This window comes from Dendrobates tinctorius, unplaced genomic scaffold, assembly GCF_039654945.1.
Source record: "Dendrobates tinctorius isolate UK_male_01 unplaced genomic scaffold, ASM3965494v1 ptg000011l, whole genome shotgun sequence".
NCBI lineage: Eukaryota > Metazoa > Chordata > Amphibia > Anura > Dendrobatidae > Dendrobates > Dendrobates tinctorius.
The window spans coordinates 127,960,394-128,022,041 of NW_027361679.1; the positions used below are offsets into that span (position 1 = coordinate 127,960,394).

The window sequence follows — 61,648 nt, forward strand, 5'->3', positions numbered from 1 at the left end:
GTGGGGAACTTGGTACCGGGCCCGTTAACTTCAATGGGAGATGTCACAGTGGCGGTGACCTGGTCCGTGGCCCCAGGCGGTCATGTAAAAGGGGTAGAATTTAATGTGGATAAAGTTTATGTAGTGATTCGTGACGCCAATTGGAATGTTTGACTGTAGTATAGCCGGCACTGCAGATGATCCCTGGGGGAGTAGATGGTGTTGGCAGTGCAGATGTTAAAACCCTCTCCAACCAGGGCAGGACCCCCCAGAGATTGTGATGCAAGTAGAAGGCATGGAGTAATAAGGTAGGAGACACGAAAAGTCACTTTATCATTTACTGTAGTTCAGGTGCAGTTCAGAGGAGAAATTACAACTCTCACCAAGTTACAGTCTGCTCTGGAGAATGGGAGTTATCTTTCTCTTTGCTGTGACTCAATGTAACCTCCTGCTATTCTAATCCCTTCTGGGACCAAGGCTTTCTGGAGTTTAGAACTTCCCAGTGTTGCCTTTACTCACTGTGTATTTCGCCTTCAGCAACTTGCAGTTTGAATCCTTTGTGACGCAGCTCAAGTTCCCACTTGGACTGTCCTTCACTGATTCCAGGTTATTGCAGTATTTCTGAGGGAAAACACTTTTCTGCTGGTCGTATAATCCCACGCCGTCTCTCAGCTTACCACCCAGCTCTGAAAGCATGGATGATCAAGGGCAGGGATCCCCAACTCCAGTCCTCAAGGCCCACCAACAGATCATGTTTTCAGGATTTCCTTAGTATTGCTAAGGTGATAATTGCTTCACCTGTGCAATACAAAGGAAATCCTGAAAACATGATCTGTTGGTGGGCCTTGAGGACTGGAGTTGGGGAACCCTGATCTAGGGGCTGGTTCCCTGCTTTTTAGCTCTCACTCCTGGATCAGTCACATGTCATCATGGCATCCAGGCATACTTCCTCCTTCATCACACTGAGAACAACAAGTCGGCCCCTCCCCCTCCCAGTTAGGGTATGTCTGCAAAGCTCTCAGCTTCAGACAAATGAGGGAATGAGGCAAATTGTGTGTGTGTGTCTAGCAGAGAAAGCATAACTCCCATTGCTCACAAAACACATACAGAACAGTACATATTTTATTTAACCCTTTTGTGGTGATTAAGAGGCAGGGCGCCACATGTACTTGCGGGACAGGGATGTAATACTATCACTTTTGAAAGTGTTAGTACGACTCCATCTGGAATATGCAGTTCCCTTCTGGGCACCAGTTCATAGAAAGGGTGCCCTGAAGTTAGAAAAGGTACAAAGAGCCACGAAACTGATAAAATCCCTGGAGGATTCACAGTGCTTCACAGTAATTACCACAAAATGTAATAAAGAAATTTAAAATTTCATTTAGTCAAATTCCGTTAGACTAAACTGTTCATTTAGCCCCAAGTTTTTTTATTTTCAAAAATAATAGAATAAAATGAATCCCACAATTTATTATGCGATTTCACCCAAACACAGCAATGGCAGAGCTCAGAAAGGAAGGAGCGTTAATTGGTTTCGGGAGAGCAGATTATAGTTTAAGGGCACCCTAAGGGTATGTGCAGACGATCTGGAAGTGGCAGCGCTTTATATGCAGCCCATGTTTGCCGTCTATTGAATGCAGATGAATCCGCTTGTGTTCACTCAACCATGTGGAATCACCACGTGTACATTCTATGGTTGAAATTGACATGCTGCGGCATGGAAAAACGCGCCACATGTCGGTCTCCATGGGTGAGCCTCAGGTGTCAGTGCACGCATAGTGGGCATGAGATTTCTTGAAATCCCATCCACTATGCTGTAACATCTGGACGCTGCGGGTTGGACGATGCACAAGTACACAGCATCCAAACTGTAGCGTTTACTGATCGTGTTAACATACCCTAAGATGCCAGGACAACAGAGAAAAAACAAAAGTGATCCCATGTTGGAATTTACATTGCAAATATTCAATTTTCGTGCCAAATACATAGTGCACAGCTTGTGGTTCTGGAGTCACATCATCCATAAATTCTGACGTAAACACTCCCGACTACATTAGTATTAGAGAAATTATAACTGCGGTTTGGTCACACTGCGTGACTGAGAAAGGACATTCGACCTTCACTGAGTGGATTTTTCAGGATTGCTTTTTTGGGAGCCATGTTGCTTTGCAGGTGTTTTTTGTTAATTATTCTACTGAGATAATGACTTTTGAGTTTTCATTGGCTGTAAGCCACAATCATCAACATTAGCAGAAAGAAACACTTGAAGTAGATCACTCTCTTTGTAATGACTCTATATAATATATGAGTTTCAGGTTTTGTATTGAAGAACTGGAATAAATTAACGTTTTCATGATATTCTAATTTTGTGAGATGCACCTGTACTTCATGGATGGAACCAAGAGGACCCTGTAGCAATGGCCAAATCCCTGTACAGAGGTGAGAGGTGAAGACAAGGAAGACTATGAGACCTGCGAAATCCAGTGGTTTACAGAAAGCTTGCCATGATTGCCCATTTGAGGTGATAGATTACCCTACAGTCAGCCTACATTTTTACCTACTTAACTGGTTGAACTTAATGAATTAATGTGATTTTTTTCAAATCATTAAATCTAATGCACTTTAAATTTGTATAAGTATGCTAAGGACTATTCTACAGCATTTACATGTTTTATTATGAACTACATCTGACCAGTAACTCTGCTGCTAAAAATATAAGCATTGCCATACAAATAAATGTCATCTTTGTTGATGCTCTTATCATTACCCTAATTATTTTGGTTGTACCTCTGAACCCTTTCAACTAATTGTACTTATGGTTATGTAGTTTGTAGGGTTACCTGACTTGAACTTACTGCCTCAAATATCAATATTAGGACTCATACTCATCACCGTCAAAAAAACCCCAACAAAAAACGATTCAATATCAGTCAAGAAAAGTGGGGCGTGTGTCATAAAAGTGTCATGCAATTTTCTTGTGAGCACAATGTGAGTTTTAGCACTTAGCATCTGAATGCGATCCGATTGCAATGCGATTTTAACATGCGCTTTTACATAGAGAATTACTCTATCATTTACATATATTAGAGATAGATGGATAGATAATGCTTTACTTGTGTAGCTTGCTGTACATGTATTTATTAATACATTTTCTGAAAAAAAATAATTGAGATCCTCTGAAATTGTATTAACCAGCAGAGGAAAAACAGACAGCTGGGGGAGGATGTTAGCCTGAGATTAGGGTAATACCTATGAAGCTTCCCAGGCTATTAATATCAGCTCACAGCTGTATACTAAGCATTTGCTAGTTATTAAGATTGGGACCCCCAAAAAATGACATAGGGTCCCCTTATAATTAATAACCAGCAAAGGATAGGCAGACAGTTGTAGGCTGATATTAATAGGCTTGGAAGGCACCATGGATATTGGCCCTATCCCAGACTAAACATATCAGCTCTCAGCCACCCCAGAAATGGCGCATCCATAAGATGCGCCAAATGTGGCACTTAGCCTTGCTCTTCCCAATTTGTCTGGTGCGGTGACAAGTGGCATGATAGTGTTGGGTTTGATGTTTCCTTTGTTTTGTCAGATGACATCAAGCCCAGGGACTAGTAATGGAGAGGCGTCTCCTATTACTAACCCCATAGACAAAATAGTAAAAAAAAAAAACAGAATAAAGTCCTATGTTTGAACAAATTCCTCTTTGGTTGACAGTAAAATAACCAAAACCACTTATACTCATCTGACGCCTAATCCACTGAAGCTCATGTGTCCTGTAAAAAGAATGAATATATTAAACAACCATATTCTTCACCTGTCTAATGAGAAGATAATAACCCAATTGGCCCATGCAGAGGATAGCTCTGCTACATCTGGAGGCTGAATTGTTGCTTGACGCCACTATACATCCTGCCATCCAGAAAAGACAAGCGTGTGCTTGCTCAGTTCAGTGACGTGATAAACTTGAGCGGAGTTCATATCCAATGAACTTGTTTCACTCACTGACATCACCACAAGCATATGAAAGTTCTCACGCTTGTGGTGCCATCAAAAAAGGTCAACAGAATTTGGCACTCACGTTTATGTCATTGAGTTGAACTGAGTTAATTTGCTCTGAACACTGATGACCTTTCTGACGGCACCATGAGCATGAGGTCAAAGGAGTTCATTGGATATGAACTCCGCTCAACTTTAGCATGTGCAGCTCAGTGTCTCTGCTGAATAGCAGGCTGTGTAGACCCTATGTAATTTTTGTTGGGTGTCCTTCATTTTACTGGCCAGTAAAGGCTAAGTATACAGTTCTGAGCTGATATTAATAGCCTGCGAAGCTCCATGGGTATTACCCCTTTCCCAGGCTATAAACATCTGCCCCCAGTGGTGTGATTTCCCTCTGCCAGTTAATAAAACTTCGGGGGACCCCATGCCAGTTTTTTCAGAAAATAAGTTATTTATTGATAAAATACATGTACAGTTAACTACATAAACACTGTACTAATTAAATATGTGACTGACATCTTTGTATCTATTCTATGTATATACAGTATATATCTATAATAACTATATATAACGCTAATAATAATAACTATCTATAACTCTACAAGCGTCACTCTGTCCGAAGCCTTTATAGACTGCGCAAGCACATACGCCTGCGCAGTCTGGCTCCAGACAGAAGAAGGTATCCAGCGGTTACAGGTAAGAGGAGTGTGTATGGTGCCGGAGATATAGACATTGAATGCATACCGCGATATCCGGCGCCATACTTACATACCTGACCGGGAGCATTGCCACGCGCTTTTCTTCTCACCAGAGACCGGGGCAGGAGTGTGGCGTCAAAATCGCGCATGCGCATAGTCTATCCGGCACTATTTACGGAAGACACATTTGCAGTGTGTCTTCAGTAATATGGCACCAGACAGCGCGGTATGGGCATGCACGTACTACGGCGCCGCACTCCTCCCCCGGCATAATGGGACAGCGCTGGGGCACAGGGAAGAGAGGTGAGTATAAATGTTTGTTTCGTATTTGTGCAGTTTAAGGGGGGTGAGAGGTAGCATGCATACCAGGATAGGGGGTGAGGGGACCATGCATATCAGGATTGGGGGTGAGGGGACCATGCATATCAGGATAGGGGGTGAGGGGTAGCATGCATACCAGGATAGGTGGTGAAAGGACCATGCGTACAAGGATAGGGGGTGAGAGGACCATGCATACCAGGATAGGGGGGTGAGAGGACCATGCATACCAGGATAGGAGGTGAGGGGACTTTGCATACCAGGATAGGGGGTGAGAGGACCATGCATACCAGGATGGGGGATTAGGGGACCATACATACCAGGATAGGGGGTGAGAGGACCATGCATACCAGGATAGGGGGGTGAGGGGTACCATGCATACCAGGATTGGGGATGAGGGGTAGCACGCATACCAGGATTGGGGATGAGGGGACCATGCATACCAGAATTGGAAGGTAAGGGGTCCCATGTATACCAGGACTGGGGATGAGGGGACCATGCATACCAGGATTGGGGGGTGAAGGGGTACCATACCTCCTACAATAGAGATGAAGAGGAACCATGCATACCAGAATTGGGCAGTGAGGGGGCCATGCATAACAGGATTGGGGGGTGAGTGGACCATGTATACCAGGATTGGGGGGTGAGGGGACCATGCATACCATGACAGGGATGAGGAGGTACCTTGCATACCAGGATTGGGGGTGAGGGAACCATAAATACCAGGATAGGGATGACAGGGGACCATGCATACCAGGATGAGGAATGGGGTGCCATGCATACCAGGATTGGGGGATGAGGGGACTAAACATACCAGAATAGGCATGAGGGGGCCATGCATACCATTATAGGGATGAGGGGGCATGCACAGCAGGAAAGGGATGAGGGACATCATACATACCAGGATAGGGATGAGGGGTACCATGCATACCAGGATAGGGATGAGGGGTGCTATGCATACCAGGATAGGAGGGGGGCAGCACATACCAGGATGGGAGACCATATACCAATAAAAATGCTGGCCACCCGGGCGTAGAACGGGTTCAATAGCTAGTGTGTGTGTATATATATATATATATATATATATATATATATATATATATATATATATATATTTGCATTCTATTCTGTTGGGTCACGCTGTGATTTTACTGCATGCGGCAGATGAAATGTCGGGTTTTCAAAGACATGGGTGTGTAACAATTGGACGGCAAATTCAGGAGAACGGGCTTTGAAATCCATAGAAGGACCACGAAATATGGCTGTCTGGTTCCAGCCTTAGTAAAAGATGGATGTGCATATTGAACTTTTATGACAGTCAAAACTTCTAAATGCGATCAAAGATAGCAGAAACCTATTGGACAATCAACTGACCCATTGGTGCCATTGCCTCATGATGTATGAAATAAACTTGTGCATATTGAGAACATATAGTATTGTTCTCAGTTTATAACTAGAGATAAGAGAATCTGTTGTGGTCCCTCCTTATTAGGCAAGCGATATCACTTACCGAATAAGCTGCAGAGGGAACCTGGATACCTGGATCGCTCCTGCTGATCAGCTGTTTGGCTCCACAGTTGCATGTTTTGCAGCTGTTTCACTGTCTCAACACATGCATGGAGGGCCCAACAAACAGGCTCTCCACGTATGTGTTGTGACTGTCATACAGCCGCGACACATGCAGCTGCGAAGCTGACGGAGTCGGACAGCTGATCAGCAGGAGCGATCCAGGTATCCAGGTTCCCTCTGCAGCTTATTCGGTAAGTGATATCGCTTGCCTAATAAGGAGGGACCCAAACAGATTTGTACATCTTTATTTATAACATTATATATCTATCCCAAATGTATTTTGAAATAAAATAAATTACTTCTTTATAATAAACAACATATTTCCCCAAAAATATTTACATTTTATATATACAAAAAACAATTAAAATTAGTAAAAAATGTAAATCTCAGTAAAACGACACAATTTAATATACAAGGCAAAATGTTAGTATTGACAGTTTTTGCAGTTACCAGTACCCCTGCCTCTCCCCTGGGTGGGGTCCATCCTGAAACCTGTGGTAGAGGTTACATTATTTCCTGCCAGAACTACTAGATGTCAATTAGCTGTCACTTCTTCAGAGATCAGAGATCACCTGCATGCATGCACAGAGTGACCATCAGATGCCAGGTGAGCAGGGATTCAATAGATTCTTATGGGAAAGATCATGCAGCTAATCTTTTCATGGCTAAACACTAAATATACAATGAGATGGGGCAGAATAGAAAAAAAAATAAAGGAAAGGATAATACAACTATAAGATCAGCTGGATGTGAAGTTATTAAGCAGGTAGATTGGATGGATGGATGGATGGATGGATGGATAAGTGTGTTTCTAGAAATAACAGGATACTTATATAAAGTAAATGTACTTTATATGAAGAAAGAGTGAAGAAAATGTGTTTATTATAATAGAAACTGGCGCAAGTTTGTGCTTTCTAAGAGTTCAGTCTATAGTTGCTAAAACAAGGGTTTTGATGCATATGACTTAAGGAACACATACAAAGAAGCAGCTGCTTGGTCTCTTAAATTGTTTAGACCAGTATTTCTCAACTCTAGTCCTCAGGTACCCCCAATAGGTGAGAATTTTAGGGTAGCCTGTACAGAGACCTCATGTTTATAAGAGAACACCATTGGCAATTTTCTAAGGACTTGTGGATATTTAGATTACCTGTGTAAGGCTCCATTCCCATGATGAGCTTTAGGTGCATTTTTGATGTTGCAGAATTTCTGCACCTATTATTTCAATGTGGTTACTTACACTTTTTCATTGCGTTTGTGTTTTTTGTTTTTTGATGTGTTTTTTGCCTGTGTTTGGGGTCTCATGCTTTCAAATAAAGTTGCTTTATTTTTGATACTCGTTGGATTTTTTTACTTTGACATAACTTTACTGATATCCTTAGGTGCAGATCACATGTGTTTTTCATGCGTTTCCGTGGTGGAAAAGCACTAAAACACATGTGCATTATTCTGCTTTGGATACAGTCTCCAAATTCTGTATTTAGGAAGGTGGTGTATGTGTGAGGGGGGTGTTCTTATTTATATAATGCTCATATTGTTGTTGGGAGGGGACCTCAGTTTGCCCTTACTGACTCAGGGGGCACTCTCCACCACCATGCATATCACCCCTATTCGAAGGACGGTCCTGCAACCCCAACAGCCATATACACCCCAATTGACAAAGTCCCAGGGAACATTTTGCTCTGTGGCCAGTGGGGGGAGAGGCACATCAGGCTGCAGTCTACCAAGCACAGCTGTGGAACTGGGGTGGTGAGGGACCAATGGAAACAGCAATTACACTGTTTGGTTGAACTGCTGTCATGCAAGGTGTAAGACAGACTCAGTGCAACACAAAGGGATAAGGGGAAGGGGAGCCCAACGCTAGGAAAGCAGGGAGTGGAGACCCCTAGGCAGAACTAACATCACCCTGTCTGCTCTAAGATCCTAAATAGGTTACGCACCTATCGCCGAGCAGGATACCTAAGCCCTGCCAGATCCTAGTGGTAAGCCCTGCATAGGGAAGGTCAGCATGAGCGCTAGTCAATCCCCACTACACTACCAGACAACTGGTAAAGACAAACAGGGGGGAACACTTATCTTTGAGCAGACTCAGAGAGGAAACATCAGACGTACTCCCAACGCCAGAAAGGAAGTTAGCCAACTGCTGTAGCTCCAAGCCTTCGCAAGGAAGGAATGGAAATAACACCAGCACTTCCCAACAGGAAGTAGGGAGTTATAAACACCAAGTCCAGGTGTGGTCATTCGCACCGGGGAAGGTGGCCACTAGTGTGCAAAGCAAATAACCGAGACCTTCTGCAGACAGATGCAGTGCAACTGTCTGCAGCCTCTGACACATCTGTGAGAACTGTAGCACCAGTTCTGAAACCTGGTGAAGAGCGAAGCAGAATCATTCCTGTCACCACCCAAAGAGAACAGGCTGCAGCATAGTAGTTTTAATAACAGCAGCACTGTTCTTTCAGATTATCCAACCTGTGGAAGAATGAATTGGTGACCTGCCAGCTGACTGGAGCATACTGTTTACAGGAGAATGCAGCTTGAGTGTGCTAAGAGCTCAGCGTTCAGTGCTTTCCCACATTGGAAAATAGTGGATAACGGAAAAAGAGTGCTGATTTGGTATTTGGCAAGGTGAGCTGCAGAATCCAGCAGCAGTGCAGGTGCACTCTGGTCATACGACACTAGCCCAGGAAGTAATCATGCAGCCAGTGAGGAGAAATGACAGAGGCAGGAATGAGTAGGCAACTACATAGGAGAAGGGAGCAGAGGCCAGGTAGAGAAGCAAAAAATCATCAGATGTGCTACAGCTGCCACAAGCCACATGTAGGGGACCCATGAGTCATATGTGGCTCATGGGTTATGGGTTGGAGACCTCTGTTTTAGGCCTCCTTCACAAGTCCTGATATTTCAGGTACTGGAAAAAACAGTACCATTGTTATTCATGTCCAAGGGTACGTCATTCGTGTGCACCATGAGAATGACATGTACCTGAACAGAATGCAGAAGAGAAGTGACAGATGGTTTTGAGGTGTCAAAAAGTGTGCAAACATAGACATAGATAGATATGGGGTAAATAGATGATTAGATAGGCAGGTAGATATCTGTGAGATATTTAACCCCTTAACAACCGCTGATACGCCTTTTAACGGTGGCAGTTAAGGGTAGCTGAGACCCCAGACAACATGATTCGGGTCATTTTTACTGACCCCAGTGTTGTGATCACCATTATTCACGGGGAGGAGAGAGAAATGGGGACTCTGAGCCCCCCCGGTACGTCCGGTGTCCCAGGAAGAAAATGGCACGCGCATGCGCAGTGCACCCGCCAAGATCTGCAGGCCAGCAGCCGGCAACAATAGGAAATTTTTCCTATTTGTTCATTTTGATCACTGTGATAGTCCCTATCACAGTGATCAAAATGGAGAAAAAAAAAAGTAAATCAAACCCCCCTTTATCACGCCTTTAGTTAGGTAAAAATAATAAAATTTTAAAAAATGTATTTGCTTCCTTTTTTCCATTAGGTTTAGTGTTTGGCTGGGGTTAGGCTTGGGGATAGGGTTTTGGTTGGGGCTAGAGCTAGGCTTGCTGTTAGATTTGTGTTGGGGTTATGGTTGTGGTTATGGTTGGGATTACGGTTAGGGTTGGGAATAGGTTTAGGGGTGTGCTAGGGTTAGGTTTGTGGTTAGGTTTATGGTTGGGGTTGGGATTAGGGTTAGGGGTGTGTTGGGGTTACAATTGGGGGGGTTCCACTGTTTAGGTACATCAGGTGATCTCCAAACGCAACATGGCGCTCACCATTGATTCCAGACACTTTTGCGTTTAAAAAGTAAAACAGCACTCCCTCCATTATGAGCCCTGCCATGCGCTCAAACAGTGGCTTTCCCCCACATATGGGGGATTGGAGTACTCAGGAAAAATTGCACAACAAATTTTGTAGTCCACTTTCTCCTGATACCATTGTAAAAATATAAAAAATTGGTTCCAAAGTAAATTTTTTGTGAAAAATGTTCATTTTTTCCTTCCACATTGTTTTAGTTCTCGTGAAGCAACTTGAGGTGTGCAGTTTTTAGACTGGTGTCACTTTTGGGTATTTTCTGTTATATTGACCTCCCAAACTCACTTCAAATGTGAGGTGGTCCCTAAAAAAAATGGTTTTGTAAATTTTGTTGGAAAAATGAGAAATCGCTGGTCAACTTTTAACCCTTATAACGTTCTAACAAAAAACAATTATGTTTCCAAAATTGTGCTGATGTAAATTTGACATGTGGGAAATGTTATTTTGTATGACACCACTCACTGATTTAAGGGTACAAAAATTAAAAGTTTGAAATTTGCAAAATTTTAAAAAATTTTGCCAAATTTCCATTTTTTCTTAAATAAACGCAAGTTACATTGAAGAAATTTTACCACTAGCATGAAGTACAATATGCCATGAAAAAACAATCTCAAAATCATTGGGATATGTTGAAGCGTTCCAGAGCTATAACCTCGTAAAGTGACAGTGGTCAGATTTGTAAAAACTGGCTTGGTCATTAACCCCTTCACCCCCAAGGGTGGTTTGCACGTTCATGACCGGGCCAATTTTTACAATTCTGACCACTGTACCTTTATGAGATCATAACTCTGGAACGCTTCAATGGATCCCGGTGATTCTGACATTGTTTTCTCGTGACATATTGTACTTCATGTTAGTGGTAAAATTTCATTCAAATAACTTGCGTTTATTTGTGAGAAAAATGGAAATTTGGCGAAAATTTTGAAAATTTTGCAATTTTCCAACTTTGAATTTTTATGCCCTTAAATCACAGAGATACGGCACACAAAAAACTTGATAACTAACATTTCCCACATGTTTACTTTACATCAGCACAATTTTGGAACCAAAATTTTTTTTTGTTAGGAAGTTATAAGGGTTAAAAGTTGACCAGCGATTTCTCATTTTTACAACACCATTTTATTTTTAGGACCACATCACATTTGAAGCCACTTTGAGGGGTCTATATGATAGGAAATACCCAAAAGTGACACCATTCTAAAAACTGCACCCCTTAAGGTGCTCAAAACCACATTCAAGAAGTTTATTAACCCTTTAGGTGCATCACAGGAATTTTTTTGAATATTTAAAAAAAAATTAAACATCTAACTTTTTTTCATAAAAAAAATAATTCAGGTTCAATTTTTTTTATTTTACCAAGGGTAACAGGAGAAATTGGACTGCAAAAGTTATTGTGCAATTTGTCCTGAGTACGCAGATACCTGATATGTGGGGGGGAACGACTGTTTCGGCGCATGGCAGAGCTCAGAATGGAAGGAGCGCCGTTTGACTTTTTCAATGCAAAATTGGCTGGAATTCAGATTGGACGCCATGTCACGTTTGGAGAGTCCCTGATGTACCTAAACAGTGGAAACCCCCTACAAGTGACCCCATTTTGGAAACTAGACCCCCTAAGGAACTTATCTAGATATGTGGTGAGAACTTTGAACCCACAAGGGCTTTACAGAAGTTTATAACGTACAGCGGTACAATTAAAAAATCATATTTTTTCCACAAAAATGATCTTTTCACCCCAATTTTTATTTTCCCAAGGGTAACAGGACCCTAAAAGTTACTGTGCAATTTGTCCTGAGTACGCTGATACCCCACATGTGGGGGTAAACCACTATTTGGGCGCATGGCAGAGCTCGGAAGGGAAGCAGCGCCATTTGACGTTTTTGGCTGGAATTGAGATCGGACACCATGTCGCGTTTGGAAAACCCCTGATGTACCAAAACAGTGGAAACCCCCCACAAATGACACCATTTTGGAAACTAGACCCCCTAAGGAACTTATCTAGATGTGTGGTGAGAACTTTGAACCCCCATGGGCTTCACAGAAGTTTATAACATAAAGCCATACAATTAAAAAATCATATTTTTTCCACAAAAATGATCTTTTCACCCTCAATTCTTATTTTTCCAAGGGTAACAGGACCCTAAAAGTTATTGTACAATTTGTCCTGAGTACGCTGATACCCCACATGTGGGGGTAAACCACTATTTGGGCGCATGGCAGAGCTCGGAAGGGAAGCAGCGCCATTTGACGTTTTTGGCTGGAATTGAGATCGGACACCATGTCGCGTTTGGAAAACTCCTGATGTACCAAAACAGTGGAAACCCCCCACAAATGACACCATTTTGGAAACTAGACCCCCTAAGGAACTTATCTAGATGTGTGGTGAGCACTTTGACCCCCCCAGTGCTTCACAGAAGTTTATAACGCCCGGGCGTGAAAATTAAAAATTCGTATTTTTTCCACAAACATGATCTTTTAGTCACCATTTTTTTAATTTCCCAAGGGTACCAGGAGAAATTGGACCCCAAAAGTTGTTGTCCAATTTGTCCTGAGTATGCTGATACCCCATATGTGGGAGAAAACTACTGTATGGGCACACGTCGGGGCTGGGAAGGGAAGTAGTGACGTTTTGGAATGCAGACTTTGATGGAATGGTCTGCGGGTGTCATGTTGCCTTAGGAGAGCCCCTAATGTACCTAAACAGTGGAAACCCCCCACAAATGACACCATTTTGTAAACTAGACCCCCCAAGGAACTTATCTAGATGTGTGGTGAGCATTTTGAACCCCCCAGTGCTTCACAGAAGTTTATAACGCCCGGGCGAGAAAATAAAAAATTCGTATTTTTTCCACAAACATGATCTTTTAGTCACCATTTTTTTATTTTCCCAAGGGTACCAGGAGAAATTGGACCTTAAAAGTTGTTGTCCAATTTGTCCTGAGTATGCTGATACCCCATATGTGGGAGAAAACTACTGTATGGGCACACGTCGGGGCTCGGAAGGGAAGTAGTGACGTTTTGGAATGCAGACTTTGATGGAATGGTCTGCGGGTGTCATGTTGCCTTAGGAGAGCCCCTAATGTACCTAAACAGTGGAAACCCCCCACAAATGACACCATTTTGTAAACTAGACCCCCCAAGGAACTTATCTAGATGTGTGGTGAGCATTTTGAACCCCCCAGTGCTTCACAGAAGTTTATAACGCCCGGGCGAGAAAATAAAAAATTGGTTTTTTTTCCACAAACATGATCTTTTAGTCACCATTTTTTTATTTTCCCAAGGGTACCAGGAGAAATTGGACCTTAAAAGTTGTTGTCCAATTTGTCCTGAGTATGCTGATACCCCAAATGTGGGAGAAAACTACTGTATGGGCACACGTCGGGGCTCGGAAGGGAAGTAGTGACGTTTTGGAATGCAGACTTTGATGGAATGGTCTGCGGGTGTCATGTGCGTTTGGAGAGCCCCTGATGTACCTAAACTATTGAAACTCCCCACAAGTGACCCCATTTTGGACACTAGACCCCCCACGGAACTTATCTAGATGTGTGGTGAGCACTTTGAACCCCCAAGTGCTTCACAGAAGTTTATAACACTCGGACGTGAAAATAAAAAAATCATTTTTTTCCACAAAAATGATATTTTTGCCCCCAATTTTTTATTTTCCTAAGGGTAACAGGAGAAATTGGACCCCAAAAATTGTTTTGCAATTTGTCCTGAGTAGGCTGATACCCTACATGTGGGGGTAAAACACTGTTTGGGCGCATGGCAGAGCTTGGAAGGGAAGGAGCACCATTTGACTTTTTCAACTCAGAATTGGCTGGAATTGAGATCAGACGCCATGTTGCATTTGGAGAGCCCCTGATGTGCCCAAACAGTGGAAACCCCCAATTCTAACTCCAACCCTAGCCCTAGCCCTAGCCCTAACCCTAGCCCTAACCCTAGCCCTAACCCTAGCCCTAACCCTAACCCTAACCCTAACCCTAGCCCTAACCCTAGCCCTAACCCTAATGGAAAAATGGAAATAAATACATTTTTTTTATTTTATTATTTTTCCCTAACTAAGGGGGTGATAACGGGGGGTTTGATTTACTATTTATGGCGGTTTTTATTTTTGGCAGCTGTCGCACGCTAAAAGACGCTTTTTATTGTAAAAATAGTTTTTGCATCACCACATATTGAGAGCTATAATTTTTCCGTATTTTGACCCACCGGGTCATGTGAGGTCTTATTTTTTGCAGGACGAGTTGACGTTTTGATTGGTACCATTTTCGGGCACATGACATGTTTTGATCGCTTTTTATTCCAATTTTTGGGACGCAGAATGAAGAAAAACCTGCGTTTCATGAATTTCTTTTGGGGGGGTGCGTTTACACCGTTCCGCGTGCGGTAAAATTGATAAAGCGGTTTTATTCTTCGGGTCAGTACGGTTACAGCGATACCTCATTTAGGTCGTTTTTTTATGTTTTTGTCGGTTTTATGCAATGAAAACTATTTTATATAAAAAATAATTATTTTTGCATCGCTTTATTCTGCGAGCTATAACTTTTTTATTTTTTCGCTGATGATGCTGTGTGGCAGCTCATTTTTTGCGGGACAAGATGATGTTTTCAGTGGTACCATGGATATTTATATGCGTCTTTTTGATCGCGCGTTATTACACTTTTTGTTTGGCAGTATGATAATAAATCATTATTTTTTGCTTCGTTTTTTATTTTTATTTTTTAAGGGGTTCGCTAAAGGGGTTAACTAATGGGACAGTTTTATAGGGCGGGTCGTTACGGACGCGGCGATACCTAATATGTGTACTTTTATTGTTTTTTTTTATTATTTCCAAAAAATGGATTTATTGGGGGAATATTTTTTTTTTTTTTTTCTAATTTATTTGGCGATTTTTTTTTAAATTATTTTTACACTTTTTTTATTTTTTTTTTTTACTTTATTAAATAGTCCCAGGTGGGACATCACTGTCCTGTGACAGATCGCTGATCTGTCACATCACAGATCACTGTGACAGATCAGCGATCTGACACAGGCACTGCAGAAGGCTTCCTGCTTTGCAGGCACTGAGGAAGCCAGCTTCCTCAGGCCCCCGATGGCCCCCGTCGCCATCTTGGATTCGGGGGCCTGGAGGAAAGGAGTCCCCCGCAGCAGCGCTGCACATTGCGCTGCCGTGGGGGGCTCAGGGAAGCACGGAGGGAGCCCCCTCCCTGCCGATGCTTCCCTTTAACTCCCGGTACACCGCGATCATGTTTGATCGCGGTGTGCAAGGGGTTAACGTGTCGGGGGCGGTCCGTGACCGCCCCTGACACATTGTGCCGGGTGTCAGCTGTGATAATCAGCTGACACCCGGCCGCGATCAGCGGCGCTCACCACTTGGGCGCCGCTGATCGCGCCCGACGTACTATCCCGTCCATGGGCATAGGGGCCCAGGTCCCATGGACGGGATATACCGTCAGATGTCAGGAAGGGGTTAAGTACCAAATTGGCTCTGTCACTAAGGAGTTAATTAGTGCCTTGCATTTGTAGATTACTGTCCATGTATTTAAGCTAATAAATAAATGAAAAAAAATGACGTGGAGTCCCCTCCTATTTTTGATAGCCAGAAAAGGTAAAGCAGACAGCGTAAGCTGATATTAACATACTGTGAAGGCCAATGGTTATTGGGCCAGTCCGAGCCTAAAAATGCAAGCCCTCAGCCACACCAAATCTGACGTAGTCTACAAATGGTTAGCTGAAAAACAATGACACAACTCAGTCACCGGCTCACGCTACGCTCCTCGAGACCCGGCGGCTCTGAACAGCAGTGGCGTCAGTAAAGATAACACTCCTCAGAGTCACCAAGTCTCACAGAGGGCAGTGTGACACGGCAACTCCAATGAGTGTTCTTCTTTACCTTTTGTGGTTATCAAAAATCATCATTTTTGTTTATTAGCTTAATACATACAACTAATTATCTAGAAAATCTAAGATATCTATCTATTCTCTACTTTATGTCATCCGTGTGCACGTGATGTATTGATATCCAGCAGCGGACATGTCTACATGTGCGCAGCCCCATAGATTATAATGAGTGCAGGGGTGTAAGTGTTCCTGCAGTACGTGTGAAAAATGACACCACACACTGACGTGACGGAGGGACAGGGACTCAGTACCATGGTGTTTAGATAACATTGCAGCTAATATTTAGACAATACAGCTGAAAAGAAAGAATAAGAAATATAAATAAGGGTTTGGGGGATATTATTGCTCTATATACAGATGTAATAAGAATTTTTTTTTAAATCTGCTGTTTAGTTTCAGAGAACCCCTTTATCCCCCCCCCAACTAAATCACCCCCCCCAGCCTGTTTGCACCTTCACGACAAGGCCACATTTTATCATTCTGACCACTATCACTTCAACGGATCCAACTCGCTCTGAGACTGTTTTTTGTGACATATTGTACTTCATGATAGTGGTAAAATTTTGTCTCTATAACATGGTATATTTGTGAAAAAAATTCAACTTGGTGAAAATTTGGAAAATGTTGCAATTTTCAAACTTTTAATTTTTATGCCCTTAAATCAAAGAGTTCTGTCACACAAAATAGTTAATAAATAACATTTCCCACATGTGTACTTTACATCAACATAATTTTAGAAACTTTTTTTTTGTTAGGAAGTTATAAGGGTTAAAAGTTGACCAGCGATTTCATTTTTCCAACGATATTTACAAAACCATTTTTTTAGGGACCACAGCTCATTTGAAGTGACTTTGACGGGTCTATATGACAGAAAATGCCCAAAAGTGACAACACTATAAAAACTGCACCCCTCAAGGCGCTCAAAACCACATTCAAGAAGTTCATTAACCCTTCAGGTGCTTCACAGGAATTAATGGAATGTGGAAAAAAATGAACATTTTACTTTTTCTTCACAAAAATTTTACTTTAGACCCATTTTTTTTAATTTCACAAGGGTGACAGGAAAAGATAAATGACAAAGTTTGTTGTGCAAGTTTTCCTGAGCATGCCAATACCCCAGATGTGGGGAAAAAAACACTGTTTTTCGTGCATGGCATGGTTTGAAAGGGAAGGAGAGCTGTTTGACTTTTTCATCGCAAGATTGGTTAGATTGGTTAGAATCAAGAGTGGACTCCATGTCACGTTTTGAGAGCCCTTGATGTGCCTAAACAGTGGAAACCCCCACAACTGACCCCAATTTTGTAAGCTAGACTCTTCAAGGAACTTATGTAGATGTGTGGTGAGCACCTTGACCCCCAGGTTGTTCACAGAAGTTTATAACGTAATAACGTACAACCATGAAAATCAAAAAAAAATGTTGACAAAAATGATCTTTTAGCCACAATTTATTTTATTTTCACAAGGGTAACAAGAGAAAATGGACCCAAAATTTGTTGTGCCTTTTCTCATGAGTAGACTGGTACTTCATACGTGGGAGAAAACACCATTTCGGCGCACGTCAGTGCTCAAAAGGGAAGGAGTGATGTTTTGGAATGTACACTTTGATGGAATGGTCTGCAGGAGTCATGTTGCGTTTGCAGAGCACCTGATGTGCCTAAATAGTAGTTGAGATCTATCACTCTGGAAAAGGTTATAAAGCCATTTCTAAAGCTTTGGAACTCCAACACACCACAGTGAGAGCCATTATCCTCAAATGGCGAAAACATGGAATAGTTGAACCTTCCCAGGAACGGCTGACCAAAATTACCCCAAGAGCACAACGACGACTGATCCAATAGATCACAGAAGAACTCACAACAACATCCAAAGAACTGCAGGCCTCACTTGCCTCAGTTATGGTCAGTGTCCTTCACCATAAAGACCGCAGAGTTCAGCTGCACAGAAACACATGCAGCAGCACACTCCGGTCAAGAGTGCCGGCGGCAGTGCCGGGTATTGATGCAAGAGACTTGCGCTAGTTTCTCGCATTGCACTCGCAAGTGTTACCCCGGCCTAAGAAAGAAACTGGTCAAAAATGGCCTGCATGGCATCTGGCTTAAAAGTAACACACTTCGGTCAAGAGTGCCGGCGGCAGTGCCGGGTATTGATGCGAGAGACTTGCGCGAGTTTCTCGCATTGCACTCGCAAGTGTGACCCCGGCCTAAGAAAGAAACTGGTCAAAAATGGCCTGCTTGGCATCTGGCTTAAAAGTAACACAGCATTTCAGAAAAGGAACATCATGTCAACAGTAATATATGGTGGTTATAGTGAGATGGCCTGAGGCAGTTTTATTTCTTCAGGACCTGGAAGACTTGCTGTGGTAAATGGAACCATGAATTCTGCTGTCTACCAAAAAACCCAAAAGGAGAATGTCCGGCCGTTTGTGACCTCAAGCTGAAGTGCACTTGGGTTATGCAGCAGGACAATGTCCAAAACTCGCCAGCGAGTCTACCTCTGAATGACTTAAGAAAAAGTAAATTAAGACTTGAAAGTCCTGACCTTAATCTAATTGAGATGCGGTGGCATGACCTTAAGGCCGGGGTCACACTAGCGATGAATACGGACGAGTGCTATGTGATAAAACATCGCATAGCACTCGGACCAGTATTCACCTATGGGGCAGCTCCCATCAGCGTTTTTTTTCCTGGTCGTTTTCAACGTGCAAGTGTAATCGCAGAACGCTGCGATTGTCACTGACACTCAGCCGAGTCTTGGCTCACTCGCACCCATGTAAGCCTATGGGTACAAGTGAGACAACACACATCACTTGGATATCATCTGAGTGCTGTGCGATATACGCTGACCCCGGCAATGGAGGAGATGGAGAAATTAATTTCTCCGCCTCCTCTGCAGCTATACTCTGATCCGCTCTGTGCGAGAGACTCGCTGCACAGACGCATGACACTCGGCTCCCGCTCACAGCAGGAGGGGAGCCGAGGGTCATTAGCATATCGCATCCGATGCTCTCGCATCACATGCCATGCGCTAGTCTGACCCCGGCCTAAAAAGCTGCATCATGCTTGGAAACCCTCCAATGTAGCTGAATTACAACAATTCTGCAGAGATGAAAATGACAAAATTCCTCCAGAGTGTTGTCAAGGCATGTGCACAAGTTGCAGATTTGCCTGCAGAATTTTCAGCACAGAATCTGCTTCTCTTGGCAGAAATCGCAGGTAAAAATCCGCACGGATTTGATGTTTTTAATGCAGATTTTCATGCGTTTTTTTGATGCAGATTTGTATGCATTTTGTAAGCTAAATAAAGATCTATCATTCAACAACAAAAAAGAGTTCTGATGTCATTTCTTTGTCCAACCTCTTATTTTGCATACTCCATTGAAGAATAATGTTTACACACACAGGTAGATTAGATATATCTATAGATAGATAGATAGCTCGATAGATAGATTGATAGATAGAGCTATAGATAGATAGATCTATAGATATAGATCTATTTATCCATAGATATATTTATCTATCTATAGATATATCTATCTTTCCAGAGATATATATATATATATATATATATATATATATATCCATAGATATATCTAGATAATAAAAAAGGGAAACAGCACAGTACTTATCTTCGGATGCATGGCCCCCAGGCAAGAAGTCCAATACTCGCCCCAATATCCAATAGAAAATAAAAAATGAAGGCAGCACTCCATACTCCACATGTTGAAAAAAGTTGTGAATATATTCACACCCACATGTCTGGGTGATGTTTCGGCTCTGACTGAGCCTTTCTCAAGCTTATCTATCCATAGATATATCTATCCATAGATATGGATCGCCCGCCAGGGCCGTGGGGTACTCGGTAGCGGGCCGGTATCTCAGAGGGAACTGTCACAGTAGCGGTGACCCGGTCCGTGGCCCTGGGCGTCCATGTAAAAGGGGTAGAGTAATGTGGATAAAGTCAATGAGATGATTCGTGATGCCACCTGTGGTTTCTGGTCAGTTTGACCAGCGCTGCAGGGTTGCTTCTCTGGGACAGATGGTGTGGTGCAGCAATGATGTTGTAGCCCTCCACAGGTAGGGCTGTAGTCCCAGGGCAGAGTAGATGAGGTTGGCAAATGAGGAGATAGCGACGAGAAGTAGATGGTGCAGTGTTAGGCACAGAGATGTAGCAGTGCTGAGTGGGTTGGCGCAGGAAGAAGACAATAAGACAGATGAATGCAGTTCCAGTTCTTTTACTCACGTTCTTAGCACAGACAGGTGCCCGCTTCAATGCTGTGGTCTTCAGATCAGGGGCTCAGCCAACTCCCAGGCAGATGGAATTAACCTTTCCAGCTCTCCCTTTCGTGTGCCTGTTCTGAACGTCTCCTCACTTGCGCTTATACTGAAGTACTTGTGGTTGCGTGTTAAACCCAAGTTCCTCCTTCTTGATGTTTCTTAGAACTCTACTTGTACAGCAGACAACTGTAGCCTGCTTCGGGGACTCCTTGCTATCAAGTCCCGGCTCACTCATGTTGCTGTTGTGCCCCAAGTCTTAGGTGGGAATAAAGTGGTGACAACTTCTATTCCTCCGTTGTCTGCTGCAGGACCATCAGTTTCCATACAACCTCGGAGACCGGACCCCGGCCATGCGCTTAGAACTTGAGGAAGGGCTCCACTCCGACCCTAGTCCTTAGTTCTCTTCTTCTCCTTAGGTTCTGCACTAATCTTTCTTCCTTCTGGAGAATCAGGCTTTCTATTTCTCTTTCCCGTGCACACGCTGCGGATTCTGCTGCAGTTCCACAGCGTTTTTGGCCCTGCAGAATCGCAGCAGTTCCACTGACATGGTACAGTACCATGTTACCCTATGGGTTTTAAAAACCGCTGTGCTCACGCTGCGGTTTTTTCCGCACAGTTTTGCTGCGGTTTACAAACCGCAGCATGTCAATTGTTTCTGTGGTTTGGCACCTATTCCACTGTCCAGGTGCCAAACCGCAGGGGAAAACCGCAGGCCAATCTGCAGGAAAACCGCAGGTCACTTTACCTGCGGTTTTACCTGCGGATCCGCGCGGAAAAACCCACAGGTGAATCCGCAGCGTGTGCATATAGCCTAAGGTCACTGAAGTCTGCTGCAGCACCTCCTTCACTCCATCCCTCTCAGGGGATCTTCTCTCACAGACTGACCTTTTCCTAATATTCTCCCACTCTCTTGTGCAGTCTAAGCTCCACCCACCTCCCAGCACTCTTCGTGTTCCAAGCAGGGAGCCACCAAAGGTGCTTTGCTACACTACTATGTTGTGTGGGATGCAGGAGTTGGAGGCTGGTCAGGTGTTACCATCTTACCTGGAGAGTGGGATACTACACCTCAGGAGGAGGTGCAGTACCTCTGTGGCGACTGAACCCTCAGGGGCGCCACAGATATATCTATAGATATATTTATCTATCTATCTACACTGCTCAAAAAAATAAAGGGAACACTAAAATACCACATCCTAGATATCACTGAATGAAATATTCCAATTGCAAATCTTTATTCATTACATAGTGGAAATCGTTGAAATCAATAAAACATAAAAATGATCAATGTAAGTCAAAATTAATATCCCATGGAGATCTGTATGTGGAATGATACTCAAAATCAAAGTGGAAATCAAATTACAGGCTGATCCATCTTCAGTGGAAATGCCGCAAGACAAGGAAATGATGCTCAGTGGTGTGTTTGGCCTCCATGTGCCTGTATGACCTCCCGACAATGCCTGGGCATGCTCCTGATGAGGTGGCGGATGGTCTCCTGAGGGATCTCCTCCCAGACCTGGACTGAAGCATCCGCCAACTCCTGGACAGTCTGTGGTGCAATGTGACGGTGGATGGAGCGAGACATGATGTCCCAGATGTCTTCAATCGAATTCAGGACTGGGGAATGGGCGGGCCAGTCCATACCTTCAATGTCTTCATCTTGCAGGAACTGCTGATGGGTCGCCCTCCCAGGGCTGTGGGGTACTCGGTACCGGGCCCGATGAGCTTCAATGGGAGTTGTCACGGCAGCTGGGACCCGGCCCGTGGCCCTAGGCGCCCATTGTAAAAGGGGGATAGTTCAGTGTGCTTTTGATGATTAGAGTGAATGAGTCGTGACGCCACCTGTGGTGTTTGGCAATGAAGATGTTAAGCCGACGCTGCAGGCAGATCCTCTGGGACAGATGGTGTGGTGCAGCAATGATGTTATAGCCCTCCACAGGCAGGGCTGTAGTCCCAGGGCAGAGTAGGTGAAGTGATACGTAGATGTAGTGTCGGGCGCAGGGGAGGTAGCAGTGCCTGGCATGTTGACGCAGGAATAAGTGGAGGACACCAGGGCATGTAGTTCCAAAGCTTTACTCACAGTCTGTTGTGGTATAAGAGCCCGCATCCGTGCTATGTCCTCCGGGTCAGGAGCTCAGCCAACTTCCAGACAAGATGAAGTACTCCTTTCCAACACTCCGCCAACATATGTGCCTTTTCTGAATGTCTCCCTCTTAGCGCCTTTAGTGAAGTACTCACAGTACTGAGTTACACTGGAGTTCCTCCTGTCAGATGTTCCTATGAACTCTACTTGTACGGCAGACAGCAGTAGCCTGCTTCGGGACTCCTTGCTACCAAGTCCCGGCTCACTATCGTTGCTGTTGTGCCCCCAAGTCTTGCGTGGGAATAAAGTGCTGACAACTTCTATTCCTCCGGTGTCTGCTGCAGGACCATTAGTATCCATACAACCTCGGGGACCGGACCCCAGCCTAGCGCTTAGAACTTGGGAAGGGTTCTCCTCTAACCCTAATCCTTAGTTCTCTTCTCCTCATGTTCCGTACTAATCCTTTCCTTCTTATGTTCTTATGGAGAGTCAGGCTTTCTATCAATGTTCCTTTCCTGTGCCAGCGAACCCATGTCACTGAGGTCGGCTGCAGCACTTAATTCACCCATCCCACTCAGGGGATCTTCTTTCACAGACTGACCTTGTCAGACTCCTGTGACTAACTGACTAAATCCTACACCCTTCCCGCTCTTTTAGTGCAGACTAAACTCCACCCGCCTCCCAGCATGCTTCGTGTTCCAAGCAGGGAGCCACCAAAGGGTGCTTTGCTACACTACTATGTTGTGTGGGATGCAGGTGTTGGAGCGTGGTCAGGTGTCTCCACCTTACCTGGATGGTGGGGTACCACACCTCAGGAGGAGGTGCAGTACCTCTGTGGCGACTGAACCCTCAGGGGCGCCACACTGACACATTCCAGCCACATGAGGTCTGGCATTGTCCTGCATTAGGAGGAACCCAGGGCCAATCGCAGCAGCATATGGTCTCACAAGGGGTCTGAGGATCTCATCTCAGTACCTAATGGCAGCCAGGCTACCTCTGGCGAGCACAAGGAGGGCTGTGCGGCCCTCCAAAGATATGCCACACCACACCATTACTGACCCACTGCCAAGCCGGTCATGCTGAAGAATTATGGAGGCAGCAGATCGCTCTCCATGGCATCTCCTGACTCTGTCACTTCAGTCAAATGTGCTCAGTGTGAACCTGCTTTCATATGTGAAGAGCACAGGGCGCCAGTGGCGAATTTGCCAACCCCCATCTGTGGGCGTCGGGCACTTAGACTATCCTCATGGAGTTGGTTTCTAACCGTTTGTGCAGACACATGCACATTTGTGGCCTGCTGGAGGTCATTTTGCAGGGCTCTGACAGTGTTCCTCCTGTTCCTCCTTACACAAAGGCTGAGGTAGCGGTCCTGCTGCTGGGTTATTGCCCTCTTGCAGCCCCCTCCACGTCTCCTGGTGTACTGGCCTGTCTCCTGGTAGTGCCTCCAGCCTCTGAACACTACACTGACAGACACAGCAAACCTTCTTGCCACAGCTCGCATTGATGTGCCATCCTGGATGAGCTGCACTACCTCAGCCACTTGTGTCGGTTGTAGAGTCCGTCTCATGCTACCACGAATGTGAAAGCACAACCAACATTCAAAAATGACCAAAACATCAGAAAGCATTGGTACTGAGATGTGGTCTGTGGTCCCCATCTGCACAACGACTACTTTATTGAGTGTGTCTTAATAATTGCCAATAATTTCCATCTGTTGTCTATTCCATTTGCACAACAGCATGTGAAATTGATTGTCAAACAGTGTTGCTTGATTTACTTGGAGTTATATTCTGCTGTTTAAGTGCTCCCTTTATTTTTTTGAGCAGTGTATATATACAGTACAGACCAAAAGTTTGGACACACCTCATTCAAAGAGTTTTCTTTATTTTCATGACTATTAAAATTGTAGATTCACTGTGAAGGCATCAGAACTATGAATTAACACATGTGGAATTATCTACTTAACAAAACAGTGTGAAACAACTGAAAATATGTCTTACATTCTAGGTTCTTCAAAGTAGCCCCTTTTTGCTTTGATTACTGCTTTGCAAACTCTTGGCATTCCCTTGATGAGCTTCAAGAGGTAGTCACCGGAAATAGTTTTCACTTCACAGGTGTGCCCTGTCAGGTTTAATAAGTGGGATTTCTTGCCTTATAAATGGGGTTGGGACCATCAGTTGTGTTGTGCAGAAGTCTGGTGGATATACAGCTGATAGTCCTACTGAATAGACTGTTAGAATTTGTATTATGGCAAGAAAAAGCAGCTAAGTAAAGAAAAACGAGTGGCCATCATTACTTTAAGAAATGAAGATCAGTCAGTCCGACAAATTGGGAAAACTTTGAAAGTGTCCCCAAGTACAGTGGCAAAAACCATCAAGCGCTGCAAAGAAACTGGCTCACATGAGGACTGCCCCAGGAAAGGAAGACCAAGAGTCATCTCTGCTGCGGAAGATAAGTTCATCCGAGTCACCAGCCTCAGAAATCGCAGGTTAATAGCAGCTTAGACTAGAGACCAGGTCAATGCCACACAGAGTTCTAGCAGCAGACACATCTCTACAACAACTGTTAAGAGGAGACTTTGTGCAGCAGGCCTTCATGGTAAAATAGCTGCTAGGAAACCACTGCTAAGGACAGGCAACAAGCAGAAGAGACTTGTTTGGGCTGAAGAACACAAGGAATGGATATTAGACCATGGAAATCTGTGCTTTGGTCTGATGAGTCCAAATTTGAGATCTTTGATTCCAAAGACTGTGTCTTTGTGCGACGCAGAAAAGGTGAACAGATGGACTCTACATGCCTGGTTCCCACCGTGAAGCATGGAGGAGGAGGTGTGATGGTGTGGGGGTGCTTTGCTGGTGACACTGTTGGGGATTTATTCAAAATTGAAGGCATTCTGAACCAGCATGGCTACCACAGCATCTTGCAGCAGCATGCTATTGCATCTGGTTTGCGTTCAGTTGGACCATCATTTATTTTTCAACAGGACAATGACCCCAAACACACCTCCAGGCTGTGTAAGGGCTATTTGACCAAGAAGGAGAGTGATGGGGTGCTACGCCAGATGACCTGGCCTCCACAGACACCAGACCTGAACCCAATTGAGATGGTTTGGGGTGAGTTAGACCACAGAGTGAAGGCAAAAGGGCCAACAAGTGCTAAGCATCTCTGGGAACTCCTTCAAGACTGTTGGAAGACCATTTCCGGTGACTACCTCTTGAAGGTCATCAAGAGAATGCCAAGAGTGTGCAAAGCAGTAATCAAAGCAAAAGGTGGCTACTTTGAAGAACCTAGAATATAAGACATATTTTCAGTTGTTTCACACTTTTTTGTTAATTATATAATTCCACATGTGTTAATTCATAGTTTTGATGCCTTCAGAGTGAATCTACAATTTTCATAGTAATGAAAAATAAAGAAAACTCTTTGAATGAGAAGGTGTGTCCAAACTTTTGGTCTGTACTATATATACATACAGTTGTGGCCAAAAGTATTGACACCCCTGAAATTCTGTCAGATAATACTCAGTTTCTTCCTGAAAACGATTGCAAACACAAATTCTTTGGTATTATTATCTTCATTTAATTTGTCTTAAATGAAAAAACACAAAAGAGAATGAAGCAAAAAGCAAAACATTGATCATTTCACACAAAACTCCAAAAATGGGCCAGACAAAAGTATTGGCACCCTCAGCCTAATACTTGATTGCACAACCTTTAGCCAAAATAACTGTGACCAACCGCTTCCGGTAACCATCAATGAGTTTCTTACAATGCTCTGCTGGAATTTTAGACCATTCTTCTTTGGCAAACTGCTCCAGGTCCCTGATATTAGAAGGGTGCCTTCTCCAAACTGCCATTTTTAGATCTCTCCACAGGTGTTCTATGGGATTCAGGTCTGGACTCATTGCTGGCCACCTTAGAAGTCTCCAGTGCTTTCTCTCAAACCATTTTCTAGTGCTTTTTGAAGTGTGTTTTGGGTCATTGTCCTGCTGGAAGACCCATGACCTCTGAGGGAGACCCAGCTTTCTCACACTGGGCCCTACATTATGCTGCAAAATTTGTTGGTAGTCTTCTGACTTCATAATGCCATGCACACGGTCAAGCAGTCCAGTGCCAGAGGCAGCAAAGCAACCCCAAAACATCAGGAAACCTCCGTCATGCTTGACTGTAGGGACCGTGTTCTTTTCTTTGAATGCCTCTTTTTTTTCCTGTAAACTTAATGTTGATGCCTTTGCCCAAAAAGCTCTACTTTTGTCTCATCTGACCAGAGAGCATTCTTCCAAAACGTTTTAGGCTTTTTCAGGTAAGTTTTGGCAAACTCCAGTCTGGCTTTTTTATGTCTTGGGGGAAGAAGTGGGGTCTTCCTGGGTCTCCTACCATAGAGTCCCTTTTCATTCAGACGCCGACGGATAGTACGGGTTGACACTGTTGTACCCTCAGACTGCAGGGCAGCTTGAACTTGTTTCGATGTTAGTCGAGGTTCTTTATCCAACATCCGCACAATCTTGTGTTGAAATCTCTTGTCAATTTTTCTTTTCTGTCCACATCTAGGGAGGTTAGCCACAGTGCCATGGGCTTTAAACTTCTTGATGACACTGCACACGGTAGACACAGGAACATTCAGTTCTTTGGAGATGGACTTGTAGCCTTGAGATTGCTCATGCTTCCTCACAATTTGGTTTCTCCAGTCCTCAGACAGTTCTTTGGTCTTCTTTCTTTTCTCCATGCTCAATGTGGTACACACAAGGACACAGGACAGAGGTTGAGTCAACTTTAATCCATGTCAACTGGCTGCAAGTGTGATTTAGTTATTGCCAACACCTGTTAGGTGCCACAGGTAAGTTACAGGTACTGTTAACTACACAAATTAGAGAAGCATCACTTGATTTTTCGAACAGTGCCAATACTTTTGTCGACCCTCTTTTTTATGTTTGGTGTGGAATTATATCCAATTTGGCTTTAGGACAATTTTTGTGTTTTTTCATTTAAAACAAATTAGAATTTTGGCCACAACTGTGTGTGTGTATGTGTGTGTGTGTATGTATATATATATACACTCACTGGCCACTTTATTAGGTACACCATGCTAGTAACGGGTTGGACCCCCTTTTGCCTTCAGAACTGCCTCAATTCTTCGTGGCAGAGATTCAACAAGGTGCTGGAAGCATTCCTCAGAGATTTTGGACCATATTGACATGATGGCATCACACAGTTGGCGCAGATTTGTCGGCTGCACATCCCTGATGCGAATCTCCCGTTCCACCACATCCCAAAGATGCTCTATTGGATTGAGATCTGGTGACTGAGGAGGCCATTTGAGTACAGTGAACTCATTGTCATGTTCAAGAAACCAATCTGAGATGATTCGAGCTTTATGACATGGCGCATTATCCTGCTGAAAGTAGCCATCAGATGTTGGGTACATTGTGGTCATAAAGGGATGGACATGGTCAGCAACAATACTCAGGTAGGCTGTGGCGTTGCAACGATGCTCAATTGGTACCAAGGGGCCCAAAGAGTGCCAAGAAAAAATTCCCCACACCATGACACCACCACCACCAGCCTGAACCGTTGATACAAGGCAGGATGGATCCATGCTTTCATGTTGTTTACGCCAAATTCTGACCCTACCATCCGAATGTCGCAGCAGAAATCGAGACTCATCAGACCAGGCAACGTTTTTCCAATCTTCTACTGTCCAATTTCGATGAGCTTGTCCAAATTGTAGCCTCAGTTTCCTGTTCTTAGCTGAGAGGAGTGGTACCCAGTGTGGTCTTCTGCTGCTGTAGCCCATCTGCCTCAAAGTTCGACGCACTGTGCGTTCAGAGATGCTCTTCTGCCTACCTTGGTTGTAACGGGTGGCAATTTGAGTCACTGTTGCCTTTCTATCAGCTCGAACCAGTCTGCCCATTCTCCTCTGACCTCTGGCATCAACAAGGCATTTCCGGCCACAGAACTGCCGCTCACTGGATTTTTTTTCTTTTTCGGACCATTCTCTGTAAACCCTAGAGATGGTTGTGCGTGAAAATCCCAGTAGATCAGCAGTTTCTGAAATACTCAGACCAGCCCTTCTGGCACCAACAATCATGCCACGTTCAAAGGCACTCAAATCACCTTTCTTCCCCATACTGATGCTCGGTTTGAACTGCAGGAGATTGTCTTGACCATGTCTACATGCCTAAATGCACTGAGTTGCCGCCATGTGATTGGCTGATTAGAAATTAAGTCTTAACACACAGTTGGACAGGTGTACCTAATAAAGTGGCCAGTGAGTGTATATCTATGTATGGATAGATATATCTATATATCTAAGTATAGATATATCTATCTATAGATACAGTAGATAGATATATAATACCAAGGCCGATGTTTATTAATGAAAAATATGTTTAATTTTGGAAAAAATGGTGTGGGCTCCCGCGCAATTTTCTGCACCAGAGAGAGAAAGCGGACAACTGTGGGCAAATATTCATAGCCTAGGATGGGACCATGGTTATTGGCCCCCCTGGCTACAAACATCTGGCCTCAGCTGCCCCAGAAATGGTGCACAACAAACCCAAATTTCCCATTCACTAACATTGGCTGTGCACTACACTGCAGATTTGATGCAAATCCGTGAGGCCAAAAATGCTGCGGATCCGCATCTAAATCTGCAACGTTTGCACATAGCCTAAAACACTCATTACCAGTTATCGCAAATTCTTGATTGCAGTTGTTCCTGCTAAGGGTGGCCCAACTAGTTATTACATTTAGGTGGCAATCACTTTTTTCAGACAGGGCCCTGTAGTTTACTTGTTCTATCTTTGTCTAATATTTAAATTTGTTCGGTGATCTGAAACAGAGTGACAAACATGCAAAAGAATAGGAAATGAGGAAGGGGGCAAACACTTTTTTACACCACTGTAAAACATTAGCACTCCAATATTGCCAAAGTTCTGGCTTCTTCACTAACCCCATGTGAAGAACCAGGCCCTAAAACGTCATCATTTCTAGTGCGGTTTTGTGGCGAAAATTGATGGGTGTATAAATTAGTCTCAGCCACCATAAGGTTAACAAAATCCTCAGAGAAGACTTTGAAAAAGACTATTTCTGTGAGGCCAGTGGTGTCACACTGGATTCCAGATTGTACCACAAAATCTGGAATCTGTGGCTCATAGTCTTATGGGGGTGAGGTCCATACTGGGTCAGTAATGGTGGACGCTGGTTCGTTTTCTCTCCTGTGGCTTCTACAGAGCGGTTCAGCATCACTTGAGGAAGATGATGAGTCAGAAAAATAAAAGAAGGTGTGCTCCTCTCCCTCACTCTCAGTGTCAGAGGCAAGGAAAGTGTACGTCTCCTCCACTGAATACCGTGTTTGGGAAGAGCGGGATGATATCTTTCCAAGTATGCGGTGAATATACAATATGTGTACCAAATTTTTAGTGTGTGTGTAATGTTTGGTGTAAACTATTTTAATTAGAAGAGAAAAAAATCTAATACTATAAATTAATCGAAAAAAATTTTTTGACTCTTTTTTTCACACAAAATGAAACAGCCGGAGGCCAATCAGCAATGTGTCGCTGATCATCGCTCAACAGCTGTAGGATGGACGCACAGATCTGATTCTATTCTTCCGCACTAAGGGCTCATACTCATCTTTGAGAAAAAAAACGGTCTGATTTCCGAACTGAAAAAATGGACGCGTGCCATGCGAGTGTCATGTGAGTGCAATGTGATTTCTGTGCGATTTTTCAACGGAACATCCGTATGACTATGTGGCGCCCTTGAGGGCTCAGTCGCCACAGAGGTACTGCACCTCCTCCTGAGGTGTGGTATCCCACCATCCAGGTAAGGTGGAGACTCCTGACCATTCTCCAACACCTGCACCCCACACTACAAGGTTTTGTAGCAAAGCACCTTCGGCGGCTCCCTGCTTGGAGTATAGCAAAGCACCCATTGGTGGCTCCCTGCTTGGTACACGAAACGTGCTGAGAGGTGGGTGGAGTTAGATGACATTACAAGGAGCGGGAAGAGTTTAGGATGAGAGGTCAGTTGGTTAGAGAGTTGGAGAGAAGATCCCTGGAGAGAGGGATAGATGGATGGAAGTGCTGCAGCAGATCCCAGTGACCTGGGTCTGCTGGCACGGGAAAGGAAGAGAGAGAGCAACATAGACTGAAAGCCTGATTCTCCATAGAAAGAAAGACTAGTACGGAACGTGAGGAGTAAAAGGGAATAGAGGACGTGGGTTAGAAGAGACAGCAGACACCGGAGGAATAGAAGTAGTGACCACTTTATTCCCACACAAGATTTGGGGGCACAACAGCAACTGGATAGTGAGCTGGGACTTAGTAGCAAGAAGTCCCCGAGCAGGCTACAGCTGTCTGCCGTACAAGTAGAGTTCATAAGAACATCGGATAGGAGGAACTCCAGTGTAACTCAGTACTAGGAGTACTTCACACTTAAAGGCGCTATAAGAGGAGACGTTCAGAAAGGCACGTTGGCGGAGTGTTGGAAAGGAGTATTCCATCTGGCCTGGAGGTTGAGTGAGTCCCTGACCCGGAGGACACGGCACATAGGCAGGCACCCGTTTGTACAACAGACTGTGAGTAAAGCTGTCCTCCACTTATTCCTGCGCCAACCTGCCCAGCACTGCAGAAACCACTGGAGCCATAGGCGGAGGAGGACATGACTTGGGGATGGGTGGACCTTTACTCCTGCAGCTTTTTTGGTATAGTGGTGTAGATTTTTAAGCACGAGGGATGTTGCTTTAAGAGGAGAAAAGCACAGTATGTCTGTGCCTGGGGGGTTTCTGTGAGGAGGGTGGGGATTATATAGAGCAGGAAATCTGTCTCTCTCCCTCTTTCTTGCACAGGATGAACAGGAGGAAGCATGTCTGCAGTGTCAGGGAGTATAATACTGGGGTTATCACCTCACACGACAGATGATAGGAACACATTCACCTCAGACATCATGTACTAGGGTAGTATCAGCTCCTACATTATGTATGGAACCAATATTACCTCAGCAATTCATGTAGCTGCCATGTCCCTCATGTGCATGCAAATTTTCCTCACAGACTGTGAGAAAACTTCTGTGACCTCCCTGCAGACATGTTTGATATACTACTCTGCATTCACCTCAGACATTGTGTAGTGTGTACTAGGGTAGTATCAGCTCCTACATTAGGTATGGGACCAATATTACCTCAGCAATTCATGTAGCTGCCATGTCCCTCATGTGCATGCTACATTTTCCTCACAGACTGAGACTACTTCTGTGACCTCCCTGCAGACATGTTTGATATACTACTCTGCATTCACCTCAGACATCGTGTAGTGTGTACTAGGGTAGTATCAGCTCCTACATATCTGGGATCAAGATTACCTCAGAAATTAATGTAGCTGCCATGTCCATCATGTGCATGCTACATTTTCCTCACAGACTGTGAGACTACTTCTGTGACCTCCATGCAGACATGTTTCATATACTACTCTGCATTCACCTCAGACATTGTGTAGTGTGTACTAGGGTAGTATCAGCTCCTACATCATATCTGGGATCAAGATTACCTCAGAAATTCATGTAGCTGCCATGTTCCCTCACTTATTGCAGAGGCAGCTTTCGTGTGTCCTCCCTGCAGACATTTCTGATATACCACATTACTGCTGTATTATACAGAGTCTTCATGAGTTCTGGGTTTATGTATGATAGGACAGAGCAGGGACACATACAGTGTCTGCCATTACTATGGTGGAGCGGGGCAGTCACATGTATTAGAGACACTGGTGAGAGGAGCAGTCGGGGGATGGTATATGTATGATGATGAGAGGCTGCACTTCATGTCAGTGCACTGTATACTGACCCTGCTGTGTGCTGATTATCCCTCCTTCCCAGTTATGGAGTCTGATGATCTGTATGTGACCTCATCTCTGTTACATACTGTGAGGCTGGGTGTGCAGATCCAGTGTAACCAGGTTACTCACTTTATGTGGTATATGTGTAAAGGCTCTATTCCTGTGCTGCATACTTCACCTGTACCACAGGTCTGTAGACATGATATCACTCCTCACTCTGCTATATACGGATCATGCTGGGTATAGACATCCTGTCTCTCCAGGTTATTTTCCTGGCTGTACATATAATCTGGACATGCCTTCCAGCTTAGTGCTTGATTTCTGTAGCTATTGCTGCCTTTAGTCCTCCCCCTCGTATACTGCATGATCAGAGTATACCTACCAAGAGCTTATATAATATTACCTAAGATGGTGGACAGCACAGGCCTGAATGGATTATGTTTTATCATGTGTAAAATAAATAATCGGTGAGTAACTCGGCACATTTGAGTGTGCACTAATAACTCCGCACATGGCGGGCAGTGAGTGGGCACTAATAACTCAGCACATGGCGGGCGGTGAGGAGGCACTCCTAGTGTGATGCTGCACATTGCTCTGGAAAACACATCATGGGCCCAGTTTTCAGCCCTGTCTCTCGTCTATTGTAAGTGTATGTAGTAGAGTGACTGACTGGGATACAGAACTTGCAGTTTTCTGCTCACACACCTATGGCTGCAGGCAGCTTATATTAGACCTACATATTTCTTACCATTTATGCGCAGCTGGTGATTAGAGTCTGTAACTGCTGTAGAGGAGCAGGCGTCTTCTCATTTATTGTTACAGCATATAACACAGCGTTGCCCATCTCTGTCTATTTCTGGACCTTATGATGGGACATTTTCCATTATTAACCTGTTGTATACCTTGGTTGTAAACCTGCATGGTTTTCACCCTCACTTATCCCACATCTTGTGCGGTTGGAGGGGTCCTTGAAGTTGGTTATATATGGTCTGGGGGATCCATTGGGATATGGTTTCCTCCTTTTGGAATTCAATATGGTTCTGGATCTGGTGAACGGTGGAGGGGAGTTTCGGCAAGGGTTTGTCGGATCCCCAGGAAATACAAGTGAACATTGGAACCCTTGCGGTTATGGTGCTCCCGAGCTAGTGGGGTAACGGCTGGGAGTAATTGTTGGTACATTTCATGTTCACTTTATGTTTGGTAATCACCAGATTTTTGGGAGCTTCAAGGACTCCTACCAGTGTGTTAATATTATTTATGCTTTGATGTTTTATGGTATGTTTGTTTTAATAAAGGTGTGAATAATAATTATTTAAAAAAAAAGAAAAAAGGGATCGGTGTATACCCATCAAGTGCTTATTTTATGTTACTTAAGATGGCGGATAGCACAGGCCTGAGTGGATTACCTGGAGCCTGGTGGTTGGGGGGGTCCTTGAAGTTGGTTAGAAATTGGTCTGGGGGATCCATTGGGATATGGATTCCTCTTTTTGGAAGTTAATATGGTTCTGGACCTGGTGAAAGGTGGAGGGGAGTTTCAGCCAGAGTTTGTCGGATTCCCAGGAAATTCAAGTCAGCATTGGAACCCTTGTGGCTATGGTGCTCCCGAGCTAGTGGGGTAACGGCTGGGAGTCATTGTTGGTACATTTTATGTTTGGTAATCACCAGATTTGGGAGCTTCAAGGACTCCCCCCAGCGTGTTAATGTTATTTATGCTTTGAAGTTTATTTTATGTTTATTTTAATAAGAACATGAATTTAAAATTTAAAAAAAAAAAGTTATTTGTTATCCTTTTAGTGGGTCCTTGGAAGTTATTTATAAATTGGTCAGTAGGGGTAACCATATTAAGTATGGACCTCTGGGGTGGGGTTCTTGGAGTTGACGCTGAATCAGCGAAAAGGAATTGGAAGTTAAAATTCTGGATCTGGCTTTTGGTTACGGCTCTGGACGGGTAACTCTGGACGGGGTGTTACCCGGGAGCTTTTGGTGGTTGGACTTCCCAGAACGGGATGTTTGGTGCCCTCGAGCTGGTGGTTTACGGCTGAGGGTAACGTGGATTTTTAAGTTCCTGTGTTTTTGCCAAATATTTAGCCAGAATTTTTGGGGGCTCCAAGAACCCTCCCCTCATGTCATATAAGATTGTGTATTTAATACTTATTGAAAATGTTTATGCTATTTGTTAATAAACTGGCCGCTGACCCCCCCTGGGTTTGGAAGGGTAACCATTTCAAGTATGGCACCCTGGTTTTGAGGGGTAATCATCTCAGGTATGGCCCCCTGGTGTGGAGGGGGTAACCATCTCGGGTATGGCCCCCTGGTGTGGAGGGTAACCATCTCGTGTATGGCCCCCTGGTGTGGAGGGGGTAACCATCTCGGGTATGGCCCCCTGGTATGGAGGGGTGACCTTCACGGTATGGCCCCCTGGTCTCCAGAAGCATTTATATTTTATAGGACCCTGTTAGGGTAAAGTCCCTGGGGTCATGGCAATCATATTTTGCATGCCTACAGAAGAAATTGGCTCCTCTGAGCCAGGAACAGCGGCTGGAGAGGAGAAGAGAACAAGGTTGTCGTCTGGACAATGCAGTTATCTAGTGCATGAAACTGAAGAGCAATGTACCTCATCTGTGTGCCCTTGAGTCAGTGGGAGTGACTAAGGGTAAAGTAATCAAGTGCATTAACATGAAGGGCAATATGCCTATTCCCGATGCCCTTGAGCTGGTGGGAGCGGCTAAGGGTATAATCAAGTGCATTAACACAAAGGACAGTATGCCTACTCCCGGTGCCCTTGAGCCAATGGGAGCGTCTAAGGGTAAAGTAATCAAGTGCATTAACACAAAGGGAAATATGCCTATTCCCAATGCCTTTGACCCAGTTGGAGAGGTCAACAGTAAATGTTATCAAGCGCATGAAAAACAATTAACAATGGCGTGGCAGTTTTATTAATAATGCCTTTGTAGACTTTTTCTGCTTTAGGTTTATTTAAATTACTACTTCCAGATATTCTGAACGTTATTTTATGGTCGGTTATAATGTTATATTGTGTATAGTTTTTAATTACTCCCTATTTATAATATCTTTCTATTGATATGTTCATCACTTTTCGGGTAGTGATAGTAAGTGGGTTTAAGAAATTTTACTGCACAGCTACTGTAAATAATGGTGGTTTCTAGAACTAAAATCTGTGATTTGGTGAATTATTAGAGCTGGCTACAATACGTGCGGTATAATAGGTTTTTGAGGCATGACAGATGTCATTATACAGGTATTCAGATTGTGGCTACGACCTTAATTATGGTTTACTTTCCACATTCCCCATTATGCGATCCTCATTGCAGGATGTTTAGCAACTGCTATTTTGCTGAGGTTACCGTATTATCGATCATACCTTGGTAGCATGGCATTGATAAAATTAATCTGTCGGAGCTCTGGAATTTTAATTTTATTACTTGTGTGCACAGACTTTCCATAGCATGTAGAAATGGTTGATGGCTTTGTTAGGCATGGTTGATGGGGGTCGAGTCCATTTAAGGTGTCAAATGGCCTCTCTGGTGGCGGTTTAGGAGTCAGGTGGAAGTTGCAGGCAAGTTAAGGTGGACTCATTTTAACTAATAGAGGATGTAAAACCTCATGGTGGTGAACAGGCTCGGCTTTGGTGGCCAGCCTCAAGGACGTTGTAATGGTAACGTCAATCAGGGGCGGGCACAATGGTTAAGCACAGGAGTGAGGATAATAGGGTCATTGGAGCCCTGAAAGTTTACTGGCTCTGCTTGAATGGCAAGCCAGTGCGTGCCGCCCCTTTATGGCTGTCTGTCCTGGTTCTGTATGTCAGACAGATGGAGATAACACAGTACTTGTGAATCCCAATGTACTAGCACTTCACCTGACTCCTACTGTGATTGTTTTAATCCTGTGATTTAAATAAAGCTGTGGCCATTTTGACAACCAAAATAATGTGTTGTGTATTTATTCTAGTGCCTAGGTTTACTGTAGTTATGGTGCTTTTAAGATGGAGTGGGGGTCCGTCCCATATCCATAAGTCAAGAAACCACTGGAGCCATAGGCGGAGGAGGACATGACTTGTGGATGGGTGGACCTTTACTCCTGCAGCTTTTTTGGTATAGTGGTGTAGATTTTTAAGCACGAGGGATGTTGCTTTAAGAGGAGAAAAGCACAGTATGTCTGTGCCTGGTGGGTTACTGTGAGGAGGGTGGGGCTTATATACAGCAGGAAATCTGTGTCTCTCCCTCTTTCTTGCACAGGATGAACAGGAGGAAGCATTTCCCGCCCACCCGCCCTGTTTATAATCATTGTCCTAAAACGTTTTAATTATTGCTTGTATGATGAATGCTTTATTGTATTTTTGAACTTATGATTGTATATTTTGTTCCAGGTTCAATTTTATCATGGCTATAAAGAGTTAACAGCATTAACCTTCTAAGCCCAAGGGAAGGGCAATCCTTCAGCCATGGTTCCCTAGAGGTTTCCTCCACAGGGGGTTTTTCCTCTCCTGAGTGCTGTAGGATGACTCTTTGTGAGTTGGAGGTTTGCCAAGTTAGTCCCCTTAATGCTTTTGCAGGGACTTCTAGTTTATAAGTTTACTAAAGTGATTTATTAAAAAAAAAAAAAAGGTGTCAAATGTGAATTTATAACCCATCACAGCTTTGCGGTTTAGGAGTCAGGTGGAAGTTGCAGGCAAGTTAAGGTGGACTCATTTTAACTAATAGAGGATGTAAAACCTCATGGTGGTGAACAGGCTCGGCTTTGGTGGCCAGCCTCAAGGACGTTGTAATGGTAACGCCAATCAGGGGCGGGCACATTGGTTAAGCACAGGAGTGAGGATAATAGGGTCATTGGTGCCCTGAAAGCTTACTGGCTCTGCTTGAATGGCAAGCCAGTGCGTGCCGCCCCTTTATGGCTGTCTGTCCTGGTTCTGTATGTCAGACAGATGGGGATATCACAGTACTTGTGAATCCCAATGTACTAGCACTTCACCTGACTCCTACTGTGATTGTTTTAATCCTGTGATTTAAATAAAGCTGTGGCCATTTTGACAACCAAAATAATGTGTTGTGTATTTATTCTAGTGCCTAGGTTTACTGTAGTTATGGTGCTTTTAAGATGGAGTGGGGGTCCGTCCCATATCCATAAGTCATGCATCCCTTGCGCCTGACACTACACCATCTACGTGTCACTTAACCTACTCTGCCCTGGGACTACAGCCCTGCCTGTGGAGGGCTATAACATCATTGCTGCACCACACCATCTGTCCCAGAGGATCTGTCTGCAGCGTCGGCTTACATCTTCATTGCCGAACACCACAGGTGGCGTCATGAATCACTTATAAACTTTGATCACCATAAGCACACTGAAACAACCTCTTTTACAATGGGCGCCCAGGGCCACGGGCCGGGTTACAGCTGCCGTGACATCTCCCATTGGAGCTCATCGGGCCCGGTACCGAGTACCCCACAGCCCTGGGTGTGAGGGCGTCCCAACATCCGTATGTAATACGATTTTAACATGAGCTTTTACATGCAGCATTTCTATGTCCTTTACACATCGTTTTAAAAAAAATATTCTTCAAAACGCACACACATATATACAGTACAGACCAAAACTTTGGACACACCTTCTCATTCAACGAGTTTTCTTTATTTTCATGACTATGAAAATTGTATATTCACTCTGAAGGCATCAAAACTATGAATTAACACATGTGGAATTATATAATTATCAAAACAGTGTGAAACAACTGAAAATATGTCTCCTATTCTAGGTTCTTCAAAGTAGCCACCTTTTGCTTTGATTACTGCTTTGCACACTCTTGGCATTCTCTTGATGAGCATCAGTGAGAAGCAGTGTTTACTGCGCTGTCATGCACATGGCAGCCTATGAAACACCAGTGTTCGGGGGGCCGAACCCGAACAGTAACACGGACTTCCTGGTGCCCGAACAGCAGGTGTTCGTTACGGCGCCAAACTTTACTGTTCAAGTTTGCCCATATCTACCAGCCAACCAAGATGCACTGCGTATGTCTAAGATTGTGAAGGGGTTAACCCCTAAACCCCAAGGGTGGTTTGCACGTTCATGACCGGGCCAATTTTTACAATTCTGACCACTGTCCCTTTATGAGGTAATAACTCTGAAACGCTTCCATGGATCCTGGTGATTCTGACTTTGTTTTCTCGTGACATATTGTACTTCATGTTAGTGGTAAAATTTCATTCCTATAACTTGCGTTTATTTATGAAAAAGATGGAAATTTGGTGAAAATTTTGCAATTTTCCAACTTTGAATTTTTATGCCCTTAAATCACAGAGATACGGCACACAAAAAACTTAATAAGTAACATTTCCCACATGTTTACTTTACATCAGCACAATTTTGGAACCAAAATTTTTTTTTGTTAGGAAGTTATAAGGGTTAAAAGTTGACCAGCGATTTCTCATTTTTACAACACCATTTTATTTTTACGGACCACATCACATTTGAAGCCACTTTGAGGGGTCTATATGATAGAAAATACCCAAAAGTGACACCATTCTAAAAACTGCACCCCTTAAGGTGCTCAAAACCACATTCAAGAAGTTTATTAAGCCTTCAGGTGCTTCACAGGAATTTTTTGAATATTTAAAAAAAAATGAACATTTCACTTTTTTTCACAAAAAAAATATTTCAGGTTCAATTTTTTTTATTTTACCAAGGGTAACAGGAGAAATTGGACTGGAAAAGTAATTGTGCAATTTGCCCTGAGTACGCCGATACCTGATATGTGGGGAGGAACCACTGTTTCGGCGCATGGCAGAGCTCAGAAGGGAAGGAGCGCTGTTTGACTTTTTCAATGCAAAATTGGCTGCAGGGGCGTATCTAGGGGGGGCAACCGGGGCAGTTGCCCCGGGGCACAGCCGGCAGGGGGTGCAGTCCGGGCCGGAATGCAGCGGTCCGCAGTGTCCTCCCTGGCGGCTGCGTTCAGCCGCCCCCCCTGGCCTGAGAGTCGGCGGTTCTCTGTGTCAGCTGTCAAGCTGACAGCTGGCGCAGAGAAGGTGCGCGTGCCGGCTCCCAGGGAACAATTGTACTGACGTCTGTATAGACGCCAGTACAATTGCAGCTCTGATCGCCGGGCCAGAGCGACGTCAGCAGCGTGACATGTCATGTGATCACGCTGCTGACGTCACTCCCCGGCACCCAGAGTGAACGCTCAGCACTGGTGGTAAGTGTGCTCCAATGTGGAGCTGAAGAAACCACCGAAGATAGGGATGGGGTTAATGAGTGGAGATGAGGTTAATGTGGGGATGGGGATTAATGTGTGGGGGGGTTAAAGAGTGGGGATGGGGTTAATGGATGGGGGTTAATGTGTGGGGATGGGGGTTAATGAGTGGGGGGTTAATGAGTGGAGATGGGGGTTACTGTGTGGGGGGTAAAGAGTGGGGATGGGGTTAATGTGTGGGGGGTTAATGAGTGGGGATGGGGGTTAATGTGTGGGGGGTTAATGAGTGGGGATGGGGGTTAATGTGTGGGGGGTTAATGAGTGGGGATGGGGTTAATGTGTGGGGGGTTAATGAGTTGGGATGGGGGTTAATGTGTGGGGGGTTAATGAGTGGGGATGGGGGTTAATGTGTGGGGGGTTAATGAGTGGGGATGGGGGTTAATGTGTGGGGGGGTTAATGAGTGGGGATGGGGGTTAAAGTGTGGGGGGGTTAATGAGTGGAGATGAGGTTAATGTGGGGATGGGGATTAATGTGTGGGGGGTTAAAGAGTGGGGATGGGGTTAATGGATGGGGGTTAATGTGTGGGGGTGGGGGTTAATGATTGGGGGGTTAATGACTGGAGATGGGGGCTACTGTGTGGGGGGGTAAAGAGTGGGGATGGGGTTAATGTGTGGGGGGTTAATGAGTGGGGATGGGGGTTAATGAGTGGGGATGGGGTTAATGTGTGGGGATGGGGTTATTGAGTGGGGATGGAATTAATGTCTGGGGGGTTAATGAGTGGGGGATTTGGAGTGGGGGGGAAATAATGTGTGGGGGGGATTTGGGAGTGGGGATGGGGGTTATATAATGTGTGGGGGATTTGGAGTGGGGGGGCGCCAAACCAAATTCTTGCCCCGGGTGCCAGGAAGCCTAGATACGCCTCTGATTGGCTGGAATTCAGATCGGACGCCATGTCACGTTTGGAGAGCCCCTGATGTACATAAACAGTGGAAACCCCCCACAAGTGACCCCCATTTTGGAAACTAGACCCCCCAAGGAACTTATCTAGATATGTGGTGAGAACTGTGAACCCACAAGGGCTTCACAGAAGTTTATAACGTACAGCTGTTCAATTAAACAATCATATTTTTTCCGCAAAAATGATCTTTTCACCCTCAATTCTTACTTTTTCAAGGGTAACAGGACCCTAAAAGTTATTGTGCAATTTGTCCCGAGTACGCTGATACCCTATATGTGGGTGTAAATGACTATTTGGGCGCATGGCAGAGCTCGGAAGGGAAGCAGCGCCATTTGACTTTTTTGGCTGGAATTGAGATCGGACACCATGTCGCATTTGGAAAGCCCCTGATGTACCTAAACAGTGGCATCCCCCCACAAGTGACCCCATTTTGGAAACTAGACCCACTAAGGAACCTATCTAGATGTGTGGTGAGAAAATGGACCCTAAAAGTTGTTGTCCAATTTGTCCTGAGTACACTGATACCCCATATGTGGGACAAAACTACTGTATGGGCACACGTCGGTGCTCAGAAGGGAAGTATTGACGTTTTGGAATGCAGACTTTGATGGAATGGTATGCGGGTGTCATGTTGCCTTTGGAGAGCCCCTGATGTACCTAAACAGTGGAAACCACGTGGGCGCCGCTGATCGCTGTGACGTACTATCCCGTCCCTGGGAATTAAGTCCCAGGGCACATGGACGGGATAGTACGTCACATGGCAGAAAGGGGTTAAGCTTCCCATATACAATACTGTGCAACAGGTTTTATTCAGGTGTAGAAAAAAATGCTGTAAAGTAAGAATACTTTAAAAATAGAAGTGTTAAAAGTTTTTTTTATTAACTTGCAATATGCAAAGTGAATGAATAAAAGAGAAATGTAAATTAAGTGAACATTTAGTGTGACCTCTTTTTGCCTTCAAAATAGCATCAAAGTACCTATTCTTCCCTCTGCACTTAGGCTATGTTCACACCAGACATTTTTGCTGCTTTTCTTCTGCAGGAAAACCTGCTCTGTTGGCAGAAAATAATCAGCTTAAAAACACAAGTTTTTAGTGCTTTTTTAGCTGTGCTTTTCAGAATCCCAAAGTTCATGTTTCTGTGGCGGAAGCACAGCTGTACACAGGTCACCAAGACATATGTTCATGAAAAAATACATATTCAAATGTAACAGCATGAATAAGTGAATTGGTCCAGAATAGTTTACCTAAGACACTGGTAGACGCAGTGCACTGAGTTTGTAGGACACAGTTCACTTTCACACTGTGATCTGGCTTGTTCAATTTCACACCTTGGCTGGCCACAAGCATTGTTCAAGGTCACATCTTGGTAGGCCAATGTTTACTTTTGTACACATCACTAATTTAATTAAACTCTACTAATCCACACTGCCATCTCAGTGACGTCATACGCTGGCGACATGTGCACTGACGTTAACTGCCGGCCTGTGATTTGCTGGCGGCTGTTAACTTTTGCCGTGCATGAGAAATCTCCTGCACAGCAACAGATTTCAACTGATTGTGCGTCTGAGGATGCACGATTAGTTACTGAAGTGGCAACTTCCTGCCGCTGGGGCTCGGTAAGTAGAAGAGAGGGGGCCCGCTGCAGGCCCCCTGTGCTCATCGGGCCCCATATGCTAGTAAGGGCAGTAATGCCCTGATGGCGGCCCTGATTGTGTGGTATAATGCATGGTGTCATTTAAACACTGCACTTAATTCTGCAAAAAACATGCCCTCCTATAACGACAGTCTCTTCTAACTGGTGGGGCAGGGGGTCATGTAGTTCGGACCCACACCTGTTTTAATGTAATGGCACATTGTTGGGAAATGTCATATACCAAGTTTAACTCTGAACTTGTAATCAAGCACGGTACACAATAAGAATGTCACTATATAAAAGTACATAAGTAATAGTAAGAATACCAATAATGCATGATCACTCAGTCATTTTACTGCTTGGAAGTAATCTTTGCCATGCTCAGTCAAACTTCACACACACACCCTTCCTGTAGGTCTGTGCAACGCCTAAACCACAAAATAGAGAACTGCAGTACCATGTGTAGATTGAAGCTTCAAAGACATGTTTTTCCGTATAGCGTGACGTATATTTTGCTGCAATTGTAAAGATGGATAGATTAGGATTAAGAACTTGAGCTTTAACGTGTATTTATTGTTTATATATCTGTACATAGGATGGATTGTACATCAAGTTTATTTTCCACCAATAATATGTTTTCTGTGGATGGCCTTCATGGTATATTACTATAAGACATCGCTTACGTAAAACAGTTAAGTGGCACCCAACAATGGTGTAATTTCCTCTTTATGATCAGTCCTTTATAGGCAAAGAGCAATAGTTAGGTGACTTGGACAAAGAGGTGTCTATCCAGATGCAAAACAGCTGCCACCTAGCTTGTCTCCCACATTTTTGCACTTTGTTCATAAAGGACTGATAATAAAGAAGAAATAACATCATTGGTAAGTGCCATTTATCTGTTCTATGTACAATAATAATTTGCCACTATCTCTTTATTAAAAGATGTAAAAATTGTGGACACCCCCTATATATGTTGACTCCAATATTTAGACCTCTTCTATGCATCATTGATGAGATTGGCGGGCTGGTAATTAACTCCATGGATGGGAAACATGCTTGTACTTCATGTACTATAGGTGCAGCTGCGCTGAGGTTGTCTAATGGAGCAGCACAGTTTGGGCTTCTTGCTAGTAGCATTGCTGAGAAGTCTCATCATTGTTTTGACGTAATTATGTCCGTAATGGGATGTAAGTGAACACTTACTGATCGCCATCTTGTCCGGTTTCCAATGCCACTCCGGTTTTCCTCAGGCCCATGTGACCTGAAATCAGACATGCTAGATGACAGGGATTTGAACTGGACGTCAATGTAAGTCTATGGAGTTTTGTAAGGAGTCTCATAGCCTTACATTAGTAAAGCAACTAAATGGCCCTGAAAACTGGAGAAGATGGCTATCAGTTAGCATGCTAAAGGGGTTGTCTGGTCTGCAGTCACTCTGTGACTTCTGTGTCAACACCGGGATCGGGCGGTCATGTGACCACAGGGATGCGATATGCATACTGGCCACAGCCCAACCAGATGGGCTCTGCCTCACTCAATACACGTGCATTGAGCAAGCGATCAAAATGTCAAATCATACTGCCCAACATAGTATCAATAAAAATATCTCAACCCACAAAGCAACAAGCTCTCACACATCTTCATATACTGAAAAATGAAAACATTACGAGTCTTGGAAAATTGAAGCACAATATATATATATATATATATATATATATATATGTATTATTTTTTTATTATTTTTTAATTCCCATTTTTTTACGACTAAAATAAAAGAAATGGAAGTTTGGTATGGCTGTAATCGTATTGATGAGGAGAATCATGATATCAAGACATTTCTACCACATAATGAATGCCGGAAGAACAATTCCCAAAAACAATGTCAGAATGGCATGCCAGGCACTGGAGCTGTGGGAGATTTCAATGAGGACTGTATGCAGAGCCCTGGCAGCCTGCGATCAGGGTAGAATCTGTCCTGTCACAGCCACACTCCAGGAGGGTGGAGCTCACTGGACCGTCCCTTTTGCCACATGTTGGAATATGTATGGTGCAACAACTCCATTCCTGTCTGAGTGTTTAGTTGCTAGATTTGCAAGCTGTTTACAAAGTTAAAAAAAAAACTCCCAGAGGCTCACACAGGGAGAGAGTTTTCCTGTGTCTGTGTATGAGAGAAGCAGCCTGTTGTACATGCTGCACAGATAGACAAACAAAAGATTTATTCCTGATCTATTAAACTTATCATATATTGTTCCGGATTGTTCCTGAAAAAAGAAGCTCTGTTGTCACACGCTTGGAGATTATCCTGAATAATCCACTGCCAACAGGTTATGGGCCCAGAGTGCCACGGAACCCCAGAGTAACACAGCAACAGAAGCCCAGAGCAAAAGCAGGACAGAGCAACAGAGAAGATGTCCACTAGCAGCAATCCTTTCAAGTTCTCAGTGCCAAGCCTCACTAACCAGAACTACCAGTCCTGGAAATTCAAGGTGAAGATGCTGTTCATAAGAGAAGGAAATATACTCAGGAACAAGTTCCTCATCCATTACCAAATTATTGGCTAGAGAAGGATCAGAAAGCACAAAGCACGATCTCCCTTAGTGTGGATGAAAATCAGATTGTGCATATATGCAAGTGTGCAACTGCAAAGCAGATGTGGGAAGAGTTACAGAAAGTGCATGAAAGATCGAGTCTCAGCAATAAGCTTTATCTCATGAGAAAGCTGTATCAGTCTAAGCTAAGTGATGGACAGAATATGCAGAACTATATAAAAAACACCCTAGAGATTGTGGAGCATCTCAGGGATATTGGAGAAGAAATTAAAGATTTTCATGTTGCTGCACTTCTATTAAGTGGTCTTCCAGAAAGTTATGACACACTCGTGACTGCACTAGATGCACGGTCAGATGATGAGCTCACACTAGAGTATGTTAAATGCAAACTTGTGGCTGAATTCAAGAGAAAAACACAGCACGTAAGCAGCAGTAATGAATCCAGAGCAGAAACAGCATTAAAGACACAGTATTTCCCTAAATATAAGAACAATCTTAGAGAAGCTTTTGGAAGTGCATTGAGCAGCAAGGTGGTGTGCTGGTGAAAGGGGAAAAAAAAAAAAAACTCTTAAATCTTCTTCCTGAGCGAGTGTGAACGAGCTGAGTGTGACCTGAGTGTAAGTGCGAACTGTGGTAAGTGTGTGACTTGAAATTCAGTGACTTTAGATTCAGGGAGTTTCCAAGGGAGGTCTTACTGAATTGCTGTTATATTAATACTTTTTTTTTTTTAATTTATTTTTGCTTATCTTATTGTCTGGTGCAATCCCCATTAGGATGTGCTCCACTATTGCCAATGCCATCCAGTGCACGTCTTGCCGCATGTATGAAATCCTTGAACAGCCGGTCGAGGGTGCATACTGCTGTGCGAGATGTGAGCACGTTGTGCATTTGGAAGCCCAGATACTGGATCTAAATGTGCAGCTGGCAACACTGAGATCCATAGACAATATGGAAAGGAGTCTTCTGCTCACTGAGCAGACGCTCAATGGGATAGATGAGGGGGGGGATGCTAGGTTGGAGCTGCAGGACAATGGAGCAGCTAGCTGGGTGACAGTTAGAAGGCGGGGTAGAGGGAAGAGCACCAGGGAGGCTAGTCCTGATCTGGCACACCCCAATAAGTTTGCTAAGTTGGCAGATGAGGGGAGTGTTAGTACAGGAGTAGCACTGCTGCAGCAAGGCATGTCCTCTGAAAGCCGGAGGAGTGTCTGCTCCAGTAAGGGGGGAAATAGGAGAGCAGGGCAGGCCAGACAGGTTCTGGTAGTGGGAGACTCAATTATTAGGGGAACAGATAGGGCAATCTGTCACAAAGACAGGGATCGTCGAACCGTGTGCTGCCTACCTGGCGCTCGAGTCCGACACATCGCTGATCGGGTTGACAGATTACTGGGAGGGGCTGGAGAGGATCCAGCGGTTATGGTGCACATTGGCACAAATGACAAAGTTAGAGGTAGGTGGAAGGTCCTTAAAGATGATTTCAGGGAATTAGGCTGTAAGCTTAAAGCAAGGACCTCCAAGGTGGTATTTTCGGAAATACTTCCTGTACCACGTGCCACGCCAGAGAGGCAACGGGAGATTAGGGAGGTTAATAAGTGGCTCAGGAATTGGTGTAGGAAGGAGGGGTTAGGGTTCCTGCAGAACTGGGCCGACTTCTCAGTTGGCTACAGGTTCTACGCTAGGGACGGGCTGCACCTCAATGGGGAGGGTGCAGCTGTGCTGGGGGAGAAAATGGCTAGAAGGTTGGAGTGTTTAAACTAGGGACGGGGGGGAGGGTATTCCTTTTATAGGAGGGGAAGACAGTGCAGATAGAGACCTGGGCACAAATAATGACATTGGGGGTGGGGGTGGCATGGGGGGTGGGGTTAGAACAGTTAATAATTTAAGAAAGAATAGAGGTACAGAGAGATACATAAAGTGCATGTATACTAATGCCAGAAGTCTCGCCAACAAAATGGAGGAATTGGAGTTAATGTTGTTGGAACATAATTATGACATGGTGGGGATATCTGAGACATGGCTGGATGAGAGCCATGACTGGGCTGTTAATTTACAGGGCTATAGTCTGTTCAGAAATGACCGTACAAATAAGCGAGGGGGAGGCGTGTGTTTATATGTAAAATCATCCTTAAAACCCATCCTTCGTGATAATATATATGAATCTAATGAAAATGTAGAGTCCCTGTGGGTAGAGATAAGGGGAGGGGGGAAAAATAATAAATTACTGATAGGGGTTTGTTATAAATCTCCAAAAATAATGGAAGCTACAGAGAATATCCTCATAAAGCAAATAGATGAAGCAGCGACTCAAGGAGAAGTCATTATTATGGGGGACTTCAACTACCCTGAAATACATTGGGGAACCGAAACCTGCAGTTCCAGCAAAGGTAATAGGTTTTTGACTACTATGAGAGACCATTACCTTTCACAACTGGTTCAGGACCCAACAAGAGGGGGGGCACTGCTAGACCTAATATTAACCAACAGGCCAGACCGCATATCAAATGTAAGGGTTGAGGGTCACTTGGGTAATAGTGATCACAAATTAATAAGTTTTCATGTATCCTTTAATAAGATGTGTAGTAGAGGGGTTACAAGGACACTAAACTTCAGGAAGGCAAATTTCCAATGGATGAGAGATGATCTTGGTGCAATTAACTGGGACGATATCCTGAGACATAAAAATACACAAAGAAAATGGGAGACGTTTATTAGCATCCTGAATAGGATCTGTGCACAATATATATCGTATGGGAATAAACATGCGAGAAATAGGAGGAAACCACTATGGCTAAATAGAGCTGTAAGGGGCGCAATAAGAGATAAAAATAAAGCATTTAGAGAATTAAAGCAAGTAGGTAGTGATGAGGCATTAAATAAATACAGAAGATTAAATAAATTCTGTAAAAAGCAAATCAAGACAGCAAAGATTGAGACAGAGAGACTCATTGCCAGAGAAAGTAAAAATAATCCCAAAATATTCTTTAACTACATAAATAGTAAGAAGCTAAAAAATGATAGTGTTGGTCTCCTTAAAAATAGTCTGGGTGAAATGGTGGATGAGGATGAGGAAAAAGCCAATATGCTAAATGAGTTTTTTTCAACAGTATTTACACAAGAAAATCCCATGATGGATAACATGATCAGGGATAAAAATTCTCCATTAAATGTCACCTGCTTAACCCAGCAGGAAGTACGGCGGCGTCTACAAATCACTAAAATTGACAAATCCCCGGGCCCGGATGGGATACACCCCCGAGTACTGCAGGAATTAAGCACAGTCATAGATAGACCACTATTTTTAATCTTTAAAGATTCCATAATAACAGGGTCTGTACCACAGGACTGGCATATAGCAAATGTGGTGCCAATATTCAAAAAGGGGACAAAAACTGAACTTGGAAATTATAGGCCAGTAAGTTTAACCTCAACTGTGGGTAAAATCCTGGAGGGTTTTCTAAGAGATACTATACTGGAGTATCTGGAGAAGAATAACCTTATGACCCAATATCAACATGGGTTTACAAGAGACCGTTCCTGTCAGACTAATCTGATAAGCTTTTATGAAGAGGTAAGTTCCGGACTGGACCAAGGGAATGCAGTGGACGTGGTGTACATGGACTTTTCAAAAGCTTTTGATACGGTGCCACACAAAAGGTTGATACATAAAATGAGAACAATGGGGATAGGGGAAAATATGTGTAGGTGGGTTAAGAGCTGGCTCAGGGATAGGAAACAAAGGGTGGTTATTAATGGAGCACACTCGGACTGGGTCACGGTTAGCAGTGGGGTACCACAGGGGTCAGTTTTGGGCCCGCTTCTTTTTAACATATTTATTAATGACCTTGTAGGGGCATAGAGAGTAGAATTTCAATATTTGCAGATGACACTAAACTCTGCAGGGTAATTAATACAGAGGAGGACAATTTTATATTACAGGAGGATTTATGTAAACTAGAAGCTTGGGCTGATAAATGGCAAATGAGCTTTAATGGGGATAAATGTAAGGTCATGCACTTGGGTAGAACGAACAAGTTGTATAATTATGTGCTTAATTGTAAAACACTGGGCAAAACAGTCACTGAAAAAGACCTGGGTGTATGGGTGGACGACAAACTCACATTTAGTGGCCAGAGTCAAGCAGCTGCTGCAAAGGCAAATAAAATAATGGGATGCATTAAAAGAGGCATAGATGCTCATGAGGAGAACATAATTTTACCTCTATATAAGTCACTAGTGCGACCACACTTAGAATACTGTGTACAGTTCTGGTCTCCGGTGTATAAGAAAGACATAGCTGAACTGGAGCGGGTGCAGAGAAGAGCGACCAAGGTTATTAGGGAACTAGGGGGTCTGCAATACCAAGACAGGTTATTACACTTGGGGTTATTTAGTTTGGAGAATCGAAGGCTTAGGGGTGATCTTATTACAATGTATAAATATATGTGGGGACAATACAAAGACCTTTCTAATGATCTTTTTACTCTTAGACCTGTGACGGGGACAAGGGGGCATCCTCTACGTCTGGAGGAAAGAAGGTTTAAGCATACTCACAGACGCGGATTCTTTACTGTAAGAGCAGTGAGACTATGGAACTCTCTGCCATATGATGTTGTAATGAGTGATTCACTACTAAAATTTAAGAAGGGACTGGATGCCTTTCTTGAAAAGTATAATATTACAGGGTATATACACTAGTCTCCTTAATATTGCGTTGATCCAGGAAGCTAGTCTGATTGCCGTATGTGGAGTCGGGAAGGAATTTTTTTCCCCAATGTGAAGCTTACTGTTGCCACATGGGGTTTTTTTGCCTTCCTCTGGATCAACATGTTAGGGCAAGTTAGGATAGGATATGGGTTGAACTAGATGGACTTAAAGTCTCCCTTCAACCTTAATTACTATGTTACTATGAATGTTTTGTCTGTAAAAATAGTGGCCACCTTAAAGCAGACTGCAGAATTTGGAAAGCAAGAATGAGTCAGCTTAAAAAGCAGAACAGTCATCAAAGGGTTAAAACAGCTGTAAAGGAAGATTCTGCATGAGTTGAAACTGCATTTAATGCCAGTACAGGCCCATCTGCAAAGCATATTTGGTGTATAGATTCTGGTGCAAGCAGCCATATGACAAATAACAAGGATTTATCACTGACGCTATTGAAAGCAAGTCAGAAAGAGTCATCTTGGCTAACGGCCACAATATGACTTCAGAAGGAGTAGGAGACAGCTACCTCCACTGTCCAGTTTACTCAGCACCAAGCAGAAAGATCCCAATAAAGGATATTTTCTATGTTCCCAGCCTTGAAAGCAATCTTCTGTCAGTAAAAAAGCTCATGCAAAAGTGGAAAGTAGTTACTTTTAAAGATAACAGCTGCATCAAATTAAAGAAGGGTCACACTCTTGCAGAAGGAAAATCCAAGATGAACTTTATCAGCTAAAATGCATAGAAAGAGGGTACAGTGCTAGACAAGATCTGCATAAGAACTGTATCCATGTATGACTTGGACGTCTTGGGCATAGAGACCCAGAAGCAGTAAGGAAGCTAGCTCAACTTGCAAATGGTATTGAAATCAACCAGTGTAGTCAAATGATGAAGTGCACTAGCTGCCTTAATGAGAAAATATCCAGAAAATCCTTTCCTAAAATAATCACCACTAGATCTGCACAGTCACTGGATCTGATACATACAGATGCATGTGGTCCAATGAGTGATTAAACTCCTAGCAAGAGGAGATATTTTCTCAAATTTATTGATAACTACTCCAGATATACAGTCGCCTAACTGATTCACAGTAAGGATGAAGTTCCAGAGAAACTTGAATAATATCTTGCTTACTGTTTAACAAATTTGGAAGAAAGCTAAAAGCCCTGTGTGCAAATAATGGAAAAAAATATACAAGTGGTAAGGTGCAAACCATTTTGAAAAAGGATGGAATCGTGTTCCAGACTACCATATTCCATGCAACCCAGAACAAAATGGCATAGCAGAGAGAAAGAACCATACTCTCTGTGAAAGTGGAAGAAGTATGTTGTTTGATGCGAATCTACCTACAACGTACTGGGAGAAGCCATCATGACAGCTTGCTATCTTCAAAACAGAGTGCCAGGTAAAGTCACAAAACAAACTACATATGAGCTATCTTGAAGCACCAGAGGATATTTGGAAGCAAAAGTTTGTGTATGTTCCCAAAGAAAAACGTTCCAAGAGGGAATCACACACAAAGCAATGAGTCCTGGTGGGCTATAGCGAAACTCAAAAGGGATATAGAATCCTGCACCGAGACCAACACAGTAACAATCAGCAGAGATGTAATGATTGATGAAAACTCTGTATCACTCAAATTCCATGAAGTTACACAAGTAATTCAACCTAAGAAGCAAGAACAAGAATCTCAATCACCAAACCCAGATGCCGAAAAGGAAAACACTGAAGTGTGGATGAGCTCTGAAGACACCAAGGAAGACACAGAAGAACCAAGTCAACCTCCAGTCAGGAGATCAGGAAGGCCAAACAGATATCCAAGCTAGACGCCTTTGTTATATGGTCAGAACACTTCCTGAATCACAGCCAGAGTTGGAATTCTCTGCTGACGTGTAATCAAGCCATGCCGAAGAGACTGGAATGCAATTAATAGAGTTCTTCTATATCTTAAAGAAACTCAAAGGTTAAATCTTAAGATATATGCATCAGGAGATCTCACTCTCAGAGATTATGTGGATGCAGATTGGGCTGTATGCATGGCTCGGCGTCCTCCCCGTGTATGCATGGCTCCTCCGTCCTTCCCCCGCTGTATGCATGGCTCCTCTGCCCTGCCCCTGCTGTATGCATGGCTCCCCCGTCCTCCCCCTGTTGTATGCATGGCTCCGCCGTTCTCCCCCTGTTGCATGCATGGCTCCTTCATGCTCCCCGTTATTTGCATGGCTCCTCCGTCCTCCCCCTGCTGTATGCATGGCTCCTCAGTCCTCCCCCTGCTGTATGCATGGCTCCTCCGTCCTCCCCCTGCTGTATGCATGGCTCCACCGTCCTCCCCCCGTGTATGCATGGCTCCTCCATCCTGCCCCTGTTGTATGCATGGCTTCTCAGTCCTCCCCCTGCTGTATGCATGGCTCCTCCGTCCTCCCCCTGCTGTATGCATTGCTCCTCCATCCCCCCTGCTGTATGCATGGTTCCTCCGTTCTTCCCCTGCTGTATGCATGGCTCCTCTGTGCTCCCCCTGATGTATGCATGGCTCAGCATTCTCCCCGTCCTCCCCGTGTATGCATGGCTCCTCCGTCCTTCCCCTGCTGTATGCATGGCTCCTCCGTCCTGCCCCTGCTGTATGCATGGCTCCTCCGTCCTCCCCCTGATGTATGCATGGCTCCTCCATCCTCCCCCATGCATGCATGGCAGGGCTCCCCCGTCATACTCACGCACTTCTGGTGCGGTCACTGCAAGTCCTCCTGGCATCTCTCTGTTGTCCCGGCGAGGCAGCTTCTTCCTGTGTTCAGCGGTCACGTGGTACCGCTCATTAAAGTAATAAATACGCACTCCACGCCTATGGGAGTGGAGATGCGTGCATATTCATTAAATTTTCATCAAAAATATGTGCTGAAAATCTCGTCTTATACATGAGTATATTCGGTATTTTAAGTTCATCGGTCTACAGGACTCGTTTTCAAAATGCATCAGGCTTGTTTAGATGTTCTTTTGTATACTTCTGATGCTGAATTGTATAGTGAGGACGCATTAGAAGTTTTCTTCTCATGACCCTTCCATGAAGGTCATATTTTTGAAGGTGCCTCTGAACAGTAGAACCATGTACCACAACTCCAGTCTGCTAATTCTTTCTGAAGCTCTTTTGCAGTCACGAAGGGCTTCTGATTTGCCTCTCTAGCAATCCTATGAGCAGCTCTCACTGAATTGTTGTTTGGTCTTCCAGACCTTATCTTGGCCTCCACTGTTTCTGTTAATTGTCATGTCTTAATTACATTTCTGAGGAAAGGGTGGTTTGAAAACGCTTTGCTATCTTCTTGTAGCCTTCTCCTGCTTTGTGAGCCTCCACCATTTTCAGAGTGCTAGGCAGCTGCTTAGAAGAACCCGTGGCTGCTGTTTTTCGGCACAAGGTTGGAGGAGGTTGTTTTTTTTTATAAAGCTGTGAAATTTGCATCACCTGGCCTTTCCTAACATTGAAAGTGAACAAGCCATAACCCTAACCAGATGATATGACTGTAACTGAAATGGACATACTGTGTACTGAAGCAAGTAAATTCTTTATTGTTGAGTTGGACCTGGACTCTGTCTCTTTTTGTATAACAATGCTGGCAGCAGAACTTCAGCAGACCAGATGGGACCCTGACGGTGCAGAAGGTGTAGCAGAAGGTACGCTGCAAAGGAGACATTGTATGCATGTGTTGGGAGACCAGGGCATGACTGAGGAGTTTTTGTCAGCCACGACTATGGCCCTGGCTCCCCTCACACTCACCTCTCGTCCTAGCCTTTAGGACATTACATTGGTTGCCAAGCACTAAGTAAGAGAGTGAGAAGAGTTGGTCTAAAAATTATCTTCCATTATTTATTCTCACTGTTAAAAGTACATAAGACAGAACGTAAAACAGCAGTCGCATAACAATATGCTGCTTGGAGACATGACAGTCGAAGTAAGCCTTTCATAATTCCATCAATATTTTATTTTTCAGACTTTTATATACCATCATGAACCTCTCATCTATCAAATGTCTAGAGTTGGTGGACAGACAAAATGTTAATGTTATCCTCTTACATTATAACATGACTGGGCGTCTAATTGGTCGATCAAGTGAAAATGGCATGCATTTGAAGATAATCAGCATCATAATCAGTGTATTCATCATATTCGAGAACTTTACCGTGCTGGTGGCGCTGCTGAGGTGAGAAACAATGAAGCAGCAGGACAAAGGCTCAGAATTAGAACCTGAATTTCAAAGGAACATGTCAAAAACTTCTGCACCTACCAAACATTGGGGCGGGGCGATGCACTTACTGCGCCTCAGCCTCACAGTGTATTCCCTGCCTAGTACCACCCTCCGTTGGTTGACTGACAGTTCATTGGCTTTGATATATGGCAGGCAATGTAGTGTGAGGCTCAGTAACTATAAGTGCATCATCACATCCCAATGCACTTCCAGACACATACAAAACTTCAAAACATACTGCTGGAGAATTGCTTTGGGATCATAAAAGGATCATTTTTTTTTTATTTTTTTAATGGGATACACAGTCATATGAATGATGACGTTTCTGACAAGTTCCCTTTAACAGCAGAGACATGGAAATGAGTAGACAATGTGTAGTAAGTTGGAGGATATGATATGGGAGGTAGAATAAATTAAGAATGATGCCTAAGTGCTACGCCCTTTGAAAGTCTATTATTTGAAGTGCAGACCATTTTTATTATTTCTCCCTTTTCGTTTTAAAGGGAATCTGTGGACAGCTTTATGCTATGCAATGTAAGAACAGCATGATGGGACAGAGAAACAGAGACCCTGATTGCAGTGATGTGTCACTTACTGGGCTGCTTGTAGTTTCAGTAAAATCAATGTTTTATCAGCACAAGATAATCACTAGAGGACTAGGTATCTCATGGAATGTAGGTCTTCAGTTCTATGTTAGACCGCCCCACCACTGATTGACAGTTTTCCACCTATGCACAGTGCACACAGAATGCTGCTCAGTGACTGCTGTGCATTTATACAGAAATCAGTATTCAGAGAACTGGTAGATTTGCAGCAGACGAAAGTGATTTTATTAAAACTACAGGAAGCAGCCCAGTAAGTGAGACATCGCTGGAATAAGGGTTTCTGACCCTACGTCATGCTGCTCTCAGATTACTTAGAAAATGCCTGTTGACAGATTCCCTTTAAAGAGTTTGTCCTTGAAGACAACACATTCTGAAAATGAAGTCTTTTTCTCTCACCGCTCATCTCCTAACATTGGGGGAAGCTGTGGCCAGTCACTCATTTCACCTTCACAGAACATATTGGTATTCAACTTAACTATGCTTTTTGTTTCTTCTTTTTAGGTTCCTGCATTTGAGACGTTGGGTTCACTGCTGTTTGGCAAATATTGCAGTTAGTGACCTCCTGGCTGGTATTTCATACCTGCTAAATATATGCCTTTCAGGTGAAATGACTTTTCAATTGACCTCACAGCAATGGTTTCTTAGAGAGGGCCTCCTATTTACCACACTTGCTGCCTCTACTTTCAGTCTGTTCATAACCGCGGTCGAGCGTTATTGTACAATGGTGGCTCTAGTATCAGAGAGCCGCTCTAGAAAAGTGGTGCGTGCACAGGGGTTGATCATTTTATGTTGGGTGCTGGCTGCTACTGTTGGGTCCTTGCCTATTTTTGGGTGGAACTGCCTATGCCACATTGAATTCTGCTCTAGTCTTCTTCCCCTTTATTCAAGGCAATATATTTTATTTAGCCTGGGACTTCTGTCCATTAGCCTGATTGGGATTATTGGGTTTTACTGCACTATTTATTACTTAGTGTGTTGCAATGCCAGGGGGACTATAGTCACCAACCAAAGTCGGCGCGCCATACATTTACTTCAAACCGTTATCATCATCCTTGGCTCATTTGTCATCTGCTGGACTCCCCTTTTTGTCTTTCTCCTGGTGGACTCCTCATGCACTCCTCCTTCTTGTAAGTCTCCAGTAGGTCTGGAATGGGTGCTTGCCTTAGCTGTTTTGAACTCGGCTTTCAACCCATTAATTTACTCTCTCCGGAGTTCCGAAGTACGTAAAGCAGTGGTGGCATTCCTTTGCTGTGCTTGCACTAAGGCAGGAATCAATGTACCAGCATGTCGCCCGCAAGGCCGAGATGTTACCTCTGGCTCATCAAATGAAAGTTCCCTCAGAAGGAAAAGCAGTGTGCGCCTTTCACGAGCAAGTTTTCGGAGTCCTGTAACCAGCATTTCTAGTGTGCCCAGTCAGTAATAAGCCTTTGGGAAGTGAATTACGTTCCATGTTACTTCCTATGCAAATTGCGTTTCTCCTATATTGGTCAACATTTTTAGCAAGCCAGCTAAGACGGAAAGGAAAGATTACTGTATTCTTTGTATTTTCTTTTGTTACATCAATATTTCATTTCATTAGCTAAATTGAACTAAAATATGTTGCCAGATTACCATGGTATAGGCATTGATACTCAGTATTACACTGCAGCCGTGATAAGCGTTCTGGAGGGAATGAATTGTGCGCCCACTGGACAGCGACGCATGGGCCAAAAAAAAGATACAATGAGCGACTAACTCTGGTAGATCAGTTTCTATAGGATATGTCACATGACATGTATGTATAAATGGTCAATATCTTATGGAGAGTCCAATGCGCAATACACTTGGATAGACAACATGATCAAGAATTAGGGTTACAGAGAACAGAGGACCACCCAGAGCAGTCCAAAGAATCAATCTCTACAACCAGTTTCCACGCAGCAAATATGTGAACTACAAGGTTAAGGCACAGAAACAAAACCGTCGTATAGAACCAATTGCAAGATCACATTCCTAATATTAATCTGAAAGTTGCATATGAAATTCGGGTGTTTAAATGTTTTCATTCCCGATGTCAGATTTTTGTGCATGGATGCAGCTTCACAAACGGTTTCCACAGCTGAATGTTAAAAGGAAGATGTCTAACGGACAAAGACACAGTTCCAATCCTAAACAATAGCTCATAGTAAAGGCACTGAAGAGTTTCCTACACCAAGGTTGCACATCTAAGTGCGTAAGCGATACTCTGTCCTTTAGTATTTAGGTTGCAGCATTATTACAGAGAACCTTAGAGGTTTGTGATCAAGAATTTGGCCTTGCAGTTGTCAGGCTGGGTGAACGGGTCGAATGGAGGATCATGAGTCTAGTGGTTTCTTTCATATGGCCTGAACACCCAACACAGTGCAGATATGCGCTGACAGGGCCATCTAGAGGTGGAAGTCCATTTGTACATTTGCTTTTTTTAACTACCTTTTTTTGTATAGTTTACTCATACTGACATGCTTAAAAGAAGAGAGCTATACTGAAAGATTACCTTGTACTGATTTCTTTCTTTAGGATTGTATGTATTGTTCAAACGTATATATGTAATCTATATAAAGTTTACTTTCTATCTATGTATATGAAATTCTACCAAATAAATCTGCTTTTAAAGTTTCTCTCAGTTTGATCAATAAAAAAAATGAAATATTAAAGTGTGTGATCCAGTTCAATAAAATGAACTCAAGATTCTAGGCAAAGTATTCAATAGGTTTGCAAGTAAAAAGCAGAAAGTGTTAAAGGACAGCTATATGAAACTAGACACTATACCCAGGGAAGTACACAGAAATCATGGGTTATAATTGGGCCCCACCATCCCCACAAAAAAAAAATGGTGGGGTCACAGAAGAGCATATCTCACAGCTTTGCAGTCTTTACAAAGTAACTTTTCTCCTACTGAAGCCTTAGATTCCTCCTTCATTGCACCCATAAAGTATGATACCAACAAAAGTGCTCCCCAAACACTGTATGACACTCCCACAGTGAATTCCTCCACAGTACCCTCCACATACCAGTATGAAGATTCTAATGACTCTCCTGTACCCCACCTCATCTCCCCCGGCAAAGTATGGTGACCTCAATACAGTATGATCCCCAACTGTGATTCGCACACAGCCTTCCATCCACTGTATAATGGGTCTACATACAATATAATGGCTCCCACACCTTACTTAATTGTATAATGGCCCCCACTAGCCCTCCATACAGTATAATGGCTCCACACAGCCCTCCACACAGTATGATGGACACCACACAAACCTTCGCATTCTATAATGCTTGCATATAGTATAATGGCCCCCACATAACCATTCCTAAAGTATAAAGGCTCACACATAGCCCTTCACATACTATAATGGGCCCCACAGTCTTTTATATTGTATACTGCACTCATTAATCCTCCATATAGCATACTGCACCCCATAGTTCCCATACAGTATAATGCACTCCCCATAGTCCTCCATACACTATAATCCACTCCCTATAGTCCTCCATTGACCATACAGGATAATGTACCCCCATAGTCCTCCACAGTATACTGCATTCCCCATAGTCCTCCAAACAGTATAATGCACTCTTCATAGTCCTCAATATAGTATAATGAACCCCACAGTCCTCCTACATGATTTGTGACTGCTAGACAGCCTGAATACATGTGTGGAATGCCTGTTTGTTAGGGAATTCCCACATGGATTCAGCCTGTCTACAAGTCGCAAATCATGCAGCTGAGACAACGAAAACTAAATCTCCAAGCACGCCAACATACTCTGAGACCCGAGCAATGATGCTGCTCGCCCATGACTACTCATAGTCCTCCATAGTCCATACAGTATAATGCAAGCCCTATAATCCTTTCTAGTCCATACAGTATAATGGACTCCCCATAGTCCATACAGTATAATACACTCTCCATAGTCCTCATACAGTATAATGCTCTCCCCATAGTCCTCCATAGTCCATACAGTATAATGCACTCCTCATAGACCTCTATACAGTATTATGGCCACCATGATGTACTCATTTATTTAAAAAAAAATACATTACTCACCTTTTCTCCTCGTTCCCTTGCTGCTCTGGTCTCTGCATCCAGCGCTCTGAAGTGCCCGCACATCTCAGCATAGCGGGAGCCATGTAGTGACGCCATCGGGCCGGCTGTGCTGAGACGTCAGACGCCAAGGAAAAATAATGGGTGAGGGACCGTCAGCTGACTCTCCCTCCTTTATCATTGCTTTCAACTGTATCGGCATTTTGTATGCATATACAGTTGAACTTGCGATTATGGGTGGAGTGGATCATACCACATCTCCTGGGCAGGAGAGGAAGCAAAAGGGAGTTTACAGATAGCACAGCATGGGATCACAGCTGATTCTTATGTGAGAAAAAGCATTTCCCTGCCTATTTTTAAAAAAATGTTTTACCTCAAAGAAAATAATTTGCGATCTCATGCTCTAATGTTTGTCCACTTTTTTGCCTGTTCCCCTGCCCAGGAGATGTGGTATGATCAGACAATGCTCCTGTACGGTCAGACACGGCCAGTACACACAGTGAACATTTATAACATTATCTCAGCATAAGAAAAAAAATTTAAACACATCCAGTTGTGGAAATTATTATTATCTTAAAAGATCTATTGATTAAAGTGAACTTTGCTCATGGGACAACCACTTTAAAGAAGCACTCCCATCAAAGATTGTATTCCCTTAATATATTGCAATCATCATAATATATAGCACTGTGTACTTACAATTGCTCATTTTGCCTTTCTATCAAGTAAACTCTTCTGTTTTTTCTTCTCTATGTAGAAACAGGAAGTCTCTTGTCCCTGCATTTATCATTCCCCTCTTCAACTCCTGACCCAGCTGCCTCACAACTCTCTCCCTGCAAGGGACGTTTGCAGTGACTCATACAGGGAAAATCGACCTCCTGTTTCTACAGAGAGATTAGAAGGATTCAGCCAGTCAGTTTTTAATCACAAGATGTCATAGATCTAAGGCCTGTTTCACACTTCTGTTTTTGACCATCAGTCAAAATTTGCCGGTTTTTGAAAAAAACGGATCCGCCATTTTTTTGGGCGGATCCGTTTTTTACCCCATTGAGATGCATTACCGGCGGATCTTGACGGATGGCCATCCGTTTCGATCCCTTTTTTTGTAGATCCGGGAATTTAACCCTGAAATCCTTTCTGGCGGACGAAAAAAATTCTCTCTCTCTCTCTCCTCTTCCCGGGCAGCGGTTCCTTTAAAATTCTTCATTCGGCGGATCCGTCAAAAAAACCGGATCCGGTGGCATCCGTTCACATCAGTTAGGGACGGATCCGCTTTCCGCCTTTTTGGCGGATTTTGACTGACACAAAAAACTGAAGTGTGAAACAGGCCTTATGGAAAAGAGAACAATTACTGGGTACAAAGACAAAATGAGCAATTGTAAGTACATAGTGCTATATAGTATGATGATTGCAATATATTGATGAAAAAAATTGATGAGAGGAGTAGTTCTTTAAAGCAGATCAAACAGTAAAATTGGAAAGACAAAAATCACAAACGGTCTTATCTGATAACCAAGTGGTGTAAAATATTACTCTCATCACAACTCCTATAGAAGCATGTAAAGGCTGCAGCAGGGCCACCAATGAGATACATTACAATAATTGAAGTATACGATGGTTCAGAGTCCGTGCTGCCCAAGGTTCAAAAATATGTCACGGTCACGTGGACCCGGGGTACTCGGTAGCCAAGCAGGCAGACTATCCGGGATATCACAGTGGCGATTGCCCTGATCCGTGGCCCTGAACGGACAAGTGAAAGGGGGGTATTTACAGGGGATAATAGTCTATGGTTTTATCGTGACGTCAGCTGAGGTGTCTGGCCAGGGATGGCCAGCGCTGCAGGTGGGGTCCCCAGGGGATAGATGGTAATGCAGCAAGATGGATCACTCCCCTCAGCAGGAGCATACCCCGGGGCAATGATGGGCGTTGTAGTGAGCAGTGCAGCAAAAAGAAGCAAGGAGGCGAAGGAATTCAGTGTTTACCTTTACTGATGATGGATGCAGGTTGAATCCAGGGGTTCTGGTCACCAACTGCTGGGTCTGGCTAGTCTGGGAGCATCTGGAGTCCGCTCCACTAAGTGGGTAGAATAAGGCTATGTGCACACGATGCAGATTTCCAGCGGATCCGCAGCGGATTTTACCTTGCAGAAACGCTGCATATCCACATTGTGATGTACAGTAGCATGTAAATCAATTGAAAAAAAAAACCGCTGTGCAGACACTGCAGATTTTTCCGCGCTTTTTTTTGTGGTGAAAAATATGCAGCATGTCACTTCATTTGTGCGGTTTTCCAGCTGCTCCCTTCTCCAAATCCACAGGGGGAAATCTGCAGGGGAAAACCGCACAAAAACCACAAGAAAACCGCAAAAAAAAGGAAGAAATCCGCAGGAAAAATGTAGGTCATTTGACCTGCGGATTTCTTCAATTCTGTGCGGAAAAATCCGCAGGGCAAAAAAGTACATGTGCGCTTAGCCTTAGCCTTCCGTTCTGTGCCCGTTTGTTTGAAGATTCAATAGCTTATGAGCTGATATGTACTCCCTGCGTGTGTTCTGTAGCAGCTACAGCCAGCATACATTGCGAGCTCTTTGTAATCTGTCCTCTCGGTCCCAGCACTGAACCCTCTATAATCTATTGCTTCTAGTGCTGCAAGGGGGGCCAGAGGACCTGCAATCCCCTGCTCTCCAGATTCTGCTTCAAGGATTTGCAATCACTGGTAGCCCAGGACTCTGGTCTCCTGTTCTCTTCCTAATCCTAAGGTGAGCCTTCCATCGCTACAACCCATGGAAACTCCATGTTCTTTCATTCCCTTCCTCACACTGCTTACTCCTTACTCTTCCCCCCCAGCCAGAAGTGGCAGTAACCCTCCAGACTTGAGGCTTGTGCCCCCCCTCCTGTTCAGGGATGGGCTTGTGTGTGGATGCGTGGTTTACTTAGTGTAGGGAGCTCCATTTACTTCCAGACATGATACCACCACTGGTTAGGGAAGCGATAGCATTGTGGCAACCAGACCGCAGGGGCATCACATTCCCCCCTAGTGAATCACAGTATGTCCCGGGTTGTAAATACATACAATGAAAGTTATTAACAACTAACACATGTTCTTAATAACAAATATTGCAATAAAAAAATATAAAAACATTACAAAAGTTGAACAGTGCGTTGGTGGATCACTGCCCCAAACCACCTTTTAGTTTGAGGTATCATCCCTGGGGGTGGCTACAGGGCACACAGACCATATTTGCATAGTCTC

General features: G+C 43.8%; 1 protein-coding gene across 1 annotated transcript; it reads left to right on the forward strand.

The window, feature by feature from the left end:
* The first annotated feature begins 7,093 nt into the window (after positions 1-7,093).
* Positions 7,094-56,973, forward strand: S1PR4 (sphingosine-1-phosphate receptor 4). The gene is made up of 3 exons (XM_073547551.1): positions 7,094-7,167; positions 53,480-53,689; positions 54,841-56,973. The coding sequence occupies exons 2-3, from the start codon at positions 53,496-53,498 to the stop codon at positions 55,757-55,759; spliced, it is 1,113 nt and encodes a 370-aa protein (XP_073403652.1). The 5' UTR covers positions 7,094-7,167; positions 53,480-53,495; the 3' UTR covers positions 55,760-56,973.
* The last annotated feature ends 4,675 nt before the right edge of the window (positions 56,974-61,648 follow it).

Coding starts and splice junctions, on each gene's coding strand:
- S1PR4 (XM_073547551.1), top strand. CDS start 53,496: ATGAACCTCTCATCTATCAAATGTCTAGAGTTGGTGGACAGACAAAAT. Junction 53,690..54,840: donor GTGCTGGTGGCGCTGCTGAG/GTGAGAAACAAT, acceptor TCTTCTTTTTAG/GTTCCTGCATTTGAGACGTT.